The sequence below is a fragment of the Pristis pectinata genome, chromosome 4 (genome assembly GCF_009764475.1).
Source record: "Pristis pectinata isolate sPriPec2 chromosome 4, sPriPec2.1.pri, whole genome shotgun sequence".
NCBI classification, from domain to species: domain Eukaryota; kingdom Metazoa; phylum Chordata; class Chondrichthyes; order Rhinopristiformes; family Pristidae; genus Pristis; species Pristis pectinata.
Window position 1 is genome coordinate 102,781,457 of NC_067408.1, and position 72,089 is coordinate 102,853,545.

The window sequence follows — 72,089 nt, forward strand, 5'->3', positions numbered from 1 at the left end:
CACCATAGTATGGGTTATACTATCTGCTGGAGCACCATGGTATAGGTTATACTATCTGCTGGTGCACCATGGTATGGGTTATACTATCTGCTGGTGCACCATGGTATGGGTTATACTATCTGCTGGAGCACCATGGTATAGGTTATATTATCTGCTGGTGCACCATGGTCTGGGTTATACTATCTGCTGGTGCATGATGGTCTGGGTTATACTATCTACTGGTGCACCATAGTATGGGTTATACTATCTGCTGGTGCACCATGGTATGGGTTATACTATCTGCTGGTGCACCATGGTCTGGGTTATACTATCTGCTGGAGCACCATGGTATAGGTTATACTATTTGCTGGTGCACCATGGTCTGGGTTATACTATCTGCTGGTGCACCATAGTATGGGTTATACTATCTGCTGGTGCACCATGGTCTGGGTTATGCTATCTGCTGGTGCACCATAGCGTGAGTTATACTATCTGCTGGTGCACCATGGTATGGATTATACTATCTACTGACAGCATATCCCAATCCCGACATCTGTCACCATGAAGGCTAGGGGATTTAATTCCATGGGAACACCATCATCTGTAGGTTCTTATCCAATTTGCACATCATCCTGATTTAGAAATATTTCACTGTTCCTTCATCATCACTTGTTCTAAATACTAGAACTCCCTCCCTAACAGCATAGTGGGAACACATTGATCAGAAAGAATCCAGACCGTCAAGGAGGTGACTCAGCACTAATTCCTAAAGGCAGTTAGGGATGAAGACTAAATGCTGTTTTTTTGCAGCAAAATCACAAATAGAAAAGGTTGACAGGTGTACCGCAATAAAGTTTTTAAATTTATTTACAGATAGATATTTTGGAAAGTCAGCATCCTGGAGTAATGTGAACTCACTGTAGATAATTTGCATTTTTTGAATGGAGTGACTTGCAGATACATATTCTAAATGTATTGCCCACATCCCTGAGTATTATTGTGGCAATGCTTGTCGTATCGACGCAAAAGTGAAACATTGTGAAATGATTGTGAGAAATAATTTGATGGAAAATTTTAACTAAAATACACAGAGTGTACTTTTAGATGAACTGTGAGTCAAAAATCCCTGAACTGCTTTAAAAGAAAGGCTTGCACCTTTCAGGACACCTCAAAGCACTTCCCAGCCAATAAGGTACTTTCGAAGTACATACATGATTGTGATATAGGACCTAGTTATGGGGGCTAATTACCTTTCTGGATGGATGGGTCGAACCTCCTACCTATATGTATCCACTTTGTGAAAAACTGCTTTGCTGTGCAGTCCGAAATCACAAAATTTATACTTTTGTCTTCTGAGAGCTATTCTATAATAGAGGACACCAGCAAGGTTGCAAAGAGCAGGAGAGAAAATGAGAAAAATCAAATTGTGGTTAGCTGATGTCAAGCTTGGGTTTTCAAAGGCTATAGATTGTAGGATTATGTCAAGCACCACTACTTTTATTAACACAGCCAGGAGATTAAAGGGACAAGACATCGTCAAAAGTCATTTTTTTCTCTAAAATCAAAAAATACTAATCTCCATAGACTTCTAAATAGTGCTGGATGGTTGTTGGTGAAGAACAAGACAGTAATCAAATCTCAAGGATCATCTTACAAATATAAACAAGGGTTTTGTTCTGGTGGTTTCCCCTGTTGTTTGAGCACCCCTCCTCCACTCCTGCCCCATTGGATTACTACTGTGTAAAGCACTGACAGCCATCTACTATCCTCCATCCAGCAGCACTCCAAACATGTCAAGGAAAAATCAGGCAGTTGATAGGAGAAATTTTCACTGACGAGTCAGCAGCTTTGCTCTGATCTTTTAGTAATTTACTGAGTTCCCTGCAGACAATAGATGATAAATACTGCTTGGACATGCACCATTCTATGATTGTAGTGGCATGATGTATGACAGATGTGTCAGAGCAATTAAAGGGAATCATTTCTATTGTGACACTCACCATTACAGTATTTCCAAGGAATTTTGCACATTCCTTCTATCAGTCACTGCATAAGTGACATCTCTTGCTTCAGTTTTTAACCCCAAAACTATAAGTAACCATACACTCACATGAATCTCAATATAATAGTAAGTCTGTAACTGCTTCCCATTTGAGACACAAACTTGCCTTTGTTGTGGCAATCAACAACCATAATAGTGAATGTGCTCAAGGAATTATAGCTCATTTTGTGAACCTTATATGTTTGTTAAATTAGGATCACTTCAATGGCAGAAGCAACTTACTCTTAACTAGTGAGTTCAATGTAGCAAGTAATCCCAAATATTTCCTAGGATTGTTATGAAGCAAAACTTAACTTTGTGTCAGTCCCAATGAAGAGTTTCAATCCAAAACACTGACAATGCCTTTTACCCCATAGTTGCTGCTCGGCCCGCTGAGTTCCTCAAGCAGATTGTTTGTTGCTCCACATTCCAGCATCTGCAGTCTCTTGTGTCTCCATCTGTTTGAATAGTGGCACTTGAAGGATAAATTTTGACCAAGACATCTGGAAGAACTCTCTTGCTCTTCTTTGAAATTTTGTCCTCAGGTCTTTAGGGCAGCACTTGATTCAGAGGCAAGAATGCCAACACTAAACCCCAGCCCAGACAGAACAAAAACAAGCCTGCACATTGTTCTGACCCAACTCTGAGTTATAACAAGCATTTACAGGCTGGAACTATCAGTTCTTTGTGAACTGGGAAGATCCCAACCCATTGATTGAACTCTGGTGACGATTTCCTGTCTATGTACAAACTTTTTAAATTGTCTAGGACTTGTGCTGAAGAATCTGTCCACTAAAACTGTGCCAAAGTAACTATGATGCAGGAACAGTCAGCCTGTTCATTTGAGTAGACAGGAACAGCTGCGAGGTAGAATAGCAAGAATAAAGAAAACTACATTTGTTTTAATTAAATATTTGTTATAATCTTTTAATTATGTTAAATTACTTTAAATGTATCAATGATTTCTGAACTATTTAACCATACAATTGATTCTTAGTAGCTTATGAATGTCTGGGGCATTTGCTGTGATCGAGGCTGGAGGTACAGCTTTGTCAGCTGGGCTGAAGGTTTTTCAGCTGCTTCGGAGGTATGGTTTGTTCTGTCCCACTCACATGAGCACAAGATCCTGCTGGACATCCCCATTTTCAACAAATTCAACTTGGGACTGAATCAAGTAGGTATACTACTAATAGACATCTCCGTAATGGGTTCAGGTGGAGAGCTGCACTCAGCAAGTTCCAGGCTATGGTCTTCTGCCAATTTAATAATGTTCTGTCAATTTTAGATGAGTTTTTAATGAGTATGTCAGATACACTTGATGGTCAAAATGCACTACTGTATTGATAATGATAGAACAAGCATGGTGTGGTAGTGTTGTGGTTGAGTTGATGAAAATCAAGAAAACTGTGGATGCTGGAAATCTGAAGTAAAAACAGAAAATGCCTGAGACAATCATCAGGTCAGGTAGTATCTCTGGAGAGAGAAACAATTAATGTTTCAGGTTCTGATGAAGGGTCTTTGACCTGAAACTTTATCTCGGTTTCTCTTTCCACAGATGCAGTCTGACCTACTGAGTGTTTCCAGCATTTTCTGAGTTTATTTGTGATTAAGTTATTTAATTGGTATGTGGAGGTCTGGATACAGACTCAGAATCCCACCTGGGAATTAAACACATTTGGAATTAAAAGTATAACTCATGTTGACCATGAAACTACCATCTGGTATCTTTACCCTGTATGTAACTCCAGATCCATCAATGTAGTTAACTCTTAACTGCCCTATAAAATAGCCTGCAACCCATTCAATTCAGGGGGTCATTTAGGAATGGACAATAAGTGATGGCCTTGTTATTGACTTTTGCAACCTGTAACTAAATCAATAAAAGGTGTTGCTCAACTACATAAAGAGGTGGACGTCACCTCTCTGAAGATGTCACGCAGCCAACACTTCCAGAATCTTAAGAATGGTCTCAAGACATTTGGAAAACAAAGGTTTTCAGTGTTCTCTGCAGTTCCTGACATATGGTGGAGAAGTAGTGAGCAAATTTCCAATTGGTGTGACACTCTTTGGAAAGGTCTTATCACAACAAAAAGATAATAAAGCCCTGGGAGCAGATAATATCCCCACAGATGTCTGGGGGTAATGAACTTCAGTTATGATTCCACAATCTAATTGACCACATTCAGCAAGGGGTGGGTATTCCAGGGGTACTTGGAGATGGTGATCATGATCAGCTCCAAAAATGGAGACAAGTCTGGTTATGGCAACTACAGATGGGTCTTTCTGCAGTCCACCATAGGGAAAGTCATTGCCAGAGTTCTCCTCAACTGCCTCCCTCCAGTGGTTGAACAGTTACTGGTAAAGGTCTCATGGGAACGTGAGGATTACTCCCCCACGCCGCCCATGATGCCTATCTGCGCGAATCCCATTTGCCTGCATTAGGCCCACATCCCTCTACTCTTTTCCTATTCAAGTACCTGTTCAAATGCCTTTTAAATATTGTAATTGTATCTGCCTCCATCACTTCCTCTGGCAGCTTGTTCCAAATAACCGTACCCCTCTGTGTGAAAGATTTACCCCTCAGGTCTCCTTTAAATCTTTCCTCCTCTCACCTTAAAACTATGGCCTCCAGTGCTAGACTCCCCCACCCTACGAAAAAAGACTCTGACTATCAATCCCATCCATGCCCCTCAGAATTTTATAAACTTCTATAACGTCACCCCAAGTTTCCTAAGTTGCTATGGGAATAAACCCAGCCCAGAATCTTTCCTTATAAGTAAAGCCTTCCATTCCTGGCAACATCCTGGTTATTCTTTTCTGCACTCTTTCTAATGCTATCCTATCCTTCCTGTAATGTGGTGACCAGAACTGTGCATAATACTTCAAGCCTGATCAACGTTTTTTACAGCTGGAACATGATGTCCCAACTCTTACTCAATGCTTCAGCCTATGGAGGGCAAGAATGCCGAATGCCTTCTCTACTACATAATCTAGCTGCCTCACCATTTTCAGAGATTTGCACCCCAAGGTTCCTCTGTACATTAACACAGCTGAGGTCCCTGTCATTTACTGTGTATGTTCTGTTAGTAGTTGACATCCCAAAATGAATTATCTCTAGATTTCAGTATTTGCCTTCTCTTGTGTCTCCATTTTACCTCACACTTGTCTAGATTAAATTCCATCTGCCATTACGCCACTCAACTTTCCCAGCTGATCTATGTCTCTCTGCATCCTTTCACAACCTTCTTCAATATCTACTACTCCAACAATTTTTGTTGTTGTCAGCAAACCTACTATTCAGACCATCTGCATCCCATTCATTAATATTAATGACAAACAATAATGGTCCCAGCACTGGTTACAGGCTTCCAGTCAGATAAACATTCCTCAACCATTAATGGTATTGGAATTGGTTTATTATTGTCATTTGTACCAAGGTACAGTGAAAAACATGTCTTGCATACAGTTCGGCCAGATCAATTCATTACACAGTGCATTAAGGTAGTACAGGGTAAAAACAATAACAGAAATCAGAGTAAAGTGTCACAGCTACAGGGAAGTAGCTGCAGGTAGACAATAAAGTGCAATTGCAGGTAGACAATAAAGTGCAAGGTCATAACAAGGTAGTTTGTGAGGTCAAGAATCCATTTCATCATATGAGGGAACCGTTCAATAGTCTTATCAAAGTGGGATAGAAGCTGTCCTTGAGTCTGGTGGTACATGCCCTCAGGCTCCTGTATCTTCTGCCTGATGGGAGAGGGGAGAAGAGAGAATGACTCGGGTGGGTGGGGTCTTTGATTATGCTGGCTGCTTCATCAAGGCAGTGAGTGGTATAGACAGAGTCCATGGAGGGGAGGCTGGTTTCCGTGATGTGCTGGGCTGTGTCCACAACTCTCTGCAGTTTCTTGCCATCCTGGACAGAGCAGTTGCCGTACCAAACCATGATGCGTCCAGATAGGATGCTTTCTATGGTGCATCGATAAAAGTTGGTGAATGTCAAAGGGGACATGCCAAATTTCTTTACCATCCTGAGGAAGTAGAGGCGCTGGTGAGCTTTCTTGGCTTTCTTGTCATTATCCTCTGCCTTGTATCATCAAGTCACTTTTCGATCCATTTTGCCAACACTCATTGAATCCCATGTACCTTAAACTTTTGGACCTGCCTACTGTGCGAGACTTTATCAAAAGCCGTGCTAAAGTCCATGGAAACCACATCCACTTCCTTGCCTTCATCAATTTTCTTAGTGACCTCCTCAAGGAATTCAATTAGGTTTGTGAGACAGGATTTCCCCTGCACAAAACCATGTTGACTCCTCCCAATCAGCTCCTGACTTTCCAAGTGAACATAAGTATGTTGGGGGCACACAGAAAGCCAGCATAAGTGATAGAAGGAGCACACCACCTGACAAACTGTCCCACTAGGCTTCTCTTGTCCCATCTGTACTTTGCACAATGGCCTCATCAGTCACCTCAGAACCAACAAAACTGGAGTGGAAGGAAGTCATCCTTAATCCCAATGGATCTCATAAAGAGAATAAGAAGAAACAACACAGACCTGTATTCGACTGGCCTGAAACTTTTTTATATTCTCCTTTAGTTTATGCTCTGCAAATGTTCAACTAATTATCTCTCTGCTCTAAATAAGCAATTCTTACAATATTTTCTGGATGCTATTGATATTCATTAAATGTATGACATGTTGAGAGGATGTTTCAAACAGATTTTTCATGTCTTCACAAATCAATAAAATGCTAGAACTATGCCCTCATACTTTATGTTTATGAATATATTAAACAGTGATTCCTTTAAACCCACACAGGATTTGATCAACCTTCTGGGAGCAGAGAGCTTTCAGTGGGAAATAGTGCAAAAGCAGCAGGTTATATTGAACTGGTACAAAACACTGGTTAGGCCTCAGCTGGAGCATTGCATCCAATTCTGCTCACCACAGGTTAGGAAGGATAGGAAGACCCTGTTCAGGAGCCAAGACAGATTTACTGGAATGGTTTCTCAGAGGAGAGCTTTCAACCACAAGTTAGACTGGGGAAGCTGGAGTTCTTCTCCTTGGAACAAGGCAGGCTGAGAGGAGATTGATGCAGATGAACAAGATAGAGATTGGTTTAGATGGGGTAAATAGAGGGAAGCTGTTCCTGTTAACATGGTTTGTGAACAGGGCACAAAGATTTAAAATTGTGGGCAAAAGATGCAAGGGGGACGTGAAAATAATGTGTTTTATTCAAAGAGTAGTTATGATTTGGAACTCACTGCCTCTATGGGTGGTGAAGGCAAAATTAATCAGGGCTTTTGAAAGGGAATTGGATGAGCCCTTGCAGAGAATAAGTTGTACACTAAAGGGGACCGAGCAAGTGAATGGGGCTGAAAGGATTTTCCTACCAAGAGCCAGCATAGGCTTGGTGGGCTGAATAGCCTTTGATTCTAAGAGAGAACCACAGTAATGTCATTTTTCATCAAAGAGCCTGGAGATATAGCTGATTAAAAACAGGCTGTGAACTGGGTACCTTTGAGGAAATAGGTGTGTTTTCATAATTTGTATTTCCTTATGACGTAGAAGGAGGCAACTCAGCCCATTTGGTATGTGCCAGTTTCCAGAGCAACCTCAACAAATCCATTCATCCACTTATTTCCCTGCTTCTTATTCTCCTTCAAGTGACAACTAACTCCTCCCACGATTCTCCTACCACCCACCTACACTTAAAGTAATTTACAGAGGTTAATTAACCTACCAATCAAAAGCGTTAGAAGTGATGGCATGCCACCTTGACTTGTTGGATTTCAATGGGGTGACAATTGACTACAAATGGCAGATAATTAATCCCACTAAGTAATGCCCAGGCAGTGACCATTAAAACAGAAAATGCTGGAGAAATGATGAAAAGTCATCACCCTGAAGTGTTAATTCTGTTTCTCTCTCCTTAGATGCTGCCTGACCTGTCGAGAAGTTCCAGCATTTTCCGTTTTTGTTTCAAGTTTCCAGCATCTGCATTTTTTTTGCTTTTGGTTTAATGTGATCATCTTCCCCATGGCTTATGCTACAAGTTGAGGACTTAGATCACTACGTCAAAAAGGAAAACTTACCAGGCCATGGCGGAGGGGCTGGAAGATGAAACTGATTGGATAGTCCTCACAGAGAAATGCTTCCCTCTGTGCTGTCTGATACCTCAGTCACTATATACTGCCTCCACACTGCAAAGTCCAGCTGTGCAGATAATCAGGAGGTCCCAGCTTGTACTATTAGAGCAGACATTCTCATAGAGTCACAGGCCCTTCGGCCCAACTAGTCCATGCCAAGTGGTCACATTAAAGAATATAACAAAAACTTCTGCTATTTTGTATCTGAATTCTGGTGTCATACTATTAAAATTCAGACTCCAAGTCTTAAAACACAGTTGAATTTTCAAACGTGTGAAGTCAAAGTTTGTCAGTGCTTTTCATTTAATATGTCCAATTGCAAAAAAGAGCTAACTATTATTCCATTATTTTCAATGGTTCATTACTGCTTTCCTTGAAACTTCTGACCAGATATCTGACCTTGGTAACATTAAATGGACCCAATTTCTAATCTCCACAGATTAAGACAGGATTTTGGATCAGATACCACCAGGTTATCAGTACACTGAAGCATTCAGAAGAACTGGAGAAGCAGGGACATCAAGTAGGGGTCGATTACATTTTCTTTTCTTGCCATTTCTCTATAGTAGATTCATAAATTCTTTTACTTTTTTTCTGGAATTAGAGAGCACACCTTGATCCATGATTTAATCATAGGAATTAATTGAAGTCGTTGTCAATTTGAGACAAATGTAGCTGCAAAGTAAATAGATCCCCATACTAGTTTGCTTCTTCTATGTTTCTGGTGTTGCACTGCTTAATGAATTGTGGGAGGGTGTGCAAGACATGGCCCTAGTATTTGGGTGTACTCTGTGTGTGTGTGTGTGTGTGTGTGTGTGTGTGTGTGTGTGTGTGTGTGTGTGTGTGTGCCTGCGTGCGTGCGTACATGTGTGTGTGTGTGTGTGTGTGTCTCTAAACACCATCATCATCTGGAAACATGCACCTGAATGACACTTACTACAACAGCTGCCACAGAAAGACAAGGGGAACATCAAGCTGATAACAGATGTTATCAGAGTAGTTAAGTTGCTAAGCTTGGCTCTGGGGAAACTCCCTCAGGAAAACAAATAGAGACATAACAGTTTGACACTTACTTCTGAATGATTTCTCCCTTTATTCTTCAAGGGGGCTCCAGGGCTGCACTGGGTTAGACATGGAGCAAGCCTTGTTTTATAAACCTCAGGCCACAATGAAATCCTATCTCTTGCTATATTGAATGCTGGAATCAACTAAAATGTATTGCAATAGATTAAAATAACTGTATCCCAATTCTGAAACAGGCTATAAATCAATACCAGTGTCTTAGGCAGAAGAACACACATCCTGACAACATTCTGGCCATGCGGCCCATTTTCTGTTATTTTATTCAGCAATCTAGCAGACCATAGAGACCATGAAATCAAGTTCAGTTAAGTGTATCCTATGTAGATTGGCCTATCTGCTGGAAAAAGGAATGAATGGAGCTTTCCAGAGGGGATGGGACATTTAATTGTTTGGCAAAGTGTTGTGACCAAAGAGGAAGTTTTTGAGAAGGTGGGGATGTGAGGATTACTGGCAAAACCACCATTTAATGTCTTCCCCAAATTGCCCTTCAACTGAAAGTCCATGTCATTGTATTTATTATTGTGTTTATTATGACCATGTGTACTGTTTACTCTGTGAGCTTCATGCGAACAAAGAATTTCATTGCACCCCCCGGGTATATGACAATAAACAAATCTAATCTAATCAATTAATAGTCAACGATTTTAATGGAGTCACACATAAATCTGACCAGGTGAAGGGATAAAGAAACTAATTTTTTACACCAATTGAATAGTTTCATGATTAGCATTATTAATATTAACTTTGAATTCCAGATTATATAATTAACTGATACAACTTTCCCTAGCTCCTTTTGTGGGGCTTTGACCAGATAATTGGTTCAGCAACGTAACCATTATTCTACCATTCTGAATGAATGATATTGTAAGACAGATGCTGGTACCATTTCTGAGTATGATGCCTCACAGCCTGGTGTCAATGCCATGACATCTAATTCACGTAAATGAGCTAATGAAATTTGCAAATGGCACCAACCATAATCAAGAAATCTGGAGCAAAATTATGTAAGAATTTGGAAAAAAAAGCACAAGATCCATGGGCAGAGCAAGGGTTGACTGAATTTAAGGTAGGAATATGTAAGGTGGTCTGCATAGGAAGAAAATAATGAAGGGCATACATACATAGTCAACTGTGCCAAAACAGCTGAGGCTGAAGCTGATAGGTCTGGTAGATTCAATACTAAGCTTGTGTAGCCAATGCAGAGCAATGTTCAATAGCGCTGGGATGATGAACTCCGCAGCCAGTGTTGTAAAATGTCAATGGGGGAGGCAATGATTTAACTGTGTTGTGCTCTGATGATAATGTACCTGGAATTTCTTGCTCTTACATCATTTGGAAGAAATAAGAGAGGTATTGGAGGTTGTGCAAAAGCCAACTGTGGGATTGATCTTTGCGCTGGAGGCTAATTAGTGAGGAAGATTGGGAGAAATGTGAGCTCTTCAATTTCGAAAGAGGAGGCCACATTCCAAAATATTTAAAGTCATGGAAATTATGAGCCTAGATTATTCCATGATAGTTAAACAGTGGGAGCAGAACTAGCAATCATTGATTCAGACTAGTAAATGGGAATTGTTGACTGGTATCAAAAAATCATAAAAATTCTTTGTCACATAAAGTGATTAGTTAATGGAATTTAATCTTTGGAAACAAAAGATCTCTGGAATCATTTAAGGAATGATTGGTGACAGTCACTGAAGAAAAAGCAGGCATCTTTTGAGGTTTCAGATACAGTACAATTTGAAGCATTACAAGGTCAATTAGTATTCAGTACCAGGCCTGTAGATGTGAGTTTCAGAATACAATGTTAAATCAATATTGAGTAAATTATTGTCAGATTTATTATCAATTAAAATCCCTGTCTGTATATGGTGAACCAATTCACTTGATGGCCTAAGTAAAAGCACATGCCAAAGTAGTCCTAAACAGTGCAGACGAGAACATCTCAGATTATCGAGCTAGCCCAAGCTAAATTAGTTGGTCACAGCAAGTTGCCCTGCAGGTTCAAAGTTTGTTTTGATATCTTCACCTTATGGTTGCTCTTGTTGAAATGTCTGTTGATTGCAGGGTTCTAGGGAAAGAGCAGAGAAATGAGATTAGTTGTAGGTGTGTCTCTTTCAGTGAGCCAGTGCAGGCACGATGGATGATCACCTTCTGTGCTGTATATTCTACACCAGATTGTATTTGTCTATGATTCTGTTCACTGAAGATAATCCACAGCTCAAGGACTGACAAAGAAGTGCAGAATCAGATAAACACGAACTGCGTTCATACCATTTTTACATTTGGTGCAGCTCATTGTTTTTAACAGTAAATTATTCCAGGTTTTAATTTTTTGCAGCCATTTTGTTTCTGATGTTTCCTTGCTGAGCTTCATGGATTTTTATGAGGTTTGTAAATTTTGTCCACTGTTGATATGCTTGTGCTAGTGAGTTTGAAAAAGGTTATTATATTATGTCTAGGTGATGGCATGACGTACTTCAGTGGTGTGATGCTGCAACCACAGTTATTGCATGTATTTTTGTTTTACAATGCATTTTATATGAGCAAATGTTGAAGTTCTGTTTTGAAACATTTTACCTTGCTATACCATTCAACTGACATTTTTTATATTGGTCATTATGCTGGGTTCCCACATTGTTCCATGCTTTTGCTTAAGGAAATCAGGTCCACCTCAGTTAAGTGTTGCTCCAACGGAGAAAAATGTGATGCCTCCATTTGCAAAGTATGCAACAGGTCCCAAACTGCACCTATAAACTGAAAACAGTCTAGCTGTTTCAGGGGATTTTGTCACCAGCAAAAGACTTGTTTAAGTGGCACATAATAATGAACTAAAATCTCTGAATTCTTTAGATTTGGTCCTCCATTTGAACGTTACAGACAGTGAAAGAAGTGCAAAGAATTAAACACTTTTAGTAAGACCAATCCCAAACGATCCACATTACCTGATTCCTCTTGTGCTGGAAAACCTATCAATCTCAGGATAGACAATCACCTCAATCCTAAATGGATCACTCTTATCCTGAGGCAATAACCACTTAATTCTATATTTTCCAGCCAAAGCGCATTCTTCCTACCAAAGTGCATAACCCGATATTTTCCCACATTATACTCCATCTGCTGCCTTCTTGCCCACCAACTTAACCTGTCTATATCCCTTTAGAAGCTTTTTACATCCTTTCACAACTCACTTGTCTATGTTACACTCTGTCTCTTCACCTAAGTCATTGATATCAATTATGAGCTGCTCAGAGTCCATTACTGATTCCTGTCTCCACATCTTGACATTCAACAATAGTGGAGTGCCTTGTATTTAACCTCATCTAACTACACCTCAACTCTTCTACATTCCACACTTAATCTCCCTATATAAAATTCCACATGTTTAAGGGAAGTTAAGGAAACTCAGCCCAGACTCATTCAGTAGCACATCTTCTACATTCAACCCAGTGGTGCTCCAGACTGTGCTCCCTCCCCTCTCTGCTTTAGCACAGTAACTTGTGTAGTGTTGGTAGAACCCAAACATTGGATAAGTCAGCAATGGTAAAGCATCCCTCTTCGGTGTTGTATTACTCTTATGGAGACATTAGGAAGATGATATATAATGTATCTGGCACTGTATTATTCCTGTGGGGACATTAAGATATAGAGGAAATACTTGCTGCCAGGAATACAGCAAAATGTACCCAAGGGTGAATCCTTCTGAGCAAAGTAGTTGTGACTGCAGAAATGACTTTGGATATTGCTGATTGACTCATGGAAATGGTTAGGTTAGCTGAGCCTCATACAGTTCTGGTAACACGGAAATGAGTACTACAGTCACTTTCAATGACACTAGATGAAAACTTGGATTTCTAAACATTCTTTTAACTTACCATAGTGGATTTATTTCTGTTAACTCTGAAAGCCAGTGTGGTTGAAACAGATCAATAAAGCTCAAGGAAAAATTAAAACTCCTGAAGAATTCTTCACTTTCAGAATATTTACATTGCACCTATAAACCTGGCATTTATATTGCACCTTTCACAACCTCAGAATGTCCCAAAGCACTTTACATTATAAGAACAATAGAAATCAGACAGAGGTAGGTAGTATGGAACGTCATTCAATAAGATCATAGCTGATATGGGCTAAACTCCACTTTCTTGCTTGTTCCCTTAATCCTTGAGTCAGCTTTAGTGCAAACATCTGCCAATCTTAGTCATGAATGTATGCAATAATTCAGCTTCCATGTCTCTGGAAAAGTGAATTCCAAAGATTCATGACCCCCTGTGAGTAGAAATTCCTCTTCATATTAAGTGGATTATTCCTTATTCTGAAATTATTCTCCTTGCTCCTAGATTCCCCCAGAGGAAAAACATCCTCTCCATATCTACTTTGTTAAGCCCCATCGAAATCTTATCTGTCACAGACAATAAAGTACTTTGAAAGTAGTCATCACTTCAGTAGAAAATGACAAACTAGTGGCCTTTTATATTCTGCTCTTACAAACTCAATGATAGATATAATGCACAGATAAATACAAATGGAGGCCATTGAGCCCATCCAATGCATCCTTTCACAAAGATGTAGACAATAATAAAATGCATTTAAATGGCACCAAGGGGAGGTGTAATCAGAAAGAAATAGTAGGGTGCTTCACAAAGATGTAGACAATAATAAAATGCATTTAATTGGCACCAAGGAGAGGTGTAACCAGAAAGAAAGAGTAGAGTGATGTCTAGGAAGGGTTACACAAGAGGGTAATCTGGAGGACCGAGGCTGATGGTTGGAAGGAGCAAATCCCAGGGAGGCATTTAACCACAAAAATGACAGTTTTAAATTAGTCGCATTGAAAGATTGGGAATCTATATATATCAGCAAGAATGGTGGTTGTGTAGAATTAGATGCATAGACAGCAGAGGTTGGAGGAGCTGTTGACTGTGTTTGGCTGGTGGGAGGCTGCCGAGCAAATCAGTGTTTTTGTTGAGTCTGGAGGTAAAATAGGCATGGATTATGGTTTGAGCATTTAATGTCTGAGCTGGGGGCAAATGCAGGTAATGTTATGGCCTTCTTACTAGATTAGGTAGGGAGTCAAAAGCTCTGCTATGGATAGAATAGACTGCTGTTGTTGTGAATAATCTGCTCCAGCCTGAGGCCGTGGTTGGGGAGAGGTTGATATAGTTTAAGAGGCACTTCCTTTCACTTTCTCATACTTTGAACTGTATTGAATGTCTATTTAGCTATTCTGGAAGCTTACCTTTGTTCTCTCTTTGATAGTCAACTTTGGTGTCTTCAGCCAATTCCAAATTATATCCACAGCTATGTGTACACAAATTGAAGCAGCTTAATAATGAGCTCTGCAGGACATCATTTATTGTGTCCACTTAGATTAAGAAACCTCCTTTATGGGGTCAACTGGGGCTCATTTGGTAGCACTCTCACCTTTTGAGTCAGAAGGTTGTGGTCTCCTTGAGTACTGAGGGAGTACAGCAGTGTTAGAGTGTTACCTTTCAGGTGAAACATTAAACTGAGGTCCCATCTGCTCTCTCAAGTAGAGGAGAAATATCCCCAGGATCATTTTGAAGAGTAAGTAAGTTATCCATGGTGTCATGACCAATATTTACCTCAAAATCAGTATTTCTAAAAGTAATGGCTTTTAATCACATTGTTGTCCTGTACAAATGGGGTGCTATGATTCTTATCTCACAACAGTAACTACACTTCAAAAGTCACAGACTGTAAGATACTTTGGGACAAAGGATGTGTACAGAACGATATAAATGCAAACCTTTTTAAATTAATGTTAACCCTTTGCTTTTTGCACTTTGACCATATCTCTACCCACATGGACCCAATGCCTTTAATTCCATGCGTCTATATCATTGCCCTAAGTCTCTTTGAATGCTTTTTGAAAATCAATATAAACCACATTCAATGCAATTTTTAAAATCTATTCTCTTTGTTACTTCTCCAAGACCTTTATAAGGTTAGCCAAGTATGAGCTGTTTTTTTAGAAATCTGCACTGACTTGCCCTATTAAACAATTTTTACTCCAAATACCAAGTAATTTAATTGCATATCCCAGACTCTAGAGGGCTGAGATTCCTGAGGAGGTTATTTTTGCCTGCCCTTGAATCCATCACTGCTGCCAACACAAAACTCAGGATCTTGTTCATTTTTGTATAATGTGAATGCCCTTGTAATTCCTGCTACTGCCTCAGGTGGAAATGATGGGTTTTGTTGTGAAGCTACAATCCAGTGTAAGTGGACCATATGAGGATGATTAAAACAAAAATGAGACATGTTCAGGATTTCAATTTCATAGATAAAGGCAAAGATAGACATATTTATATAACACCTTTCACAGGCTCAAACATCCCAAAGGACTTTATACCCAATGAAGTTCTTTTTTTGAAGTGCATTCACTGCTGGAATGTGGAAATTACAGCAGCAAGTATGTGCACAGCAAAGTTCCACAAACAGCAACATAATAACGACTAGATAATCTATTTGGTGATGGTGTTTGACAACATGGGAAGAATACTGAAATAATGCTGCTGGTTCTATCTACATGAAGACAAGACCTCCACTTTAATGATTCAGTGAATTACAATGTCTTTGATGGGTACAGTCCTCTCTTATTACTGGAACAAAAAATTAGGTTAGATTTTATGTTATATTCTCTAGAATGAGAGTTGAACCCTGAACTGTTTGACTCAGAGTTGAGCATGCAGCACTGAGCCATGGAAGCCACAAGGTGCCAGGGCTGTAGTAATGTATGTTGGCTATGACGTTTCACCCATTGTTTTCTTAGAAACCCAACTGTTGTTAGTGCTGCTCCCCTTCCTCTCAGTGTCCTTCGGTCCAATTGAACACCAGCTATGATAAATGGATGAAGTCGATACAGTAATTAAGGCAATAAAAATATGAGAAAGAAATTGGTAAATTGGAGATTCTTCTAACTAACTAAACAGCATGTAGATCCAGTGAGTCAATTTACAACTGGTCAGTGCTTCATTAAATGTTGCTTCAGTGTCTCAGAGTTTGCATGTGTTGGAGATCTTGCATGCATCATGGTGTCAGCTGTGGCTTAGTTGTAGTGCACTCCTGCCTGTGTCACAACATCATTCGCACAGGTTTCATTTGTGGTTAGAGCACCTAATGTAGGCTCACTCTTCAGTGTAACATCAGAACTGCCATCCTTCAAATGTTTATCAAGCTCCAGTGGACACAAAGGAGTTTTTGATACCAATTTGAAGATGAGCAAGGCCCTAGTCTCTCTGGGCCCTGGCCAATATTTGTTAAATTCTAGTTGAGATCATAGAACTTCATAGATTTCAAGTCTAGAAACTGCACATAAAAATAATGTAATCCTTTAGGTAATTGCCTTGTTCCTTCCAGGCTTTAATACAACTGAAGGTGAGCAGGAGAATATCTCCAGTCTTAGCTGAAGACCTAATATTGTCACTAATTGTGCATTATACATTTTCACCCTTACTGACATAAATTAAAGCTTTTGGGTACAACCTAGGACCTTCGTTGATGAGTCACAAAAAAATACTAGGAGTCATGATCTCCATTCTGACATCAATGTCTTGCACATAGCATGATAAGCGTGGGGTGGAGGTGGGACACACACATGCGTGCGCGCGCACACACACACACCAAAAATCACTGTGTCCTCTCTCTCCCATGCTTTTCCTCAGCTCTATGGCAGCCAATTATGCATCTGTTCTGTGGCTGCCATTGGGGAATGTTCCTTTAAGGTCTTACACTCTTGCTAGCAATCACTTCAGCAAAGATCTGGCCAGTTGGAGTGCATCGCATGCAGGACCCGTTTTACCATAGTGCTGTGCTGAACATAGTTCTGGCTGACCTTTTGGGTATGAGCGGTCTATGTTTAACGCACCAAGAAAGGGTGAAATCTAATTTCTCAGTGAGGACAAAATATGTGGATTGTGTGCTGCCCCTTTAAATGTCACAATTACAAAAGAGTAAAGATTAGTAAAATATGTTTGATCTATAAGTAAATAAGAACTCTAGTTTTTCAGATGTGAAGTTGAAAATCTCGGTACTGATGACTTTATGTACTGCATTATAGGTGTACCATTTGACAGTGTTTTACACTGATAAAAGGATGCTAGAGAGAATGAATACCTTGACAAAGAATGTGAGGACAAATTTCCTGACTTGGGCTAATACACCCAGAAATTGTTCAATTTTGCTTTCATCTGATTAAACTGAATTTCAACTGTACAGGGGTTTGCTCTCAAGAGTTGTTGTGAATGAATTTCTAGCTCACTCTTCGTTAACTTCTCTCATCTCCTTTTTGCAGCTTTTCCACATTCTTCGTACTTAACCTCAGTTTTCTTTAATTATCTGCCCCATAAGTGCAAATCCTTGTTTTACTTTCAGATTTGGTCTAATCTCCCTATTCATCCATGGAACGCCAGCGCAGGTTTAGCACAAGATGCCTTGGTGCTTTTCCAATTAAACTTTTTCATGATTCTCCACCCCTAACAAACTACTTTCACATGGGAATAGCTCGTTTTGGCTTTCAGGCACAGATTAAATAGGACCAACACCTTCCTTCTTCTTCAGACTTTCATACATCGCTGTATGATAACAGGAGTTAAGGGCATTTTTCCATTTATAATCCATGACCGTTATGCCTTCTAAGGGTTTGGTCATTGAAACATATCCTCAAGTCTTTGAACCTATTAATAATCTCCTCCACTTTGCAAGAATGGTTGTGGAAGTGCCTTTGAATGACAATAGGCCCAATGGCAATCATATTGCAATGCTTCAAATTAAAACCAGGTTTTAGTGCTTCTCTTCCATGTGGTGGCCAGCTGTTTTGTTCTGAACACTGCACATGAGGAGTAAAGGGGCATCTTTTAGTCAATGGAATGGAGGTCATTCAGAGCATCAAATGCATCAAACCTCAGTCCACTTAGAGGTCGGTTGAGCGATCTAAGTTGGTGGATAGCAGTTTGATGATTGCCAGAGATCTGGAAACAGCACCTTGCAATTTCAGTAAAACCATGTTTACCAGCTAGAAAAGAACATTGTTGTTTCATAGATCCTTCAAGGTTGGCAAAACTCCATGGACCAGGGTTGAACTGAGTTGAATGAACATCTGTTTTGGCTACATACCACTTAAAAAAAACTACAAACACACTGACATGAGTTTGAAACTGGAAAGCATTTTTGCAAGCTTATTATATATTCTCCAAAAGAACAAGAATGCTGTTTGTTAATGATTGCCAGGAAAACTTGAGGGTTTTGTTTTTGTCAATGATAAAAGATTTTTATTTTTTAAAAAAAGTTCTTCATTATGAGAATTCTTTCAAAGATATCTTCACCTTACTGGATCTCCTGGTTGCTATGTGAATGGGGCAGATAAAAAGTCTTGGGTGGTCGATAGGTTTTGATTCTGGGTTTAAACCCTGGTTGGATTAAGAATGGCTGAAGCGGGTGTCTGGTCACATCTATGATTCAGACCCAGTTGATACACTTGTGGCTTCTCCGTTTGGCTCAAGGATTCAGGTGATTCTCCCGCTCTCACTGAATCACTCCAATGCATCACTTCTAGGCCACGTCATGGATTACCCTGAACATATACATCATCCTGACACTGAACGAATGATGAGAAAGCCAGGCAGTAAAGACAAATGTCGAAGAATATATTCAGTGATTGTGGTGGAAAGAATGCCTAGAAATTAGAGTTCCCCTATTTTAGACTGCCGAACGTGAGCTGTGTTTAATTTGATATCCAATCATGGGACTCCCAAAAAATTGTAAAATGTATCTTTATAACCACAAAACCTTTAAGAATTAGGAACAGGGATAGGCCATTCAGCCCCTTGAGCCTGCTCTGCTGTCCCCTAGGATCATGGTTGAAATGACCTTCCTTGACCACTTTCTTGGCCTTTCCCCATATCCCTTGATTCCTTCACTGATTAAAAGTCTATCTCAGCCTTAAATATACCCAAGGACTCCGCCCCGCAGCTCTGTGGGAAGGAGTTACAACTGTCAAGGTAGTTTCTGTCTTGACCACAATGTTAACACACGACCTGCACAATTCCTGGTGGCATCTGGCTGCCGACTTGGCAGCTTCTGTGCCTCTAGGGAGTTTGGGAAGGTTTGTCTCAGCCCTGGAGATGTCCCACTGCACAATTATTTAAAATGCAGCAGGGGAGGTGAGGAAAAGTCGAAAGAGGAGTGCCTTCAGTGAATGTGGCCACATCGCACCTAGCCCCCTGACCCACCACCATAATTGTCCTCACAATTAGAGTCCAGGCATGTTCATTTTTCCAGCAGAGACGGGAAAATATCTCTATGGCTTATGACATTGAAAGTCTGCAATAGGCACAGTGCAACTCAGTAAAGATCTAACAAATTCAGGGGTTAGTGCAGAATGTGACTCTGAGGTAAAAGACTGGCCTAGTCCTGCTTCTATTCCTTGAAAACTCAGCCCGGCTTGTGCAGACAGATCCCAGGTGGGGCCCTTTAATTCACATCACTTTCGTGACATTCTACTGTGTTTGTCCTGTGTTTCAGGAAAAAAATTAGAAAAATTTAGAAAAAAATTTAGAATTTATTAGTAGTAGATTGCACATTTTTGCTCCAAATTCTGCTGGTGAGACAGAGATGGATGTTCCACATATCAATGACACTATCGCACATGCAAACGGTGCCTGGAAAAATGTTAGATGTGTTAAGCTGAATTGAGTCCAAACATGGAAGATCTAAGTTCCTGGTCTTTTTCATGTTAAAACAAGTGCAAAATAGCTTTTATGTATGACTTGTGCATTATAAGCAGGTGCCATATGCCATGATTTCTCGGCATAGAATATTTCTCAGTAAGTACAGAAAGAAAACAAGCTAATGATAATTTAGAAAGAGCATTGAACTTTGTTCCTTTTGAACCAAAGCATGAATGTAGCTTGGTGAAAAACTGAAATCAAAAGAACTGATCAAAGCCGTTATTCAAAGTACACAACTTAATATAGAAGCAGCAAGGCAAGGCCTGTTACACCTGGTATTCTACAGTAAGCTGCAGGGCTAAGGATCTTAGCCATGACAAGCTCACGAGAAGCTTTAGTAAAGGGATTTGAAACTGCCAGTCTTTCAAACAATCCTTTGTGTGGGAGAAATAGGATGGGAGCATCTCTGTGATTTTTTTCTGGGGAATTAATGATTAAGGAACGGTAGTGTAGCACGGTAGCGGCACGGTAGCGTAGCGGTTAGCGCGACGCTATTACAGCACCAGTGATCGGGGTTCGATTCCTGTCGCTGTCTGTAAGGAGTTTGTATGTTCTCCTGTGTCTGCGTGGGTTTCCTCCGGGTGCTCCGGTTTCCTCCCACATTCTTAAGACTTACAGGTAGGTTAATATGGGTATAAAAAAAAGGGCGGCGTGAACTCGTTGGGCCGGAAGGGCCTGTTACCACACTGTAAAAATAAAAAAAAGGCATTGGAAAATGGCAAACAGTTTATGCCTAATCACGCAGATTCCCTTAGATTGCAACTGCACATTATTAACATACATTGCAGCTTTGTTAACTTCTTTCATAAAGCATCTTATTGGAAGTGAAACATTAAAGCATTAAATAATAGACAACAGAGTTTCAAATATTTTATGATTCAGTATTAATATTCACACAGTTTAGGTTCAAGAGCACAAGTATTTTAATTCCTGTGAAAGCAAAATTCTGCAGATGCTGGAAATCTGAATGAAAACAGTGAATGCTGGAAACACTCAGCAGATCAGGCAGTACCTGTGGATGGAGCAATAAAACTAAAATATCAGGTTGGTAAACTTCTGTTCTGACGAGACATCATCAACCAGAAACATTAATTCTATTTTGTTTTCTCCACAGATGGTATTTCCAGCTTTTGCTGTTTAATAAATTCCTGCATTCTTCCTATTCTAGATTTAGAAGTTTCCATATGTTAAATTATTCCCACAAGGGTGAATCCCATCCTCCTTAACCCTGATACTTAGGTGAGCTTTCAGTAACGTGTAGGACAATGCACAAAAATACTTGTGGCTAACCACAAGAGAACTGGAAGTATTGAGCGCCTCCACAAGATCCTCCTTCCAACAACCAAAGAGCATTGCAGCAAACATCTCAGCTGAAAGGTGCCTTCCCCTGCATACCACCTGCACTGCACTACAGGATTGGAATAGATGGCAGAGTAACATCAAGTTCTGCAGTGGAATAGATGGAACATAAATCACTAAGAGTTTGATAAAGGGCAGCCAATCTAGTTTGTCAGTGTTCAGGTAGTAAGGATGAAAATTAGCTCTATGCTGTCTGTGTTAACAAGATTACTTCTGAAAGTTGTTACATAGGCTAATGCAGCAGTCAGTTCATGCACAGCATCACACTGTAAAGGGCTGAATGATCTCTTTAGGTGGTTTTGATTAAAGGATTTGTTTTAGCCAGCAGCATATCTGTCATATTCCACTTCAGATAGGTTTGGCTACATTGACTCATCATTGACTCTTCCACAAAACTGCAATAAATTTCCCATGCAGGGAATCAATCTGCAATTGCTTACACAGCAGTGAGGCTGCTACCTCTGAGTCACTATTACACAGAATTAACCAGGACTGTTTAACACTGACGTTGTCATTTTGTTAACTTAGCCAAACTGGACTGACTTCCATCACACTGATGCTTGCAGAATCTTGCTGTGTGCCAACTGGCTGCTGTGTTTGTTTATATAACAATAGTTGCTACACTTAAAAGAGTACTTGTTGTCCATGAAACACTTTGGGACATTTTGATGATGCGAAAGCATTACATGGCATTTACAACAGTGCTCAGTGGTTACATATGGTGATGGGGCAGAGGTTAATTTAATGCATGTGTAATTCAGAGATCTTTACTAACAATTCAGAGGTTCAAATCAATATGGCAGCTGGAGAAGTTAAGTTTTTAATAGACAAACCACTGGATTATTGTGCAAGTCCGTTGGGTTGACAAATGTCTTCTGAGGACGATATCTGCCACCACGTTCTGAGGAAGGGTTCTTGAGCCAAAACCGGGAGATTACTCAGACAGCAGCCTCCCAAACGTTGAGCTTGCTTTCCCAGTTGCACACTACACTGACTTGGAATTATATTGCTGTTCCTTCATAATTGCTAGGTCTAAATCCCGAAATGCTCTAGTCAACAGCACGGTGGGGATACTTTACCTAAAGGACTTCAGCAATTCAAAATGTTGGCGTGGCAAATTCTCGTCAAGAGCACTTAAGGTTGGGCAATAATTACTGACTTTGCCAGTATTGCACAGATCCTTAATAATGAATGCATATAACAAAATAATGTCAAAAACAAAGCACTGGATTGTCAATGTATCAACATCATTGGTGCTGAAGCATTAACCTGTTGGTATTAGGCAGGCAACCCTGGGGTTAAATAATTAATTAATAGCACAATCAGGTGACTTGCTCTGACAGAGAGCCAGCATGGACATGATAGGCTGAATGGCCTCCCTCTCGGCTGTAACCCTTGTTACTATCAGAATATGGAATCGGCTTTTTCTCTGTTAAAAATTTGATTGAACAATTCTCAAATAATTTGATTACAGAATCAGATGCAAAGTGCCTTAAAAGTTAATAACTTCCAGAATTTCCACATAATCATATTTTTCAAAGGACCGGTGGTTTCCAAAGCTTTCCGCTGCAGCCTTGCATCATGTCTGGTTCTGTTGTGGCTTTGATAGACTTTGATTGTAATGATTAGGCAATAGGTCTGTTATCATTCCATCATGCAGGATGGGTGGAAGGCAAAATATTTTGAATGGTTCACTAATCTGAGTTCATCTCTGTGCCTCCAGGAGAATAAAATGGATGAAACAGGCGGCGGGGGTGGAAGGAATGAAAATGTGTGTTCAACTTGGCATTGCTTATATTCCATTCTCACCTCAATCCATTTTTGGCAAATTGACACAAAATTAGTTTATTGTTTTTGTCAAATGCACAAGTACATGTGTGCACAGGCGCAATGAAAAACTTACTTGCAGCAGCATGACATAGCATCATATAAGCAGCATTCACAAGAAAAATATAAATTAAACATAAATAAAACACTATTTTTACAAGAAAGTACACAATTAGAACAAAAAAAAAGTTCATTTTTGTGCAAAGTGATTAAAGTGGTCATAGTGTTGCTAAGCTCTAGGTTGTGCTGATTGGTTCAAGAACTGAATGGTTGAAGGGAAGTAGCTGTTCTTGAAACTGGTGGTGATGGGCTTCAGGCTTCTGTACCTGTCATAATATATTGTTTATAATTCAAGTTTCAAGGCAAAATACTGCAGATGTTGGACTATGAAATGAAACAGAAATTCTGGAAGTGCTCATCAGTTCAGGCAGTATCTGCGGAGGGATAAATAATGTTAATGAGTCACATCTCCTCTGAGGTGACATGATTATGATATATATGCTTAAGTATTACCTTATTTTTGGATAAAGTAATGAGCAGCCAGATCCGAATCAGTGTAAACTGCTGCAGGAGTTAGGCTTGGCACAGTGTTCCTCCTTCCTCATGCAGCAAGGCCCCAATCCCAAAGGCATAATCAATGGAGGGTAGCAACTGGTCATGGTTAAATGGGAAGAGCGAGCAATTTTCAGCAGGAGCACTTCAAACACGTTAGTACTTGTCAGTAGTAACTTTTATTTATTTTTAGTATTTTAATTTAAAAAAAGATTCAGGAGAAAATAAAGTTGAATGTAAATTTGGAGAAAGGATATGAAAATAATTCTTTTACTACTAGCAGAGCAGTAAAAGAATAAACAAATGCATGTATATTTGTATATCATGAGCATACACATGCACACGTACAACTATATGCCTACACACACACACACGTACCATGGCCATGTATACATATAAATATGTACCCCTATGCCTACATGTATACATACAACTCTGTGTATGCATATACCTATATATCTGTACATATACACATACTGTACATATTCACTTACTTACACACACATTTATGCATTTGTACACAAATGCAAACATACACAAGCATATACATGTAGAATTATCTGCCATATGTCCCCAGATGAACATGTATACAAATCCAGATATATAAAGCTCTACGTAAACATACACACAAGCTCACACACATACACATGAGAGAAGAAACAAAATAGCTTGTAAAGCGTTTAAGTGAAAAAGTAGGCCTGAAGTGATAATAGGGGGCAGATTGGGATAAAGATATTTATGAAACGGACAACATGTGAGAAACATAGGCCATGGGGAATAAGCAAGACAAAAATAGAAGCAAGGAAAACTGGCAAAACCACAAAAGTAAAAAGCCATGAGAGAAGAAAAAAACAACCTATTTACTGTCAAAATACCACTTCTGTCATGTAACCATTGCCTGTTTCCAATTAAAAAAAATACAGGCTGTTCTTTTATTTCTTGTGCATGTGTGTGTGTGTGTGAATGAATGTGTATGTGTGTGTTACACGTGTGTCTTTCATACTGTGCATATGTGAATGTGTGATTACTTTTGTGATTGTATGTGAATCTGTGTGTATGATTATGTGTGCGTGAGTGTTTATCTATGTGTATGAACATGTGTGTGCTTAAATCAGTGAGTGCCCATGCGTGTGTGCATTTGTCATGTGTTATGTGTGCTATGTGTTAAGTGTATTGCATGCTCTGTGTGGGTGTGTTACATGTTTTGTGTGTTATGTACTTTGCATGCTCTATGCTGTGTGTATGTGGTGTTATGTGCATCACATGCTGTGTTTGTGCATGTTACTTATTTTGTCTGTTAGGTATTATGTGTATTGCATGCTGTGTGTGTTCTCTCCTCTCCCCATCTCTGTTTCTGTGGTTTTTTAATACACTGTTCGCCCGCAGCTTCTTTGAGTTCCGGTGCATGATTAACACCTGAAATATCTCCTCTTTCCAAATTTATTTTTGGATTTCTGGCAGCTGCATCGTTTTTGTTTATTATTTATCGGGAAGTAGGTACTGTGAGTCTACCAAAAAAACAGAAAACCTGAAGGCCCAACAGTTTATTTTTGTTTGGAGATGGATGCTTTGGGCTGGGGAGAGCAATCACGAAACATTGTTGGACAGTCAAAGAAGACAAGTTTAAAAACATCTTAAACTCACTAATGGCACTGGAACAGAAGAACACAATCATCCCCTCAAATCTATCCTACCATTTAATGAAATCATGGCAGATTTTGACTTCACTCCACATACCCACCTCTGCTTCAAATCCCTTAATACAGTTACATAGGACATAGAATAGTACAACACAGGAACAGGCCCTTCAGCCCACAATCACCGTGCTAGCCATGATGCTGATTTAAACCCCACATTTGCCTGCACATGGTATATTTATGTCCATTCTCTTCCTGTTCATGTGTCTGTCTAAATGCCTCTTAAACATTGCTATTTAATCTACTTCCACCACCTCCCCTGACAGCACATTCCAGGCACCCACCACCTTCTGTGTAAAAAAACTTGCGTCTTAAACCTCCTTTAAATTTCCCCCCCTCTAGTATTTGATAAAAAAACAATGCGCTTCAAATCTTAAATTAACAGTTGATTTAGGGCCCTGATTAGAGGGCACCTGGAATATTGTATTAGTCTCCCTAGCCAGGAAATGATATCCTTGCGATATAGGGAATATATTCGTTGGATTGATTTCTAGAAGTGGGGTTATTTGTCCAATGGTAAGTTGGTTTATTATCATCACATGTACTGAGGTACAGTGAAAATCTATGTTTTGCATGCCATCTTATACAGATCATTTCATCACATCAGTACATTGAGGTAGAACAAGGGAAAAGCAGTAACGGAATGTAGAATAAAGTTTTACAGTTACAGTGAAAGTGCAGTGCAGGCAGATAATAAGGTGTAAGGCCATGATGAGGTAGATTGTGATGTCAAGAGTCCATCTTGTCATACAAGAGGTCTGTTCAATAGTCTTATAACAGCGGGATAGAAGCTGTCCTTGAACCTGGTGGTATGTGCTTTCAGGCTTTTGTAAATTCTGCCTGATGGGAGAGGGGAGAAGAGAGAATGTCTGAGGTGGGAGGGGTCTTTGATTATGTTGGCTGCTTTACCGAGGCAGGGAGAAGTGTAGACAGAGTCCATGGAGGGGGGTGGAGGTGGAGGGGGGCTGGCTTTCATGATGTACTAAACTGTGTCCACAACTATTTGCAGTTTCTTATGGTCTCAGGCAGAGCAGTTGCCATACCAAGCCATGGTGCATCCAGATAGGATGCTTTCTATGGTGCATTTATAAAAACCGGTGAAGGTCAACGATGATATGCTGAATTTCTTTGGCCTCCTGAGGAAGTCGAGGCACTGGTGTGCTTTTGTGGCCATGACATCTATGTGGTTGGACCAGGACAGGCTATTAGTGATGTTTACTTCTAGGAACTTGAAGCTCTCAACCATCTCCACCTGTTTCCTCCATCTGTTGATGTACACTGCCCCCTTTCCTGAAATCAATGACCAGCTCTTTTGTTTTGCTACATTGAGGGAAAGGTTGTTGTCACTAGGCTCTCTATTTCTTTCCTGTACTCCAGGTCATTGTTATTTGAGATACAGCCCACTACTGTGGTGTCATCTGCAAACTTGTGGATGGAGTTAGAGCAGAATCTACTTACAGCTTAAGGATAAGTGGATTGGGTGATAATTTCTTGAGTTAAGAAGAATGACAGGTGATCTCAAAGAAATAGACAAAATTCCTATTGAGTCTGACAGGTAGGATGTGGCTGGGGTATCTAAAACCAGCCTCAAAGGAAAGAGGTTGTCCATTCAGGATGAAAATAAGAAGACATTTCTGCATCCATAGGGTAGTGAATCTCAGACACTTTCCACATAAACAGGTTGTGGATGCTCAGTCACTGAGCATATTCAATACCTAGATTCATAGGTTTTTGGATATTTTGGGAGGCAAGAGATATGGACTACAAGTCCTCCCCAGCTTGTGAACACCTGATTTATGTACAGCTCGGAGGCACAATAGACTGCAGATGCTGGAATTTGGAGCAACAAACAATGTGCTGGAGGAACTCGGTGGGTCAAGTAGCATCTGTGGGAGGAAAGGAATTGACAGCCCATACACCTGAACAAGTGTTTGAGAGACCCAGGAGCATGGAATTTGCCGGCTTCCTCAGAGCTGCAGGCAACTTCTGCCACCTGGGAACCTGGTTTGCGGCCTCATTTCTGACTTGGGAACTGTTTGGGTTTGGAACAGTTCACAGGAACAGATACCTGTAATAACCTGGGGAGCACCTGCACGGGAAAGTGGTAAGGAGATACAAGATTGGTCATGATCTTGTTGAATGGTACAACAAACACAAAGGGCTTACTTCTGCTGGCAGGCACGGTAATGTAGCGGTTAGCGTAACGCTATTACAGCTCCAGCGACCCTGGTTCAATTCCGGCCGCTGTCTGTAAGGAGTTTGTACGTTTTCCCCGTGTCTGCATGGGTTTCCTCCCACATTCCAAAGACATACGGGTTAGCAAGTTGTGGGCATGCTATGTTGGTGCTGGAAGCGTGGCGACACTCGTGGGCTGCCCCAAGCACACTCTACGCAAAAGGTGTATTTCACTGTGTGTTTCCATGTACATGTGACTAATAAAGATGTCTTATCTTATCTTATGATCCATTATCAGTTGCTGCCGGGCAACAGTTGGGGAAGGTCAATCCAAGCTTGTACTATCCTCAGGCTGTCTCAGTTGTCCCAAACTCCACTTCCGAAATGCTTGGTACCGATTTTCTGACCCTCCTTCGGAGTCTTGGAACCCCCAATGGGTGGATACCGCTCACCTCCATCAATCCCGCTGGAACGGCTCTATTGTTATTCAACAGCCCAGGACAAAGCGCAGAAAAAAAAAATGAATTTATCCTTTCTAGAATAAAAGCCAAAGATTTGTAGGACTTATTCCTGTTATTTCGGCAGTTTGTTCTGGGACACTGCTCATTTGAGCTGAGCAAAAGTGGACTGAACTAGCTTGAGGTTAAAAGGCACGGTAGTGTCAGGCACGGTAGTGTAGCGGTTAGTGTAACGCTATTACACCGCCAGCGTCCCGGGTTCAATTCCGGCCACTGTCTGTAAGTAGTTTGTACGTTCTCCCTGTGTCTGCGTGGGTTTCCTCCGGGTGCTCCAGTTTCCTCCCACATTCCAAAGACGTACGGGTTAGGAAGTTGTGGGCATGCTATGTTGACACCGGAAGCGTGGCGACACTTGCAGGCTGCCCCCAGAACACTCTACGCAAAAGATGCATTTCACTGTGTGTTTTGATGTACATGTGACTAATAAAGAAATCTTATCTATGAGTATTGAAGGTGAAGAACAATTTTGAGAATTGAAAATAAGGTTGTAAAAATATAAATTGTATGATTTAATGTTTGAATGTTCTGGTATCACCCTATTGATTGAATTAGTTCCAATTATTTGCACTAACATTATGACCTTCATTGACGTTATCGAGTTGCTTTTGGAAACGGTTCACTCCAGTTTACGCGTTGTTGTTCTTCCAGTATTACCTGGGACAATTAACGACATTACAGTCGGTCTGCACTGTTCCAGCCTTTGGCCTGCTGGTGTCGTGTAGCAAGGGAAAGGGCATCAGTTCACACGTGGAAATTATTGTCACCCACTCCACGCACCGTTTCATTGCTGGGGTCCAGCCCAGGTGTCTGTGTGGCCCTGCCCCACCTGGAGGAGGAAAACCAATGCGTTCGTGGCAGCCGTGTTATTTCATTGTGATTTCACTGGAGTTCTGGCTACCCGCACTCCCGCCTGGCAAACCGGAATCGGAGATCCTGCGGCTGTGCACAGTTGTGTTTCGTGGGTGGTTGAGGGAATGCATGCAGAAACAAAGTTTGAAAGTTTGGGTGGGGTGGGGGGGAAGCGGTTGAGGACTGAACCATCTTTGTCTCTGCTTTCAGTTTTAATCACTTTTATTTCACAATTTGCTGAGCATGAAGCTGGTACTAAATCAAACTGCTGGTGAACTCAATGGGTCAGGCAGCATCTGTGGAGAGAAACGGACAGTCGATGTTTCGGGTCGAGACCCTTCATCTGGACTGGAAACGTCTCGACACATAACGTTGACTGTCCATTTTCTTCCACAGATGCTGCCTGACCCAGTAAGTTCCTCCAGCAATTTGCCTTTTGCTCCAGATTCCAGTATCTGCAGTCTTATGTGTCTCCTGTCACTAAATCAGTCGTCCTGGTAATAAACTTTCCTTTCCAGAGATGCATTCCAGTTGAAACAATCTTGAAAATCCCAAACGGAAAACATTGGGCAAGTCAGTCAGTATCTGTGGAGAACATAAGGCACATTACTGGTATTGAAATTGGTTTATTATTGTCACTTGTACTGAGGTACAGTGAAAAGCTTGTCTTGCATACAGTTGGTACAGGTTAATTCATTACACAGTGCAATTACATCCAGTTCGTTCAGAGTTCATTGAGGTAGTACAGGTAAAAACAATAACAGTACAGAGTAAAGTGTCACAGCTACAGAGAAAGTGCAGTGCAATAAGGTGCAAGGTCACAACAAGGTAGATTGTGAGGTCAGAGTCCATCCCATTGAATAAGGGAACCATTCAATATAATCTTATTACAGTGGGATAGAAGCTGTCCTTGAGCCTGGTGGTACGTGCCCTCAGGCTCCTGTATCTTCTGCCTGATGGAAGAGGAGAGAACAAAGAATGACCCGGGTGGGTGGGGTTTTCACAGGCTTCATCAGAACTGAAAGAAAAGATAATTGGAACTTTGTCGAGGGGATGCAGGAGCAGGAGAGAGAAAACACTGTAGAAAATATCTTTAACCACCCCAGGACATCCAAAGGTGCTGGACAGCCTGTACTTTTGAAATGTATTCATTGTTGCTTGAATTCCCCCATTTGAACTGTGATGAGAGACAAGCGGGCAAACACAAACCTACATATCCCTTCCTCTCCATCCCAACTCATGTCACCCTCTGTAATGAGTCCCTTGAGCGAATGAATTCACAGAACAACTGCAGGGAGTCAGGTTTACCCCCTATCTTCTGGAATCATTGACCCCTGGTGCCCTGTGACCACTGGACAACTGGCCACTGTTTCTGTCTGAGCCTAGACAACGAGGGTAGTGGTGGCGGGCTCTTTGCTCACCAGAAGCAAAAGAGCCACACATGACAAACCCACAAACAATATTTTCTTCTGTCGGTAAAAGTGATCAAATGGTTGCAAACAGTATAAACATGGATCTGCTGACAATAAAATTGTTGACCTTTCACCAAATTTAGAACTAGAGTTTATGAGATACTCTGTGGACAACAAGACTGACTGAAAACCTCCTTTATTGAGAACAGAGTCCCTGTGCCAAGCCATAGCTGCTGGCCATAATTATCTAGAACTCATAAACAGGCTTCACTGATTTTCTGTCTGTTTGTCTTACTTAAAAATAAATGGTGCCCTAGAAACAGGATCATCTCAGGTCCACCAGTGACCTTTGAAGACAGTTTCTAGATATCTACAGTATCAATGCTTTTGATCAGAGGAAAGTTCCTATCATTTCCATCTCTGAACTTTTTGTTCTGAGGCTCTCTTATGTGCAATCTGCAAAGTGATAGTAGATTATCTCTGGGAATAAAGATATTGACTATGTTAAAATCCACACAACTCTTGTCCTGTGTTGCCACCTGATAGCTATGAAATGATCCTGAATTGAAAGTCACTCTGATTTTGCACGGATGAGCAGATTAGCCTCATGTGGTCAAGTCTGTTGAAAATAACAAGATTGGTATTGGTCGGTCCAAGGAAAATTGACAATAGACTTTATTTCATTTGTGCCCTCATTAATGTTATAACTGGGAAAAATATGGTTATAAAATTAATCAGAATATCAGAGTAATTTCACATTACTAAAAGCATAAAGGTGTGAACATTCTCTCAGACCGTAGGTGTAAAGGTGTGCAGACAAGGGACTGTCTGATGGGTTGTGTACTTGCTCAACTCTATTGCTGGAAATTTGTTCCAAAATTTCAGGTGTGATTGAATTTTGGAGAATTCATTCATAGAATGGTAACATGATGATATCGATGAAGTCACATTTTGAAAACAAAGCACAGAAAGTGATCAAGCAGAAACTTTAAGGCAGTATTTCTCTGCATGCCACAAGACATGAACACTCAAGGTCTAGAGTGTTCAAGCTTCTGTCCTTGTGGATCACTGGCACCTCAGAAGCCAATATAAGATTTGCACGATGTCTGTGTTAACTCGAATGCATGTTAAATTGTTGATGCGAGAAGTTATTTGCGTTTAGATTCACTATTTGTTCATGAGTAACTTAATATGACTTAAAAATAAAGCCTATTCCAAATCTCCAGGGCTGTATAATAAAAAAGTAAGCCTATTCCCTATCCTGGTGTGAATGGGACTATGTGGGCATCACTGGGAGGCAACTGATTATTCTGAATGATATCTGTTTGTCGACGTGCATCACTGTCAGATCCAGACTTTGTCAAATTTAGGCTAGAACAATCCATAGCTAAGACCCAACAAAACAACCACTGTGAGATGGAAATGTACTGTTCACCTACTTTGCCCATTCTTATTAATTTGAGAACTATTTTTCATTTTGCTTTCAATTAAACCAAGAAGTCCATTACTGTATGGTTGGATAAGTTTTTGGTCAGTCAATATAATGGCCAGCAGTGCAATTAATTCCTTCCAGTACTGAATGTCCTTGGCACATTTTTTTTAAAAAGTGCACAATTTCAGTTGTATAACATCCTCAAAAACATTTTCTTTCATGCAATCCTAATCCTGAATAGTTTTAGAGAAAGCTGCATGTGAAACACCACTCGTAATATTTATAAAAGTAAACCAAATAATTGTCATAATTATTTTTTACTCTAAAGGAAATGTTCTGATATAAAGAATGAATTAGGAGAGCTGATTCTGTGAATAAACTGTCTGCCAATTAACTTCAGTGAATATTTTCTCAAACAAATGCCTTTTATTATAAAATGTCAAGTAAGTTTTAGTGAAAATCTGAAGTGTGGTGTCATACACTGTATGTATATAACAAAGGAAAAAGTAATTATGTTTTTCTGAATTATTGTGAATAGAATCATAAAATTCACCAGAGGTTATTTGATTTGCAAAATGCCAAACTATGCAGCTAATCCCACACTTTGTAGGGTTCTGGTGGTGGAGGAGAAGTGGAGGGACATAGTGGTCTAGAAATTACATGACTATATTAATGCATTAAAGCAATGCTGTGTGTTTCCCAAATGCTGGCGATGAAAAGCACGTAAAGAGCACAAACTTCACTTTCAAGGCTCAAAGAACAGTGTTGTCAGGATTTCCTGTGTAGCATTGTTCCTACTGATGTGTTTCAGGTTCTTGCAGTTGTCGGCATTTAGCCCAGCAGGGATGATCTCTGCAGTCAGCTCTAAAAGGGATGTACTACAATAGGAGCAACAACCTTCCAGCTACAAGGGGGTGTTGCTATCGAATAACTGGATGCTGCGATAATGTGAGGGGAGTGGCTGAGTGCTCCCAAGAGATCAGAGAGTTCTGAACATACTGGTGAAAGATACTGCCCACAGGAAGCATTTTCTTTGTACAAGGGGACCATGGAAGTCTTCCAGGGCTACAGCCAAATGCTGTTGGCAGGAAGTTGTCAGGGAGGCCTTTATAAGGACACAAGTGCTGTCTTCAAATGCTTTCATTTCAGAGAAGTCTGTGAGGTAGGCAAACACATCTGCTGGCTCTGTCTGCTGTTGTGGGCTGAAGGGAAATGAGATGAAGTTTCTCTCCTTGAGTATGGAGTTTGGGTGATTTCCCTCGTGTGATGCTAACAACAAAATGGGGGGGTGGGGAGATGTCGCAGAGAGCAGCTGCAGCAGCCTGGAATGTTCCCAAGGCTAGGGGCCGGGAGTGCCCATGACCCTGACTTTCCAGTGGCAAATCGGCCCACAAATACACCTGGGCCTACTTTTGAGGTTATAAGAGGTCACAGATCTCACTGAGGACAATGAATGTAATTTGCGTGTTTGGCTCATTAAATAGCATGGATTATGGGATAAATGGGATGGCCCCAAAACACCATTAAAACACAGTTGTTCATTGAGTGAATATGAATGATAACTTTCTAAACGAGTGAAGTTGAAAATCTCTCTGCAGACAAACTTAATGCGTTGCATTACTGTTGTTATCATGTGGGCTAGCTTTATGGCAGTAGTAAAGTGCTAGGGCAAACAAAAGTCCTATCAAAAGTCAGGGATTGAATTTCTCAGTAGACATAAAGACACACAGGAATGAGAACAAAATTGCTTTAATCCAGTTAAGCTAATTTCCTACTGCCCAGCACCTTTAATTTGTGTTGAATTAATTTCTGTGCTGTGTGAATGAATTTCTGGGCCTTTTTCCTTACAAGCAGTTGCAGCTCTCGCTGGAGCCTGGATGACCCATGGCTGAAGTGTGAATTACAGCTGATGTTCTATGTTGGCACTTAGACGTTTGGACTGGGCTGTGTTGAAATGGCTGGGACTTTTATATCAGTTCTTGGCCAGACTGCTAGATGGAGCACTTGCTTTAGAGCTTATTCCAAAGCAAGAAGGAAAATTTGGTACTGGTTCTCTACCTATAGAACACAGTATAGCACAGGAATAGGTCCTTCGACCCATGATATCTGTGCAACCATGATGCCAAATTAAACTAAATCTGTCTCCCTGCACGTGATCCATATCCCTCCAATCCCTGTGTTTGTCCAAATGCCTTTTAAATGCCCCTGTCATGTCTGCTTCCACCACCACAGCATGTTTCAGGCTCCTACCACTCTCTGTGTAAAAAACTTACCCTGCATATCGACTTTGAACTTTCCCCCTCTCACCTTAAGGCTGTGTCCTCTAGTATTTGATGTTTCCACCCAGGGTAAAAGACTCTGTCTACCCTGTCTATACCTCTCACAAGTTCATAAACCTCTATTAGTCTCCCCTCAGCCTTTGATGCTCCAGAGAAAACCTATGTAGAAGTCCACTTCTTGTTGGACAATTATAGTTCCTTCCAATGATGACTTCTAAAAGCACATAAATCAGATTAAAAAAAAACAAGCTGAACATGTGAATTCCTGTACTAAGATACTTAATTTTAACACAGAAACAGAAGAATCCTGCAATTATTGTAAACATGCCAATATTCATCAGATGCTTCAGAGTCCTACAGCACAGAACATAGAACATAAATAGAACATAGAACAGTACAGCACAGAACAGGCCTCTCGGTCCACAATGTTGTGCCGACATAGCTAATCCCTCTTACCTACAGACTGCCCATATCCCTCTATTTTTCTCTCATTCATGTGCCCATCCAAGCCCCTCTTAAAAGCCCCCAATGAATTTGCTTCCACCACCCCATCAGGTAACACACTCCAGGCATCCACCACTCTCTCAGTAAAAAACTTACCCCTCACATCTCTTCTGAACCTACCCCCTCTCACCTTAAATGCATGCCCTCTGGTATTGGATCACTCAATAATAGGAAAAAATATATTGCTTGTCCACCCTGTCTATGCCCCTCATAATTTTATACATTTCCAACAGATCATCCGTCAGCCTCCGCTGCTCCAGAGAAAAAAGCCCAAGTTTGTCCAGCCTCTCCTGATAGCCCATGCCCTCTAATCCAGGCAGCATCCTAGTAAACTTCCTCTGCGCTCTCTCTAAAGCCTTGACATCCTTCCTAGAGTGAGGTGACCAGAATTGCATGCAATAATCTAAATGCAACCTAACCAGAGTTCTATAGAGATGCATCAGAACTTCTTGACTCCTATACTCAATACCTCGATTAATGAAAGCAAGCATTCCATAAGCCACTCTTTCTACTGTGTCGCCACTTTCAATGAGTCATGGACTTACACCCCAAGATCTCTCTGCTCTTCAACACTGTTAGGGGTCTTGCTCTTAAGAGTGTACTGCCTCTGGATATTAGTCCTACCAAGAAAAATGTCCTTCAGCTGCCAAGTCTCCACCAATCATCAAGCACCCGCTTTTACACTAATCCTACACTAATACCATTTTTGTTCTCCTCACATTCCCATTAACCACTCCCTGTTCCCCCAAATTCTGCCACTCACCTGCACATTAGGCACAATTTATAGTGAGCTACCAACCCACACATTCTTTGAGTGTAGAAGGAAACTGGAACACCCGGAGAAAACCCACCCAGTCACAGGGAGAATGTGTGAACTCTGTCCAGGTAGCACCGGAGGTCAGGATTGAACCTAGGTTGCTGTAGCTGTGAGGCAGAAGCTCTACTAGCTGCATCACTGTGCTGCCCCAAAAAAGGGTGCTAAAAAACCTCCAAAATGACCAAGATGGGGTCATAGATAAGAGCACAGTTGAGGACATGTTTACCGTCGAGGACAGGTTTACTATAGAGGACGTGTTTACTGGTAGGTTCCACCATTGTAAATGTGTTGAAGCTCTCACTTGAAGAAGCTCCTCATGGATTACAAAATTCCACAAAAGGCTACCAGTGGTCCTTAAGGGACTAATTGGTGGGAATCTGTGTTAAAACCTAATGAACCATTGAACATAAATGAAACTGATGTCACGTTAACATTAAGTCATTGAAATGGCATGATTTGAGATTAAACTGTTGACTTGAATATTCTGCATTGTGTACATTTAAGTTTTTTATGAATAAAATATATTTTGACATCATAAAAAAGTGGTCTTTAAGGAGGCTACACAAAATTATAATGGATAGCACTTGACCTGACACCCTCTCCTAAGAGCAACCAGCTGATTGGGAGTAAACAAGTCACTGAAGAGAATTTCAAGTGTTACTTAAGTTTTACTTTATATCAGTTTTATTGTTCACATGCTACTGGAGCTTCGAAGAACATTTTCAAAACACAGCAGGAGACTTTCTGGGGGATTTTGTCAAAACCTCGTAACACTAGGAATTCCCTGAGGATTATATCTGAAAGGAGTGTACTACACTGTCCTAGTGGATACTTGACAGGACTTTCTGGGAGAAAGAGGGTGCTTGGTCTTGCTGGGGATCGTGCCACATCTGCAGGAGGAAATGGAGTAAATTATGAAACTGGACAGAGCAGCCACTGCTGCTGCAGGAGACACCATGGACAACACCCCATCGTAGGTACAGGACAACTCACTGGATCACTCCAGCGCTGCCTTTGAGAAACATGCGTCCCGTCATTTGGTCCTTCTGCCAATCTGAAACTTCTCACTATGTGCCGGCCAGTGTAAGCGGCATACTGTGTGATGAAAATTGTGTCTAATCATCTCTTTGTACAGCACCTCAATGGAAGTCAATGGAAGTGAATGTCAAGAGATCAGCACAACCAGCCAGCGATACAAGTTTAGCGCGAGCAACTAGAGGCATATTTCACCCATTATTATCCCATTTAATTTTGTTCTTCAGAGGGGAATTAGGGAAGCTACCCAGATGCAGGAAACCTGAGAGAACAAGGGTCTCTCAGATTCCCAGGTCAGGCAGAGAAACTGAGTTAATGTTTCAAGTTGATGAACTTTCAACCTTATACCTGCATTTTCTGTTTTTATTCCTCAAGTTTGCAGTTACCTTACATAGCGCCCCAAAAAATATAGAACCATTGCACCCAGCCATGCTTTCATCTCTGAAGGTCACCAACCAGACCACTTCCTGTGTCACCTCTAGCCTGTCTCAGACTTCACTTTATTCCTGTAGGTTGACCCAGTTTTATATGGTGTGCCTGATACCAATAGGGGTTCAAAAAATTAGGACTGGTTCTTGTCTCAGTACCTGTCCCTTAGATACAGGTGGATAGCTGATAATTTAAACCAGCAAGAAAATAAGAGTATATATTGCTTAAAGGAACATTTGCTTTGTTTGCAAGGATGGACAGCTTCTGGATGCCTCTATGGAAGCCCGGTAGACTTTCTGTCAGTAACTTATTATAAACATAGGGAGTAGACACATGTGACAGTGTTTAAAGAAGTACCAGCCAATGTTACACAACCTACATTAGGGCAGGCACAGTAGTGTAGAGGTTAGTGTAACGTTATTACAGCGCCAATGACCTGGGTTCAATCCGGCCGCTGTTTGTAAGGAGTTTGTACACTCTCCCCGTGACTGCGTGGGTTTCCTCTGGGTGCTCCGGTTTCCTCCCACATTCCAAAGACATATGGGTTAGGAAGTTGCTATGTTGGCGCCAGAAGCATGGCGACACTTGTGGGTTGTCCCCAGAACACTCTATGCAAGAGATGCATTTCACTGTGTGTTTTGATGTATATGTGACTAATAAAGAAGTCTTCTATTTTCTTCTTCTTCTTCTTTCTTCTATTTCTAATAAAGGGACAAAAATAATAAATTATAATGGATGGCATTTCCTCAACTTATGTTTGATTGGTCAGTTTTTCTACAATGCCACTGGCTCTTTGGGGTACATGCCTTTGCTTTACAGAGCTATTTTTCATTTTAATGAATAGTGTGCCAGTTTCTGTGCTTAGGAATATAATGTGCCAACATTCCTGCAATGCAATTTATCCAGTCTTTTTGTAAATCTGATAAGTAATTATTTTTGAAAAATACAGCATGGATAGAATGGATACAGGCCCTTTGGCCCAACCGGTCCAGAATGGTTGGGAATATTATGAATTTCAGAGCTAAAGTACAGGATCTCGGAACATGGATAAGTATGTGCATGGTTAACCTGATATTTATACAACATGGATAAGAATATAAGGAATAGATGCAGGAGTTGGTGTACAATGTATTGGGCAGTGTTTGTACATTTATTTGTACATCTTTATCCAATGGGGCGGCACGGTAGCGTAGCAGTTAGCGCGACGCTACTACAGCGCCAGCGATCGGGGTTCGATTCCCGTCGCTGTCTGTAAGGAGTTTGTACGTTCTCCCATGTCTGCGTGGGTTTCCTACGGGTGCTCCGGTTTCCTCCCACATTCTAAAGTGGTACAGGTAGGTTAATATGGGTTTAAAATGGGCGGCGCGGACTCGTTGGGCCGGAAGGGCCTGTTACCACGCTATAAGTAAAAATTAAAAAAATTATTTTAAAATTTACAATGTAGGTGTATGGGTGAGCTGAAATCGTAACAAAATGGCTGGTGTTAAGATCATTGCTCTTGGCAGTCCAAGGATGCAATCAGGAATTATTACTCTTTGGGATGTTAATATCTTTAACTCAGTAGAATCCATATTTTGGGAACAGGTGTCCTTAGAGGACAAAAAAGTCCTCCATGATAGGTGGGGATGCCTGATTTCATTGCCAGTATGACCATTTTAGAATTCAATACTCTGACTAGCACTCTTTCTTCACCCTTACTGCTGTGCATGATTCAAGCAGCACGGAGGGCTCTCAACCAATGTGGATCTTGGTTAGGAGGTAAAACGGGCAGTGCAGGGTAGGGGAACTCTGAGGTTGGAGGTTATAGAGGGGAGATCTCCAGAAGTGATGAGATCAGTGATAGTGTGGGAGACAATGGCCTGATGCTCCTTGGTGGGGTCCCGGTTGAGGAATAAGTAAGAGGTGTCCGAGAGTTGACGTCTGCCTCTGCCAGGTAAAGGTCGGTCCGCCAGACTACAACAGCACCGCCCTTGTCTGTGGATCACACAAGATCCACAAACCCAACTGCCTTTGTAGGCCCATTGTTTCTGCCTGCTCCTGCCCCACTGAACTCATGTCGTCATATCTTGACTCCATTTTGTTTCCCCACCCCCTGCCCGGTCCAGTCCCTTCCCACCTACGTCCATGACACTTCACATGCCCTCCATCACTTCAACAACTTTCTATTCCCTGGCCCTGATCACCTCATTTTCACTATGGACGTCAAGTCCCTGTACACTTCCATCCCCCATCAGGAAGGCCTTAAGGTTCTCTGCTTCTTTCTGGACAACAGACCCAACCAGTTCCCCTTCACTGCCACCCTCCTCTGTCTGGCTGAACTGGTTCTCACCCTCAACAACTTCTCTTTCGGCTGTTCCCACTTTCTCCAAACTGAAGGTGTAGCCATGGGCACTCATGTGGGCCCCAGCTATGCCTGCCTTTTCATCGGCTATGTAACAGTCCGTGTTCCAAGCCTACACTGGTAACACTCCCCAACTCTTTCTCAGCTGCATTGACGACTGCATTGGGGCTGCTTCCTGCACCCATGCTGAACTTGTCAATTTCATCAACTTTGCCTCCAACTTCTATCCTGCCCTCAAATTTACATGGTCCATCTCTGATTCCCTCTCCCCTCTCTGGATCTCTCTGTCTCCATCTCCGGAGACAGATTAACCACTGACATCTTTTACAAACCCACTGACTCCCACAGTTACCTTGACTACACCTCTTCCCACCCCTGCATCTGTCCCCATGATGAGGCTTTCCATTCAGGACAACTGAGATGTCCTCTTTTTTCAGTAAATGGGGTTTCCCTTGCACCACCATCAAAGCTTCCCTTAACCTCATCTCCTCCATTTCCCACACGTCTGCCCTCACCCCATCCTTCCCCCCTTCCCCGACATAACAGGGATAGGGTTCCCTTTGTCCTCACCTACCACCCCATGAGCCTCTGCATCCAGCACATCATTCTCTGCAACTTCCTCCAACTCCAACAGGATCCCACCACCAGGCACATCTTCCTCTTCCCCCCCCCCCTCCACTTTCTGGAGGGATTGTTCCCTCTGCGACTCCCTTGTCCACTCATCCCTCCCCACTGATGACCCTCCTGGCACTTATCCCTGCAACTGTACTATGTGCTACACCTGTCCCTACACCTCCTCCCTCAACACCATTCAGGGCCCCAGACAGTCCTTCCAGGTGAGGCAGCGCTTCACCTGTGAATCCGAGGGTGTCATTTATTGCAGCCAGTGCCCCCAGTGCGGCCTCCTCTACACGGACGCAGATTGAGTGACTGCTTCATTGAGCACCTTTGCTTCGTCCACCACGAAAGCAAGAATCTCCCAGTGGCCAGTCACATCAATTCCACTTCCTGACATGTCTATCCATGGCCTCATCTAGTGCCAAGTCGAGGCCAGACGCAAGTTGGAGGAACAACACCTCATATTCTGCCTCGGGAGTGTCCAACCTGATGGACTCAACAATCAATTTCTCTAACTTCCGGTAAGCCCTCTCCTTTCCCTCTCCCCCCATTCTTTTTCCCCTATTTGTCTTCCCTCATCCCTGTGGCCCCTCACCCATTCTCTTTCCCCGCCCCTGCCCTAATGACCTGCCCATCTATTCCCCACCTCCTTCCCTTTATTCCATGGTCCACTGCCTGTCCTTCTGGATTCCTTCTTCAGCCCTTTGCCTCTTCTACCTATCACCTCCCAGATTCTTACATCACTCCCTTTCATTCCCCCTCACCCACCCACCTACCTTCCCTCTCTCACCTGGACTCACCTATCACTTGCCAACCTGTGCTCCTTCCCTTCCCCCGACTGTTCTTATTCTGGCTTCTGCCCTCTTCCTTTCCAGTCCTGATGAAGGGTCCTGATGTGAAACGTCGACTGTTTATTTCCCTCCATAGATGCTGCCTGACCTGCTGAGTTCCTCCAGCATTTTGTGCATGTTGCTCCAGATTCCAGCATCTGCAGAATCTTTTGTGTTCTTCCCCTCCATCATCAGATTTCTGAACGGTCCATGAACGCCTGAAAACTACCACACTATTCCTCTCTCGCACTATCTATCTATCTATCTATCTATCTATCTATCTATCTATCTATCTATCTATCTATCTATCTATCTATCTATCTATCTATCTATCTATCTATCTATCTATCTATCGGTAGTATATAGTAATTTTTATGTCTTGCACTGTACTGCTGCCACAAAACAACAGATTTCATGACACATGCCAGAGATAATAATGACCTGATTCTGATACCTCTTTAAGAAGAGATCCTCACCGAAATAATCTACCTCTTGCTTCAACCATGATATACACCCTCTCCCCTTTTTAGATGCCAGCATTAAATAGCATAAGGTATTTTCCACATTTGATCCTAGCTGAAGAATCCAGCTGATCACAATGAAACATTTAGACTTCTTACAGGGCTCCACTGCATTGACGTGGGATTAATACTTCACCTGGCTGGGGTGCCCAGAACTGGGGTTAAAGTCTCAAAATAAGGGGTCGACCATGTAGGATGGAGTCAAATGGAAATTTCTTCACCCACAGGTTAGTGATTAGATTAGATTAGATTAGATTAGATATCTTTATTAGTCACATGTAGATCAAAACACACAGTAAAATATATCTTTTTGCATAGTGTTCAGGGGGTAGCCCGTAAGTGTCGCCACGCTTCCGGCGCCAACATAGCATGCCCACAACTTCCTACCCATATGTCTTTGGAATGTGGGAGGAAACCAGAGCACCCGGAGGAAACCCACGCAGACACGGGGAGAACGTACAAACTCCTTACAGACAGCGGCCAGATTTGAACCCGGGTTGCTGGTGCTGTAAAGTGTGACGCTAACCGCTACACTACTGTGCCTGCCCTATCTTGGAATCGAGAGAGGTGTGAAGGCTTAATTGCTGAGTATATTCAAGATGGAAGTTTAGACTTAGGGAAATGAAGGTTAGTGCAGGAAAGTGACAATGAGGTAAAAAACAATCAGCCACGAACTTATTGATTAGCCGGGTCAGCATGAGGGGCTGAATGTCCTATTCCTGCTTCCACTTTTTAACATATTCTTAATGTATAACATTATTACTCCCAACTGGATTTTACACTCATTCAAATGAACGGTGACCCAAAATTAGCACATTGCACATATTCCATTGTATGGAGCTGGGTTAATCTTACATCGCAATCTTGTGGCCTGTTTACAGAGGTTATTGAATTTGGCTGCTTTTACCTCATAATACTGTGGCATATAGAAGTTCTATTTGCAGATGCCATGGTGTCGGTTCTCGCAGGGATAATAACACAGTTGTCTGCATGCACATAAAGAGTAGATTTAGATGGCAGTAACAGATTGTTTAATGATCTCTGAACTTGTAGATCACTTAAATGTATGTTGTGGTTTCAAGAGAAATTTATTTAGTCTAGGAAAGTTTGGCACTGTGCCAAATCGCTCTATCATGCCTTTGCTAATAAAAGCATTTTTATATCAAATTGTTATATTTACCCTTTGTGTAGACAAATCAGAATAAATATGGGGCACACTAGCTTCCTGCTGTTTGCTTCACTGCTGTGGAATCACACAACATCGGAAGTATTATAGAATCCACAATAATGTTCAGCTGAGTTGATTCAGGCTGCAACATTTTCACCACCTTTCGTAAAAGGGCTAGAGGTTGCTCTCGGCTTATGTAGCACAAGCTCTGAGTTGTCCATTACTCAGCTTGGATCACCAATTAGTACCAGAGTGAAACAAGTATGAACTTTGGGTTCAGTGCTACCTTGCATGCCAAACTTGTTATTTGCCTAAATCCAAAGCAGAATCCTTGCCAATATCTCAGAGATTCGCAGCAACGAGGTCAAAAACAAATTAATATCCTAGTATATATACTGAGCTAGTTATTTATAGTCATTGATTGATCATACAGTAAAGAAGGAGGCTATTCAGCCTATCATATCTTTGTTAGCTCTTTGAAAAATCTATCTAGTTAAAGCGAGAGTGAAAATGACTAAAATTCTTACTGGTGTGATTGTATAAACTTCTTGTTACGGTTGTATTGCCAGCATAGTGTTGGTCACTTTATTTCCAGTACGTTGTCTTGGCACTCTTTCATATCTGAATTAGATCCCTTCTACTGCTTTCCCCAAAACATGCAAATAATTCCTTTACCAACTTGTTTTTAAAAATTACTAATGCATCCAGCTCCCCTTCAGGCAGTGCATTCCAGATTGTAACTCACAGCATAAAAAAAACTTGAACCTTCTAACTCTTTTGTCAGTAATTTTACTTCTGTGTCCTCTGGTTGGCTTGGGCATTTATTCAAAGGACTTGTAAAGAAGACACAAACAGTTTATGCCCCGCAGCTGAAGAAGAAATAAGTTCCATGTAAGGGTATTTGAAAGACTCGGAGAAGAGTCATGGTTGTGTGTGTGTGTGTGTGTGTGTGTGTGTGTGTGTGTGTGTGTGTGTGTGTGTGTGTGTGTGTGTGCGTGCGTGCGTGCGTGCGCGCGCGCGTGTGGTGGGGCAAGGGGAGGGGAGAATTCAACTGTGGCGTTCTGGGGCAAAGGAAATGTCCATGATGCATCATTGACTTTGTGACATCAGACTGCCTTCTTGGACTTTTGATGGGACCATTAACGTACAGATGGCAGAGACAATGCAGATAAAGAAATCACGGTTTTGCTAAATGAATTTACCTGATAAAGAGAATGGAAAAATATTGCTTGGAATAAAAGCAAAGGAATAGACTTGGCCAATTCACATAATCTCCCGTTATTAAATCACTCTGCATTAAGTGCTTTGCATACTGTACATGAGGGTTAAGTGGAATCATTTACAGTCTGCACTTACAATAGATTTCATCAAGCACAGATATGAAATGTAGGCGTCTCTGCTGACATTGGGAAATGGAAGTGTTGTGGTTAAATTTCTTAACTAATAATCTGGAGGCATAACTAATGGTGCAAAGACACAAATGCAAATACTGTTGTAGCAGGTAGGGGGCTTAAGTACAGTTAATTAAATAATCTGAAATTAAAATTAAATTACTAGATTGTTATAAAATCCCATCTGATCTCAGGAAATCTGTTGTCCTTACATTCTGTGTGACTTCAGTCCCAAAGCAATGGGATTAACTCTTTCAGCTCTTGGAAATAGTTGAACCCAAAAGCTTCAATATGAACTAAAATAGTTGAGGGAGGAATCTCACCACCAGATTGTCAAGGGTGATTAGCAGAGAACATTAGATGCTGGGCTTGCCACTGATGCTCTCATTCCAAAAGAGAATTAAAACAAAATTGCGGTGCGGAACAAAAATGCTAGACATTCAATTACAGCAATCATAATAAGCAAATAAGCATGGCAAATAATTATGATCAGCAATCGACTGGGATCTTGCTACAATTACATTCATTAAGTTCCCCTGATTTATTTTCAGATTATGCAATGCAAGTCTCCCCTATGAACAAGCCAAACCCTATCAAAAAAAAATTTAAGGCATTCTGACCTACATGTGTAGGAGGTGCTGATTAACAAATATAAGTAAATGATAAGTATATTAAAAATTGCCATACCGCTGTACAAGCACACTTCACTGGTGTTGTAGAAATGGATGTGTGTGAGGTGACTCAGAACATGCCTAGAAGGAGTTCCCTACATTTCAACATTCTGAAGGACTGTTTAGCGCATTTACAGAGACAGTCCACCAGTGTGAAACCACAAATACAAAATCCCTAAGATCTGTAGTTGTTAGCATGGTGGGTGGAGAACCTATGGGCTAGGATGTGCTCACTGCAGGTTTGCACCCATTATTGAGGTCCTCATGCTGTGTGAGCTGGCTTGTCTTTCCACTTCTGCGAAGACAGCGTTCAGAAAGGGAGAACTGGTGTGATGGCATGACATGGCTAACTCCCCAAATGTGTAATGTGTGCCTGGATGAAGCTTGGCATGTTGGCACAGCAGAAATCGATCATGGTAAAAATGAATAAGCAGGGAAGGTTTCCTTCCCTAAAGGACATCACTAAATTGGATAGTTTTTGCAACATGATCAAGTGGTCAAAATTGCTCATGCTAATATGTTATTCCAGTTGATTTAATCAGTTGAATTTAATTGTGCTGCTGCTTTGTGGGATTTGAAATCTTGTTTCCAAGCATTAATCCAAGTCTTGGGATTACCAGTCAAGTTTTTCTTTTAAGTTTTATTTACAGCGTGGTAACAGGCCCTTCCGGCCCAACAAGTCCACGCTGCCCATTTTAAACCCAAATTAACCTACCCGTACGTCTTTGTAATGTGGGAGGAAACCAGAGCACCCGGAGGAAACCCACGCAGACATGGGAGAACGTACAAACTCCTTATAGACAGCGACGGGAATCGAACCCCAATCGCTGGCGCTGTAATAGCGTCGCGCTAACCGCTACGCTACCGTGCCGCCCCTTTTCTGCAGGCATCTGAATTTGAAGCACTCCCCTGGGATTGAGAATGACTAAGTTTCACTCTGGTTTTCTAGGTTCTGTGGTAGCTATTAAGGCCAATGTGGGAACCACAGACTCTTCCTTTTGCACTAAGGAGATGCCAATCAATATTAGGGAAGTTTAAAGCCACCCATGACAACAACCCTGTTATTTTTGCACCTTTCCAAAATCTGCCTACTCATCTACTCCTCAGTGTCCCAGTGGCTATTAGGGGGCTTATAGAATACTCCCAATGGAGTGATTGCTCCCTTCCAGTTTCTGACAGGAACAGGCGAGACAACGGAGAAGTGCGATAGTGATAGGGGATTCATTGGTTATGGGAACAGACAGGAGATTCTGTGGAAGAGAACAAGACTCCCAGATGGTATGTTGCCTCCTAGGTGCCAGGGTCAGAGACATCTCAGATAAAGTCCACAGCATTCTGAAGAGGGAGAGTGAGCAGTCAGTAGTCGTGGTACACATTGGTACCAACAACATAGATAGGATAAGGAATGATGTCCTGAAGAGTGAATATAGGAAGTTAGGAAGGAAGCTAAGTAGCAGGACCTCAAGGTAGGTATTCCCTGGATTGCTGCCTGTGCCATGCACCAGTGAGGGTAAGAATAGTAAGATGTAGTACACATCTGTGTGGCTTAAGGGTTGGTGCAGGGGGCAGGGTTTCAGATTTGTGGATCACTGGGATTTCTTCTGTGGAATGACCTGTACAAAAGGGACGGGTTACACCTGAACTTGAGAGGGACCAATGTCCTTGTGGGCAAGTTTGCTGGAGCTGTTGGGGAAGATTTAAACTAGGTTCACAGGAGGATGGGAACCAGAGTGTTAGGTCAGATGATGGAGCAGTTGGAGTAAAGGTAGGTGCAATGCGCTGAGAGACCTTGAGGAAGGATAGGCAGTGGATAGGGCATAAATGCAGTCGGCTGGGTGGATTGAAATGTGCTTTCTTTAATGTGAGAAGTATTAAGAATAAGGGTGATGAACTCAGAGCATGGATCAGTACGTAGAATTCTGATGTTGTGGCCAGTACAGTGACTTGGCTGTCGCAAGGGCAGGATTGGCTGCTTGACATTCCGAGGTTTAGATGTTTCACAAGTGGCAGATGGAGTTCAATCAGGAGAAGTGCGAGGTGGTACACTTTAGAAGGACAAACTCCAGGGCAGAGTACAGGGTAAATGGCAAGGTACTTGGCAGTGTAAAGGAGCAGAGGGATCTGGGGGTTCATATTCACAGTTCACTGCAGGTTGCCTCACAGGTGGATAGAGCAGTTAAGAAGGCCTATGGGATGTTAGCTTTCATAAGTCGTGGGATTGAGTTTAAGAGCCGCAAAGTGATGATGCAGCTTTACAAAACTCTAGTTAGACCACACTTAGTTCTGGTTGCCACATTATAGGAAGGATGTAGAGGCGTTGGAGAGGGTGCAGAGGAGATTTACCAGGATGCTGCCTGGATTAGAGCATATGGAATATGAAGAAAGGCTTAAGGTGCTAGGGCATTATTCACTGGAAAGGAGAAGGATGAGAGGAGACATGATAGATGTACATAAAATATTGAGAGGAATAGGTAGAGTAGAGAGCCAGCACCTCCTTTCCAGGGCACCAATGCTCAAGACGAGAGGGCATGGCTTTAAGGTTATGGGTGGGAGGTTCAGGGGAGATGTCAGGGGGAGGTTTTTCACCCAGAGAGTGGTTGGTGCATGGAATGCACTGCCTGGGGTGGTGGTGGAGGCAGATACATTGGGCAGGTTCAAGAGTTTGTTGGATAGGCATATGGAGGAATGTGAGATAGAGGGATATGCAGGAGGAAAGGGTTAGATAGTGTGAGGATGGTTTGATGGACGGCACAACGTGGTGGGCCGAAGGGCCTGTTTTGTGCTGTATGGTTCTATGGTTTCTTTGGTTTCTATGGATAGGGAGGGAGTTAAAAGAGGGGACTGGCATTATTAATCAGGGAAGGTATCACAGCGACAGAAAGGGAGGACATCATGGAGGGATTGTCTACTGAGTCAGTGTGGGTGGAAGTCAGAAACAGGAAGGGAGTAATCACTCTCTTGGAAGTATTCTATAGGCCCCCATTAGCCACCAGGACACTGAGTAGCTGATGAATAGGAAGATTTTGGAAAGGTGCAAAAATAACAGGGTTGTCGTCATGGGTGACTTCAACTTCCCTAATATTGATTGACACCTCCTGAGTGCAAAAGGTTTAGATGGTGCAGAATATGTTAATTGTGTTCAGGAAGGATTCCTGACACAGTATGTGGACAGGCCAACTAGAGGAGAGGTCATACTGGATCTAGTACCAGGCAATGAACCTGGTCAGGTGACGGACCTCTCGGTGGGCGAGCATTTCGGTGATAGTGACCACAGCTCTCTGACCTTTAGCGTAGGCATGGACAGGAATAGGAGCAGACGATATGGGAAGGTATTTAATTGGGGGAGGGCTAATTACGATGGTACTAGGCAGAAACTTGGGAGCGTAAATTGGGGACAGATGTTTTCAGGGAATTGCACAGCAAAAATGTGGAGGTTGTTTAAGGACCACTTGTATGGGGTTCTGGATAGGTTTGTCCCATTGAGACAGGGAAAGGATGGAAGGGTGAAAGAACCGTGGTTGACAAGAGAGGTGAAATATTTAATCGAGAGGAAGAAGGAAGTATACTTAAGGTTGAGGAAGCAAAATCAGGCCGGGCTCTTGAGAATTATAAGGTAGCCAGAAAGGAGCTTAAGAAGAAAATTAGGAGAGCTTGAAGGGGACATGAGAAGGCTTGGTGAGAAGAATTAAGGAAAACCCAAAGGCGGTCTACATGTATGTGAAGAACAGAAGGATGACTAGAGTGAGGGTAGGACTGCTCAGAGATAAAGGGGGAAACATGTGCCTGGAGGCGGAGAAGGTAGGGGAGGTCATTAATGAATACTTTGCTTCAGTGTTCACCAGGGAGAGGGAATTTGAGGGCAGCGTAGAACAGGTTAATATGCTGGAGCATGTCAAGGTTAAGGAAAAGGTAGTGTTGGAGCTTCTGAAAAACAGGATAGATAAGTCCTCGGGACCGGAAGGGATATACCCCAGGTTACAATGGGAAGCGAGGAAAGAGATTGCTGGGGCATTGACGATGATCTTTGCATCCTCCCTGGCCATAGGAGCGGTACCAGAGGATTGGAGGATGGCAAATGTTGTTCCCTTGTTAAAGAATGGTAATAGAGATAATCCTGGGCGTCATAGACCAGTGAGGCTTGCACCAATGGTGGGCAAACTATTGTAGAGGATTCTTAGGGTACAGGATTTATGAGCATTTGGAGAAGCCTAGCCTTATTAGGGATAGTCAACATGGATTTGTGAGGGGCAGGTCATGCCTCACAAGCCTAATTGAGTTTTTTGAGAAGGTGACAAGTCAAATTGATGAAGGTGGAGAAGTGGATGTGATGTATATGGATTTTAGTAAGGCGTCTGACAAGGTTACCCATGTTAGGCTCATCCAGAATGTTGTGAGGCATGGGATCCATGGAGACCTAGCTGCATGGATTTAGAATTGTCCTGCTGACAGAAGGCAGAGGGTGGTGGTGATGGAGAGTATTCTGACTGGAGGTCGCTGACCAGTGATGTTCTGCAGGGGTCTTTTCTGGGACCCCTGATCTTTGTGATTTTTATAAATGACTTGGATGAGGAAGTGGAGGGATGGGTTAGTAAGTTTGCAGATGACACAAAGGTTGGAGGTGTTTTGGATAGTGTAGAAAGGTTGTTGTAGGTTACAATGGGATATGGACAGGATGCAGAGTTGGGCAGAGAAGTGGCAGATGGAGTTCAATCTGGAAAAGTGTGAAGTGATACACTTTGGAAGATTGAACCTAAAGGTGGAGTACAAGTTTAATGGCAGGATTCTTAGCAGTGTGCAGGAACAGAGGGATCTTGGGGTCCAAGTCCATAGATCCCTCAAAGTTGCAGCGCAAGTTGATAGGGTGGTTAAGAAGGTGTATTGTGTGCTGGTCTTCATTAGTTAGGGGATTGAGTTCAAGAGCTAAGAGGTAATGTTGCAGCTCTATAAAACTCTGGTTAGACCAGTGTTCTGTTCAGTTCTGGTCATCTCATTATAGGAAGGATGTGGAAGCTTTAGAGAGGGTGCAGAGGAAATTTACTAGGATGCTGCCTGGATTAGAGAATATGTCCTATGAGGAAAGGCTGAGCAAGCTAGAGCTTTTCTCTTTGGAGCGACAGAGGATGAGAGGTGACTTGATAGAGGTGTATTAGATTATGAGAGGGATAGGTAGAGTGGACAGCCACTACCTTTTTCCCAGGGTGGCAATGGCCAATAGCAGAGGACATCCTTTTAAGGAGGGTAGAAGAAAGTTTAGGGGAGATGTCAGAGGTAGGTTTTTTGTACAGAGAGTGGTGGGTGCCTGGAACACACTGCCGGGGATGGTGGTGGAGGCAAATACAACAGGAACATTTAAAAGACTCTTGGATAGGCTTATGTACATAAGAAAAATGGAAGGTTATGGGCTGTGCAGGAGGGAAGGGTTAAATTGATTGTGGGGTAGGTTTATAAAGGTCGGCACGATAATATGAGCCGAAGGGCCCATACTTTGCTGTACTGTTCTATGTTCCACAGATGGGGCAGAGGGTGCCTGACAGGACGGGTGTATGGGTAAGTTATGAGGCTCTCCACTCCTTCTGCTTCTCATACGTGGTTTCTGTTTGTTCTCAAAGTTCTCCATGCCATCCCAAATGCTCCTCCTCCACTTTGACTTGTCATGAGCCAGAGGTTTCCAGAAGTCAGTGGAGGTGTTGTACTTGTTCACAGATGCTTTGAGCACATCACTGAACCTTTCTCTCTATCCACGTGGTAATGTTGTCCCAGGACACAGCTTAGAATAGGGTGTTTGTTTCTGGAGTCTGGTGTCGGGCATGTGAAGGACATGACATGCCTAATGGAGCCAACTGCTGGAGATGTTGGAGATGTTAGTGAGGGAGAGGATGGCAATGTTGCTAATCCTTCTGGTAAATATGGAGTCAACTGATGGGTGGAATAGTAGCACAACTCCAGTGATCAGGGTTTGATCCTGACCATCACTGTTGTCCATGTGGAGTTTGCACATTCTTCCTGTGACCGTGTGGGTTTTCCTGAATACTCTGGTTTTCCCCATATCCCACAGACAGTCAATTAATGGGAGGTTAATTGATTATTGCAAATTACCTCCAGTGCAGATGTGTGTTAGGAGTATCAGGAGGTAGTTGATGGACATGTGGACAGGGAAATATGTGGTGGTGTTGGGAGGGAGAGGGTGGGACAAATGGGCATGTTCTGAGTGTCAGCCTAGGCTAACGGACTGAATACACTCCTTCTATGGCATAATAATCATGTTGTGTTCCCTTGTGCAAACTTGATTGACATATCCATTCCTCAAGCATCAGTAATATGGTTGAACCCCACCATGTATTCATCCCATTGTGTCTGGGAAGGAATTTATAACCAACTGTGTCAATACCTGAAATAAAAAGAGAAAATGATGGAAATATTCAATAAATTCAGATGTGTGAAGTGTTGCATTTAGGAAAGTCAAATCAAGACAGCATTTTCAAAGTGAATGGTAGGACCTGAGAAGTGTTGTAGAACTTGGAGGTCAAGTACATGGTTCTCTGAAAGTGGAGTCACAGGTAGACATGGTGATGAAGAAGGCTTTCTGCATGCTGACCTTCATCAGTCAGGGCACTGAGTATAAAAGTTGGGAGGTCATGGTGCAGTTGTACAAGATACTGGTGAGGCCGCACATTGAGTATTGTGTTCAGTTTTGGTCACCCTGCTATAGGAAAGGTATTACTAAACTGGAAATAGTGCAGAAAAAAATTTACAAGGGTATTGCCAGGGCTTGAGGGACTGAGTTATAGGCAGAGGTTGGACAGGGTAGGACGTTTTTCCTCGGAAACTGAGAGGTGATCTTATAGAGGTGAATAAAATCATGAGGTGCATAGATAGGGTGAATGTACTCAGTCATTTTTTCCCAGGGTTGGGGAATCAAGAATTGGAGGTTTAAGGTGAGAGGGGAAAGATTTAATATGAACTTGAGGGGCAACTTTTTTACCCAAAGGGTGGTATCCATGTGGAATGAGCTGTCAGAGGAAGTGATTGAGGCAGGTACAATAACAACTTTTAAAAGACAGTTGGACGGGTACATGGATAGGAAACGTTTGGAAGGTTATGGGCCAAATGCTGGCAAATGGAACTAGCTTCCATGGGCATCATGGTCGGCATGGACCAGTTGGGCTGAAGGGCCTATTTCCGTGCTGTATGACTCTATGGCTCTATTAGACAACATTTGTGGTGAGAAGGACACAGAGTTAACAGTTCTGGTTAATGACCTTTCAGAAGACCTGAGAAACATTAGAAATCAAGCATGCTTTAGGTTGCAGAGAAACGGAGAGAGAACAAAATAAGAATGTCTGTGATAGGGCGGAAACCAGGAGAGACTGACTAACATAATGGGTGCTGGCGCCAGCTGAGAGGGGGCGGTGAAGCCTTGTTAATCCCAGCAAATCTGTCCGAAAGGGATTTTAATGAGAGCAGAAAAGGAAAGAGGAAGAAATGAAAGAACAAAGCTGCAACTGTGAGGTGCAAAATGCTGGGGAAGTAAAGTCTGAAGATGCTGAAAATCTGAATTAAGAACAGAGGGTGCTGGAAATGCCCAACAGGTCAGGTAGCATCTGTGAAGAGACAAAAATATTTCATGTGGATGATCCTTCATCAGAACTGGCCAGTTTTTATACTAATAGGAAAACAATGGGTTAGGGTGTTCCTTAAGGTTTCATTGAGCTTCTTTGGAGCAGTAAAGAGGCTGAAGACAGGGAGCTGGGAATGGGACAGAGAACCAAGCTGACAACTCGTGGACAGGACAAAGATATTCTCCAAAGCAGTCAACCCCACCCGCCTTTGGTTTCTCCAATGTAGAAGAGACCACTGAAAGAGGTATTACTGCTTCACCTCGATGGAATGTTTGGGCCCTTGGAAAGGCAAGAGATGAAAGGCCAGGTGTTGCACCTCCTGCAGTTGCATGGGAAGGGGCTGTGAAAAAGGGAAGTAGGAGTTGATGGAGATGGAAGACCAAAGCAGCAAGTTACAGTGGGGAATGTCCCCTTGGGACACTGAAGAGGGAGGGGAGGGGAAGATGTGTCTTGTAGTGCAATCATGTTGAGAGTGATCGAAATGACAGAGTATGATCCATTGACAAGAGGTGGGTGAGAACAGAAATGCAGGAAATAAAATGGATTCAACATTGGCTCACACATAGAAGACAGGGAGGTGGTGGCAGATGGAGCGTATTCTGCCCGGAGGTCGGTGACCAGTAGTGTTCTGCAGGGATCTGTTCTGGGACCCCTGCTCTTTGTGATTTTTATAAATGACCTGGATGAGGATGTGGAAGGGTGGGTTCGTAAGTTTGCTGATGACATGAAGGTTGGTGGTGTTGTGGATAGTGTAGAAGGTTGCTGTAGGTGACAACAGGACATTGATAGGATGCAGAGCTGGGCTGAGAAGTGGCAGATGGAGTTCAACCTGGATAAGTGTGAAGATTGAATTTGAAGGCAGAATACAAGGTTAATGGCAGGGCTCTTATCAGTCTGGAGGAACAGAGGTATCTTGTGGTCCTCAAGGTTGCCGTGCAGGTCGATAGATTTGTTAAGAAGACGTATGGTGTGTTGGCTTTCATTAGTCGGGGTAGGGAGTTCAAGAGCTGCGAGGTAATGTTGCAGCTCTATAGAACTCTAGTCAGACCACACTTGGAGTATTGTGTTCAGTTCTGGTCGCCTCATTTTAGGAAGGATGTGGAAGCTTTAGAGAGGGTGCAGAGGAGATTTACCAGGATGTTGCCTGGATTGGAGAGCATGTATTATGAGGATAGGTTGAGCGAGCTAGGGCTTTTCTCTTTCTAGAGAAGGAGGATGAGAGGTGACTTGATAGAGGTGTACAAGATGATAAGAGGCATAGATCGATTGGACAGTCAGAGACTTTTTCCCAGGGTGAAAGTGGCTAACACGAGGGGCATAATTTTAAGGTGATTGGAGGAAGGTATAAGGGGGATGTCAGAGTTAAGTATTTTACACAGAGAGTGGTGGGTGCATGGAATGCACTGCCTGCAGAGGTTGTGGGGGTAGATCTATTAGGGACATTTAAGAGACTCTTAGATAGCCACATGGATGATAGAGAAATGGAGGACTATGTGGGAGGGAAGGACTAGATAGATATTAGAGCAGGATAAAATGTCGGCACAACACCGTGGGCCAAAGGGCCTGTACTGTGCTGTAATGTTCTATGTTCTAAAACAGACATGGTTAATACATGGTGTGTAGAAGATAGCAAACTTCAAACATTAACTGGCTTAGGAATGACCACAGTGGGGCATCTAACCCAGCATTAAAATAAATAGAAGTAGGAATTGCAAATTGCCCAATCAATTTTCTGGGGCACAGAGTAGTGTCAAGCATATTAGTCTGGTCGGGAAATGCTCTCTACTTGTGTGGATGTTGGTGACACTGCTAAATCTGTGGTCCTGTTTATGCATACTGTGCCCATCATGACCAGATCATTTGTTGCTGCTTGTTTTATGCCCCAGTTGTTGATCTTTTATATCTAATCTACCTTAAAAACATTCACAAAACAAGCTCTTTTATTATGAACAAATCCTTCACTAAGCAAATTAGATTTCACAGGATAGTTGTCCAAGAACCAAATGTCCAGGACAGACAGTTAATCATAAGGAAAGAAGATTTGTTTTTCCACTGAGCTGTCAGTCTAGTCTGGCCTACTTTAATGGCTTCCTGAATTGACTTTACATGCCTTCACATGTCTGTGTACACCACCCAACCACATGCAGAATTGGTTTATTAATAAATTACAAGTAATCGAAAAGTAAGCAACAAGTCCACATAATTGATGATTGTACTGTCTCATGCTCATTAAGCTTGATGGTTGACTTGATATCAAAAGCTTGTTTGGACATGGCACAAGAGGCAAGGTCTGTATGGCAGCAGTTAGTGCAGACTGGATAGACACCTCCCTTGTACTGGGATTATCTAAAACTTGGATTAACAGACATGAAGCAATGCAAATTTTGGCGACAGTGCTCACAGTCATCTATGGCACAATATTTTAAATTTGAGTTCTCTCCTTTTGCAATTTCTTATTAAGTATTATTTATGGGTTATTTTACCTTTAATCAGGAACTGGAAAGTAAATTCCTAATACACATCTTCCTCCCAGACAGGGTGTTGATGCCAAATCAACACCCTGTCTAGAATCAAATCAAAATGGGTATACTACTGCAACTACAAGCCCCAAACGGTGTGAAATAATCCACCAAATTATACAGATTTTGGAAAAACATTTGGAGGTGTAATGAGGAACAAAATAAGAATGCAACCTTATAGACATCCAGCATGGTTTTGAGAATAGAATGCCATGCTTGATTAATTAATCTGATTTTATTGCACTATCAACAATGACGTAAGTTAATAACTTTTTGATAAAAAGAAAGAGGAGAGGTAATATAAAGTAAATGGTAGAATTCTAAAGGAGATACAGTGAGAACTGAGGATGCTTATATGCAAATCTTGGAAGGTTACATGACAAGTTTTTAAAGCAGTTAATAAATCATATGGAATCCTGGACAATAAGTAGAGGCACAGGATTAGAGATGTTGAAAGCAAGCAGTGTGGTCATTGTTCAGCACACCATTGACCACTTCAGTCAGGGGCTCTCCATTGCAAACTTCTGTAATGTTAAAGGGCTTCCTGTATCAGGCATAGTCCAGGGGAGGAGGGTGGAGAGAGACAGAGCTGGCAGTCAGAGGCCCAGTCAGGGCTTGGGTGGGGCTGAACTACAACAGATCCCTTAGGTCAGGGTGAAGGGGTCCTTGTTTAAGAAATATGAACTGTTTTGTGCAGATATCTGTTTGTGTTCCATGTTTGGGTTTGCTTTATGTTGCACAGATAAATGAATCATCTCTCTGGCTACAGTACAGATATATCAGCTCACAGGCTGGTTTAATTGCCCTTGTAGAAATTGTGACCCAAGCACAAAGACTGAAAGGTTGGAAGTATTCTAAGGATGAGTTAATTGCTTAGCCTGGCCACAGCCACTCACTTCCGTCAGGCTAGACTGTAACCAGGTTGGCCTCTCACTCACTACTGCACTCCCCTCTAACCAGCTCTGTGCTTGAGACTCTGGAATGGGAACTATCAGGAGCTTGAAGGTTCAAATCCTACTCCAGTGACTTGAGCATGTAATCTAACCTATGGTTTCCTCCGGGTGCTCCAGTTTCCTCCCACATTCCAAAGACGTATGGGTTAGGAAGTTGTGGACATGCTTCAGTATGTTGGCACTGGAAGCATGGTGACACTTGTGGGCTGCTCCTAGAACATTCTACGCAAAAGATGCATTTCACTGTGTGTTTTGATGTACATCTGACTAATAGGTTGGCACGGTAGTATAGTAGTTAGCGTGACGCTACTACAGCACCAGCGACCCGGGTTCAATTCCCTCTGCTGTCTGTAAGGAGTTTGTACGTTCTCCCCGTGTCTGTGTGGGTTTCCTCCTGGTGCTCTGGTTTCCTCCCACATTCCAAAGATGTACAAGTTAGGAAATGTGGGCATGCTACATTGGCGCCGGACGAGTGGCACCACTTGCGGGCTGCCCCTAGCGCATTCTCAGTAATGCAAAAAGATGCATTTCACTGCGTTTTTCGATATACATGTGACTAATAAATAAACATCTTATTTATTGAGGGAATGCTGTGTTATTAGAGATTCTAACTCCTATTGTTGGAACAAAATAATTATGAGAATCATCTAGTTCCAAGGCAGAGCGTAATCTCAAAATGAGTTGCTATGGAAATGTGACTGGGCATTTTCCAATAGTGACTCATTTGTGCCGATGATACATCATAGAACATAGAACATAAGACATATTAGAGTCCTAGAACACCTTGGAACAGTACAGCACAGGAACAGGCCTTTTGGCCCATGATATCTGCGCTGAACACGATGCTGAATTAAACTAATTCTGTTCTGCCTGTCCATGATCCATATTCCTCCGTTCCCTGCATATTCATGTGTCTATCAAACAGCACCACTCTTGTGTCTGCTTCCACCACTCTCCCTGGCAGCCCGTTCCAGGCACCCACCACTCTGTGTAAAAAAACTTTCCTTGCACATCTCCCTTACACTTTCCCCCTCTCACCTTAAATGGTTACCAATAAGTAACCATTCCCTGAAACCGTTGCTGCTCAGTCTGGCCCCACCTGAGGCTCTGATCCAAGCCCTTTAGGCATCAAGTGCTGCAGAATTTTGCTGTATCAGGCTCATGTCCAAATAGTCATTGGTGCTTCATGCAAATAACTCTTGGCACAACATTCCTGGTTCCAATGAATCTCTAGGCTACTGTATTCAGATTAGTGTTTAAACCTAGGCCCCATTTTCCCTCTCAAGTCATTGTAAAAATCTTATAGAGTTGTTAATCATCCATTTTCCTCATGATCACATCAAGGAGGCCAGAGCAATCCACAGGCTGACATAAGCAGCAAATCATATCCTGACTCTTCTTGGCTGAAACTGAATCTTCAATTATAAGGTTGTCAATTGAACTCTCGGCATCCTTCCTGAAATTATTATTTCCTCCATTCCTGGTTACATTGCCTAAAGTAAGCTGGAATATTGATAGAGGGGAAACTCGGGAGTAAAACAGTCCAGCATTTTTTGTTTTCCTGGTGCCAAGAAGCAGTTTCGATCCAATGCTGTTATGCCTGAAACGCTTTCTTTCTTTCTCTGTAAGTTGGCTGCACAGTGTCGAAGGCCCAGCTGAGATTATTATTGTCCTGAATTTAGCTTTGGCATTTTCTCCAAGCTAAGGTTCTGAATACTCACATTTATTGGCATCCTATGCCGCAGCAGCAGACATTTCATAAACAGGACCTGGTAGGCTATCAGGAAAGGATACTGGAAAACAGAAGTGTTTGAAATGTTATTTTATACCTTTGTCTGGAAAATCCGTCATGTAAAAGAACTGCTAAGTGGAGGAATAAAAATGAAAAAAATGTCTAGTGCAGATTTCCTGTCTTGTCCAGACACAGTTAGACATCCATGAGTGTGCCAGCAGTTTTTGATCATTATACGATAAGTGTTCCAGACTGCACAACAACAACAAGTGAGCAGCCTGCGGCTGTGGAACAGACTCTCACAAATTTCACATCAAGTCAGAAGAACTGACCAATAAATCCATGGGCTTTTGACATCAGTGAGTGCAGGGAGATACGACCATCTGTGCCAATCAGTGGGCAGAACTCACCAGAGATTGTGGTGTCAGCAGGAGAGTACAAACCCACTTGGCTGTGGTAGGTAACTGTGTCACCACTTCAATCTCCAGTGCAAGCCTGCCCCAGGCAGCCTGGAAATTCAGTGCCTACCTGTGACTGAGTGAGGCATTGGCCATCCTGTAGACCTATCCCTCTCCCTCAGCCTCCTGTGTGTGGTGGAAGACTTCACCTTTTCTTTGGGGTTCCATTCCATTTCTTTGGCTGGATTTGTCCCCAGCAACCCCCTCCACCACATGCTGCTTGCTTGCACCCAGCCCAGTCGGCTTGAGGGAAGATGATGTATGAAGTTTGGAAATGCTAAGATGCTGTGTCAGTACACTTGGGTACTGACCCAGCAACTGCTTAAGCTAATTTTTCAGGTGTTTGTTGAATAATATCAGCCAATTACTGGGAGAATTTCCATGTTTTTCTTTGAATAATGGAATCGTTCACTGTAACCTACTTCAGGGACTTGAATAGTTCAACACTGAGAGAGTGCTGCACTATTGTACATGCTGAGTTTTAACTGAGATCTCATTTGAGGCCTGTTTGGCCTCTTTGGTAGATGTGAGAGATTCAATTATTCAAAAAAAGTAGGGAAATTCCTGCAGTGATTCCACTTAAATATCATTCAATCAACACCCCAGACATCAGATTAACCAGTTGTTACCTCATTGCTGCTTGTGGAGACTTGCTGCCCACAAATTGTTTGACTGGTTTTCCTACATTACAACACCAAACATTGGCTGTTCAGCACTTTAGCACTGTTTGAGGTTGTGAAAGGCACTAGATAATGCAAGTCTTTTCCTTTATAGGCAAATTGTGTGCAATTAAAATAACATTTTATTAGCTTTATATTTCATTACCAGTTAGATACTTAGAGGTACATCATCCTAATAAAAATGAAGTAACCCTGTTCTCCATCAATAAAAGTCAATTGAGTTGAAATAATATGTCACTTTGAGATCTGTATTGGCCCTGTTGTAACAACATGGTGAGTTTGTTCATTCACTATTGCATATAGAATGTATCTGGCTTAATTCACTATTACATGTAGAATTATATCAAATTATGTTTAATTATATTATCCATCTAACTGTGATGTGAATACTTGAAGAGTATATTTTAGTTGGTTCATGGAACATTTACAGTTTCATGAATTGCAACATCAGAACTGGAATTTTGCCAGATGACAATGGGAACAAGAAGACTGATTTATATGGTGTTATTGGAAAACTTGCTGATATTGTTTCACAAAGTTCCCAGTACTTTACAAAATGAACTTTCCTTAATCTTCAAATTCAGAGATGTGCAGTCAACAGCAGATTTATTTTGATTATTAAGGATGAACATGCAGATAAATTGCGACTCCAGAATTCAGAGTTCAAGTAAACATGGTTAGTACAAGAGAGGAGAAAGCCAGTGTAGCTGTCTAGGTTTTCAGATGTATTCCAGCTCTCGACGCACAGAAAGCAATTTTACTACTGTGCTTCCAAGAAAACTTAAACACATTCGAGTAACAGTATCCTTCAGAGCATCATGTATACCCACAATTAAATCAACTGGGGAAAAAAAATGGATGCATAGCTACTCCATACCATAGAAAGCAGACATAAACTAACAAAGTGACAGTATAAAATAAATATAAGGGTTAGATTTTATCCATTTAGTCAACAAGTTGGAAAATCCGTGGAAAGTAATGACACAGAAAAGACTACCACAGAAATCAATACCATAGACACAAACAAATACCAACTTTTGGATCTCTCTTTCTCTGTGAAGCAGGATGTGATGATGCTAAAAATTATCCACGATATTCCTCTGTGGCTCCCAGAAGTTCTATTTATCAGGGCTACTCATTAACAGAATCAGAGCAAAGGGTAGCAGTGAAAGAAATCATCTGGTCCTTCTGCTTCTTTCCATACAACTCTTTTTCAAAACATTTTTTTTTGATCATTCAACTCCCTTCTGAAGGCAACTTTACAATTGGTGTCCCCCAGGTATGCAATGAAGTTGAATGCTCATCAATTATTTTTTGTTTTAGCATTTCTTCACTTCCTCAGTCATCTAAGAGTATCCATATCCTGCCAGATTAACTGGAAACTCCTTTTTAATTTCTTGTGGGAAACCAATTATGTATTGACCATTACACATTATGGCACACAAACTATTACACTTCATCAGCAATCAAATTAAAGGAAGTGATGATTCCATTGCAATTCATCTAACACAGTAAACATGTATTTCCAAAGTACTTGAGCATTGTGTACAGTATGGAGGGTTTATTTCTGTCTTTCTCAGCCCTTCATTATAATTCTGTTGGCTAACCCTAGTTCCACTTATGGTGTTAGTCCAGAAATGGTTATATGTGCTGTTCTGCCCAAGATCTTTTCCAGTAGGCAGTACCTGGCTCACATTCCATTATTAACCATCAGCAAAGTCATTGTTTTTTGAATAATCTTAGTCGTAACACACGTTAAATTACTAAAGTACACAGCTTTCTTGATACCCTGGATAGGCATGGGGGGCGGGTGTGGAAGTGATTGGTTGTTGAGGTGATGGTGTTGACTTGAGCCAATTTCACAGCCAGCTTGATGTTGCTAGCAAGAATGGATTTAATAATTGTCCTGGCATGGTAGTGTAGCGGTTAGAGTAACGCTTTACAGCGCCAGTGACCCGGGTTCGATTCTGGCCCCTGTCTGTAAGGAGTTTGTACGTCCTCCCCGTGTCTGCGTGGGTTTCCTCCAGGTGCTCCGGTTTCCTCCCACATTCCAAAGACGTATGGGTTAGGAAGTTGTGGGCATGCTATGTTGGCGCCGGAAGCGTGGCGACACTTGCGGGCTGCTCCCAGAACACTCTACGCAAAGATGCATTTCACTGTGTGTTTTTCGATGTACATGTGACTAATAAATATCTTATCTTTATTGTAAAATCTCTGACTGCTTGCTGCTGCTTGATCAGCACTGGAAGCTCAATGATGAGGATGTGTGGGCCATCTGGAGGTTCCATTGTGGGGATGAGGCTTCAGAGTTTAAAAAAAGAGAAGGAAAGATGTTGTAGGAGGACCAGGAGCAGCTGGGATTTATTTTTTGTAAGTTGATAGAGCATTTATGTTCTTCCTCCCTGCAAAACATTAAACAGTCTTACCTTTAAGCACCAGTGGTTAGTTAGCTCTTTGCTATTTCTGCTGTACTCAGCACCTGCACTTTAACTGGCAAAGTCCACAATTATATCACATTCCCTAATTATGCAACAAGACCCCAGATAAATACCTTGATGAGATGCCAATTGGGTTTTGGAAGATTGACTCCAAAAATTAAGCAGGAAGGGTGGAAAATAGGGAATAGATAGTGGGAGGTGGTGGTAATATCTTTGGGATACATTTTTATCTCACCACCATCAAGTTCCCACCTGAAAAATTCTGTAATGAGACAAAAATTGACCTCCAAGTGTTAATGTTACGCAGGTCAGCGTAATGCAAGACTCATGCTCACATTGCGTGACTAGTGCATACCAAACTCAACAGAGGGTCATACATCTTTGTTCATAACCCCCACATCACAAGGCAAATTTTCCAATGTGGAAGCCATTGGTCACACTCTTGCTAAGCCTCCAAGCTCAAATACACATCTGTTGTGTGGGCTTTGCCAAAACATCAATTGATACAATACAGACATGTTTTACCTTTCGATACTAAAGGCAAGACTTCAGTGGAAAACTGTTCTATCTGAATGCACCAGTGTCCAAAAAGTGAAATGTCCCTACTATCTTTGAAACTCAGTACCAAGTGATTCTACTGCAAGGAAAAATATTTCCATTTGAATTTTGATGCTCATTTAGACTAAGGTAATGATTATTGGATTCTTCCTGGATGATTCTTAACACAAGACTACCAAAACAACACGAGGAACTGCACTAACTAACAATGTTAAAATTGCTGCAGCTTCTGTGTCTCACTGTAATATGTTCTGATAGCTTATGAATCAACATTTTATTTCTTACATTTGACCTTGATGATTTTATTGGACCTTCTTAAATTATTGGTATTGATATTGATATTGGTTTATTATTGTCACTTGTACCGAGGTACAGTGAAAAACTTGTCTTACATACCGTTTGTACAGATCAATCCATTACACAGTGCATTAAGGTAGTACAGGGTAAAAACAATAACAGACTACAGAGTAAAGTGTCACAGCTACAGGGAAATGCATTGCAGGTAGACAATAACATGCAAGGTCATAACAAGGTAGATTGTGAGATCAAAAGTCCATCTCATCAAATAAGGGAATTGTTCAATAGTCTTATCACAGTGGGATAGAAGCTGTCCTTGAGCCTGGTGGTACATGCTTTCAGGCTTCTGTATCTTCTGCACAATGCGAGAAGGGAGAAGAGAGTCTGTCCAGGGTGGGTGGGGTCTTTGATTATGTTGGCAGCTTTACCGAGGCAGCAAGAAGTATGAACTGAGTCCACAGAGGGGAGGCTGGTTTCCGCGATGTGCTGAGCTGTGTCCACAACTCTCTGCAGTTTCATGCGGTCCCAAGCAGAGCAGTTGCCATACCAAGCCGTGATGCATCCAGATAGGATGCTTTCTATAGTGGATCGATATAAGTTGGTGAGTGTCAAAGGGGACGTGCCAAATTTCTTTAGCCTCCTGAGGAAGTAGAAGCGCTGGTGAGCTTTCTTGGCTGTGACGTCTATGTGATTGGACCAGGACAGTCTATTGGTGATGTTCACTCTAAGGAACTTGAAGCTCTCAACCCTCTTGTCCTCTCAACCAAAACTAGTTAGGTCTCAGTTGCGGTACGGTGTACAGATCCAGTCACCACATTACAGGAAGGATGTGTTAACATCAAATAAGGTGAAGAGGATACTTATAAGGATGTTGGAGACACAAGAAATTCTGCAGATGCTGGAATCTGGAGCAATACACAAAGTGCTGGAGGAACTCAGCAGGTCAGGCAGCATCTATGGAGGGAAATAAACAGTCCACATTTCAGGCTGAGACCCTTCATCAGGACTGGAAAGGAAGAGGACAGAAGCCAGAAAAAGAAGGTGGGGGAGGGGGAGGGGAAAACACAGGCAAGTGAGAGGTGAGTTCAGGTGCTAGGCAAGTTCAGTTGAGAGGGGGAAGGTAGGTAGGTGGGGGAGGGGGAGAATATGTAAGAAGCTGAGAGGTGATAGGTAGAAGAGGCAAAGGGCTGAAGAAGGAGGAATTTGGTAGGAGAGGGCAGTGGACCGTGGAATAAAGGATGGGGAAGGGGAGGAGAGGAGATGGGCAGGTCATCAAGGTGGGGGAAGGGAGCCACAGGAATAAGAGAAGAAAAAGGAGTGGGGAGGGGGAGTGAAGAAAAAGAAGGAGTGGGGTTACTGGAAGTTGGAGAAATCGATGTCGAGGCCATCAGGTTGGAGATTCCCAAGGCAGAATATGAGGTGTTGTTCCTCCAACCTATGTCTGGCCTCAACGTGGCAGTAGAGGAGGCCATGGATAGACGTGTCAGTATGGGAATGTGCTCAATGAAGCGGTCACCCAATCTGTGTCGGGTCTCACCTATGTAGAGGAGGCTGCACCGTGAGCACCGGATACAATAAATGACACCCTCGGATTCACAGGTGAAGCGCTGCCTCACCTGGAAGGATTGTCTAGGACCCTGAATGGTGGTGAGGGAGTTTGCGTAGAGACAGATGTAGCACTTGGTGTGGTTGCAGGCATAAGTGCCGGGGGGGTTATCAGTGGGGAGGGATGAGCGGACAAGGGAGTCATGGAGAGAGCGGTCCCTGTGGAATGCAGAGAGAGGAGGTGAGGGGAAAATGTGCCTGGTGGTAGGACCCCATTGGAGGTGGAGGAAGTTGCAGAGAATGATGAGTTGGATGCGGAGGCTCGTGGGATGGTAGGTGAGGACAAGGGGAACACTGTCCCTGTTATTCCGGGGGGGGGGGTAGAGGGGGGAGGGCAGAGGGGGGAGAGCAGATGTGTGGGAAGCAGAAGAGATACAGGTAAGGGCAGCAGTGATGGTGATGGAAGGGAAACCTATCAGTGGGGAGGGACAAGTGGACAAGGGAGTCATGGAGAGTTGCCTGGATTGATAAACTGTGGTTATGATGACAGACTGGTTAAGTTGGGGTTGTTTAGAACAGAGAGGAGATTTAATTAAGGTAGGCAGGTCTGCAAAACATCTGGGCAAAGGAAACAGAAAGAATCCACCTATTTCTCCGTAACTAGGCGGCACAGATTAAGTTCAGAGGGAGATACAACACAGAACCAGATTACAGGAGATGCAAGAAAAACAAATTTCACCCAAGTGGTGGGGCCCCAAAGGATGGTGGAGACGGTATATTAAAAAATTACCTGAGCACTTGAAGATTCATAACCAGAAAGGCTATAGTAAAAGAGATAGGGATTGGGATTAACCTGGAATCCATTTTTATCTGGTCTGATGCTGTAAATTACATTGAGTTCCATGAAAGTGGGTGGAGGAAAAAAGCTATCTTATTGTGTTAGGCTCAGTAGCAACAAATTAAACAATTTCCTCATTGGCTTACCAAGTAGAGGTAATGGACAGTATAACTCAAGTTAAATGTACTGTCTCAGTTTCAATACTGTTATCGGGTTAGTTGATCTGAGCCAAGTCAGCAAATGTGGTGCTGAGCCAAATCCTAGTGAGGGTCTCTCGGCCACTTTGAGAGGAGCTGGGCAATAGAAAAACAAACTTGATGTGAAACAGACTACACTATCCATTCAATCACCATTGAATTGCAAACAAATTGAGAGGGACTTAAATTGTGTATTTTCTAGCTGGTAAGGACATGGCAGATGCAATATTATATGGAAAAATGTGAAGTGATCAACCTTTGTACACAAAACAGAAAAGCAGAGTGCTTTTTAAATGGCAAAAGTTTGGACATGTTGATGTTCAAAGGGACCTTGGTGTCCTTGTACACAAGTCACTGAAAGTCAACATGTAGGTACAGGAAGATATTAGGCAGGCGAATGAGATGTTGGCCTTTATTATGAAAAGATTTCAGCAAAGGAGTAAAGATGTCTTACTGCAATTATATAAGGTGTGTCTGCACCTGGTGTACTGTGTGCAGGTTTAGTCCATTTACCTAAGCTAGGATATACTTGCCATTGAGTGAGTGCAACAAATATTGACCAGACTGGTTTCAGGGATGGTTATCTGAAGAGAGATTGAGTAAACTGGACCTGTATACTCTAGAGTTTAGAAGAATGAGAGATCTTATTGAAACTTACAAAATTCTTTCAGGGTTCAACAGACTCGATGCAGGGAGGATATTTTCAATGGGTGAGGTCACAGAATCAGTGTAAGGGATAAGCCTTTCAGTCCTGATGAGAAAATTCTTTACTGGGAGGGTAGAATTCTCTACCCCATAGGGTTATGGAGACTCAGTCACTGAATTATTTAAAATAGACATTGATAGATTTCTGGATAGTAAGAGGATCAAGGTATATGGGTGTATTGCAGAAAAATGCAGCTGATCTTGATGAATGACGAAACAAGCTCATATAGCCAATGGCCTACCCCTACTCCATGTTCTTATGGCAGATTGAAGTTCAGATTATTACATTTTAAAGCCATGGCATTACATTAGTGTTTCTTTTGTTCTTATGAACTTGCGAACAGTGAAGGACAGTGTGAATTCTCTATTAGTTTCCTTCGCAGTGTGATTCAAGCAACATCATGTTTCCATCCTGTACAAAATCACAGTGACCTAATTATGCAGCAGTTGCTTGTTCTAGGTTTTAAATAACCACTTACTTGGTGAATTTGCAGTACACAGTCACCTAAACTGCTACATTTATTTTCTCTGATCATATTTCAGAATTAAAAACTCCCACCTCTTGACCGTTCCCTTGGCTTGAACTGGGAATTAGGAGTTGCATTAGCTTGTTTTCTCAAGGGAAAAGGAAACGCGGCCTGTGCCATGTGGTTTAACTTAATACTGCCCACTGGAAATGCTTTGCGGCTGCCTTAACAAAATGCTACTTGTGAAAACTCTCAGCCCTGGGAGTGAAACTAGGATTACGTTCAGGATTCTCTATTCCGACCTTGAACAGTCCAGTGTTAGATTCAATAAGACAGGGTGGAAAATATGTAATATTTTCTCTGCACGCCTTCACCATGGCTTATAACAATAATATTCTCCTGAAGTTTCCTCGGATCACATACTCCATGAATATGCTGCAGTGCAGCTCTGAGTAAACTCCTGTCAAATTCTGGAATCATTTTCAGTAAGTGTGCTGGTGATATTTAGTCTGAATGTTCCTATAATCTTTGTTTATTTCATTGACTAGGCTGTCCACTTTGGACAACCTTGATCCTTTCTGTGACTTCCAGTAGCGGACTGTTACTTCTCCTATGAGGACTGGCTGGGCTAAATGATTGTTAACAACTAGATGTTCACTTTCACTTCATTGCTGGTTTTAGTAAAACAGGGTGGTTGGGAATAAAATACCTGGACACTAATCTGGCAGAGCAGCATTTTAAGAAACTGCCTGAGTTTTCAACAAATTAGCTCATGTTTACAGGAGGCTACCTAAATGTTTCTCTCAAGTTTGATACCAGATTTAAAGCTAGTTCCTTCTTGGCTTTCTAGGAAACAACCTTGTACGACAGGGCCTGAATATTACATGTAAAATTAACTACTGCAAGCAATTGTACGCAAACAACGTGCGAGGACACATTGATGTAATTAGCACGCAATTTATAAAATGCTATTTTTACAGTACACAACAGTAGTTCCAAGTACTGTTGTGTACTGTATAAGATTCATATCTACATATTAAAATCATTGAGCCACACAGCATGGAAACAGGCCCTTCAGCCTGTTAAGTCTGTGCTGATAATCAATCACCCATTCACACTAATCTCACATTGTTGACCTAAAACATTATTTATATTTTTCTGCTTCTTTCTCCACAGATGCTGCCCATTATGCTGAGCATCGTCAGCATTTTCTCTTTCTCTTTCTGATACTCAGCATTCACAATTTTTTCCATTTCCCAATCAGTCGCATGAGTTGTTTAATGTACGGTGCACCATCTCCTGTCCCACATTTCCACTTTTGTGCGAAATGGCAGGGTTGAGAAGAATCAAAACAGAGTGATTGCTGATTGAAGCACATACTCTTGTCACATACTCAGTGTAGTTACTGTAATTCAGCACTATTCATTTGTTATACTCTTCTGTTTAAAATCTTGCCTTCAATTCTTTGGGTCAATGTAGTGTTTAGTGATTTTTTTTGAACACCTGCATTCCTTGATGTGTATAAAAGTCTGTTGTTGTATTACCATTATTAAAGTCATTTGTGGTCTTAAATCAGACAACTTCCCCCCACATTTCTATCAATGTCATGCTAATCATTGAGAATGAATTCACAACTTGATTGATACATTCTTATGTGTCGTATCTCATTCTATATTTGGAGGCCTTTCTTGCTCATCAAAAATCCTTTCCTGTAATGGAATTTGCCAGCATGTGAACAGGTTCTCTTGTCAATTGTGAGTTTCTCATTTATCTTTCATTAATTTTTCCACTTAAGTGTAGATACTCTAACCCGTCTCGACATATATTCTAGTTCAGTGGCTTATTTGCTCCTCAAGAAGTCTTAGAGGATTATTTTTGCATCTGTACCTTGACCGACTTTCCAGTTTTCATTACCACAAATCAGACTGCACTCTTCACCAGTCCACATTTCTGAGCTGTTGGGTTCTACCAATTTGCTAAGAATTTATTGCTTATAATAGAAGGCCTTTCATTTCAAGTAGAAAGTTATGCTTGATTCTGAACTACGATAATTATTGAACTGCAACAGAGACTCTGGTTATGGTTACCATGTAAAAATACTGGGGGCAAGTTTCTGAGTGGATTCTCTAAAGTCTACTGTTACTTTTAGCAGAGGAACCAATCAAACATCGGAGAAGCACTGTAAAAGGTCTCTGCACTATTTTAGTTTGTGGACATGGCTCAGTTGATCGCACTCTTGCTTTTCAGTCAGAAGGTTTTAAGTTCAAATCCTTTTTTGGTCAATTGAGCATGCAATCTAATATGATGCTATAGTGCAACATTTGAAAAATATTTTCAATGTGTCATCAAGCTGAGGTCCTGCCTGCACTCCATAGTGCAAAGGGAGGGGAATTATCCTGTGGTCCAAAGTAATATTTATAAAAGAAACAGGAAGAGGAGTAGATCATTCATTCCTCAAGCCCGCTCCACCCTTCAACAACATCACAGCTGATCTTTTGCTTCAGCACCATTTTCCTGCCTTATCCCAATATCCCTAAATTCCTCGAATATCCAAAAGTCTATCAATTTCAGTTTTGGATGAAGCCAATGACAGAGCCTCCACAGTGCTCCAGGGTAGAGAATTCCAAAAGTTCATCATCCTCTGAATGAAGAAATTTAATTTCATTTCAGTCCTAAATGGCCTACGTCTTATGTTGAGATTGTGACCCATTGTTCTTGACTCTGTAGCCAAGGGAATCATTCTTCATGTCTCTATTCTATCTAGCCTCTAAGAAATGTGTACATTTCAATGAGCTCATTTCTCATTCTACTAAACTCAAGATTACTGTCTCTCTATACTCAATCCTGGCATCCCTGGAACTAGTCTAATGAATCTCTGCTGCAAGTATATCCTTTCTCTCGGCAAGGAGGCCAAAACTTCACACAACACTTGAGGTTTAGTCTCACCAAAACACTAAACTTTAAAGAATAAAGGCCAGCCTACATAATCTTTTCTCTCGTGAGAGATCAGTCAATCATCATTCTTAAAAGATTAATTGGTCATCAACTCACTGCGTTTTAATACTGTGTAAATATGGATTGTTACATTACAAACAATTACTCTATTTAAAAAAGTACATCATTGCTTGTAAAGTATTTTAGGATGTGTGAAAGGCACAAAATGAATGCATACTTTTCTTTTTTCTTCCATGGTGGAAGTGTGTGAGAAGCTTTGTGGAAATTCATTGACACTATGAAGGTTTATTTGAGCTTCCCCACATCTGGATCAGATAGCCTGCAGGCTGAGTCATGGAACAGTAAAAGAAGGAAGGGATCGTGGCTTATCTTCCCAGCATTTCAACCATCAAAAGACAGGGGTAAAAGAAGAAAAAAGAATAATCAATTCAGGAAAACCATTCCATTTTTTACACTTTTATTGCCATGGTTTAAATACAAAATGACTGAGTTTCTCAGGCCAAACCTGAAACACTTCCATTGAAAGTTTAGAAGGTTGTTTAGGCCATTAACTTTTTATCATAAATAGTAGTGGGCAAAGAGAAAATATTAAATATCATTCTGAGGTGAGGCAAGGCTTTGAAATCACAGAATCTTTGAAAGGGTAGGTCCACTGATCTTAGCTCTCTGAGAAAGTAAAACTAATGCTCCAGCTTGCATTCCTTTTGGCACGGTTCCTCACTGGAAGCAGTTAACTATCCTTGTGGTGTGCAAATACATAACACGTTCTTCTGAAATGTCCCTGTTGCTTTAGAGGAAGCTTTAATTTATTAAAATGGGTTAGCAACTCTGCCAAAATACCAAGAAGAATTGCAGAAGAATTAACTCAACATTTGTCGGTTCCTGTCCCATGATGAAATGGCAAGATCATGAAATTTTGGAAACTTTTCTGTGTGAATGATAATTAGTCATCACCAGCTGTCAATCAATGCAGTGCATTTTGTATTGGTGGCAGTAATCACTGGCTTAACTTGTTCCAGCGTTGTTCAGAGAACAACTAAATACACTGAGATTGGGTTGCAACTCGTACGCTCCTTCACTGAGGTCTCAAACAGAACGATCTTCACACTATGGTGGGCCGAAGGGCCTGTTTTGTGCTGTATGGTTCTATGGTTCTATCCAAATGCTACTTTCTTAAAGGTGCAAAATATATTAGCCAGGCCATTCAGATTCTATGTTCGTATGTGACAATTAGATAAAAAACGATAGTATAATTCTAATTAGTCATTTGAAAACAATATGGGAAGGACTTAACTACAAAAGAATGGGAGGGTGGCAGGTGAATGTGGTTAATGCAGACAGCTTCTTGCAGAAATACAGTGCTGCCGCACTTGAAATAAATGATAAAGTGTTTTAAATTACATTTATGTGCAGTGACATAAAGTCCACAGCACAGAACCATTCCAGCTGCTCCAATTGATCTACTTCTGGCATCTGTGCTTAGATGAGCCACTCCGGTCCTTCTTAAAGTAATCCTATCAGAATATTCTATTTCCCTCATGTTCATCAACTTTTCCCTCTGACACTTCTATGCCCTTTTCACTCCTAGAAGAGCTGAGTTCCACATTTTTATCACCCTTTGGAAAAAGAAAATTCTCTTGAAATTGGACTTAGTTACATGTTTACCAGTTACATGTTTAAGACTTCTGATTTTGGACCACCTTACCCAGTAGAAACATCTTCAGTATGCCTAGCCAATCAAACTCATTGATTTTCTTTTTGCACGCAATAAATTCACTCCTCACCTTCTCTTTTCCAGAGAAAGGCCTCCTGTTCATGGTTATTCAGCAAGGCTGTGAGAGGCCCCTCCAATTGTTTTATAGCATGTGGAAGGACGTGCATTTATATTATCGTGTATTTCACCACCCTTGGATTTCCCACAGTGCTTTAAAGCCAAAGAAGGTGTTGAGCATGGTTGTCTCTGTTTTCCTTCTGCGCTCTCACGGCTAGTGGACATGCCATTGAGGTCAAACTTTATTGCCCATTTTGAAATGCTGTAAATGCAACCATCAATTTGTGCACATTAAAGTCCTATGAATTGCAATGTGATAATGACCATTTCCTCTGTTTTAGTAATGTTGGCTGAGCAATAAATGTTCCCTATTGGTAAAAAAAGATTGACTGCTTGTTTTATCTTGTTGCACAACAGACTGAGCATCCCTGCAATCCAAAAGTGCCCTTAACTACACTGTGATCTATGTTGATAAATATACAGTATATATATGAGCGAATAATCAGACCATCCTCATTCCACACTATCTGCAGAAAAACTAGAAGCGGTGTATACATTTTCAAAGTTTTAAACATAAATTAAAAATTTTGAGTGCTTATTGGTGATTCACTTTAAATTATCTCTCAATATTTCACATACATGGCGACAAGAGTAGCAAACATCTTGCACATAGTGAGACCTCACTAATAGGAATCAGATGAGTGACCAGTTAAGCTATTACTGGGTGGTGTTATATGCTTTTCCTCAGATTCCCATGGGACCTTTATCACTTACTAGCAGACAGGACCTGGGTTTAACAACCCATCTCATAATGAGAAACATATTGCTCCACTGGCATTAGTCCGGGTTACTTAACTTATTCTTGGAGTGAGACCTGAGCCTTTGACCTTCTAATATGAGGCATACTACTAAATAAATTAATTTAACACACGGGGGCAAATTTACTCCGAGGTGTCTAGTTGGAATCTGATGGGTATAAAGTTAAAAGACTCACTGATTTTCCTCTGGCTTTGCATCAGTTCCGATTTTAACATGCTCTGTAATGGTATCATTGAGTTCCTTTGCATAGATGACAGTAGGACAATACCCATGTGGTGGAAGACCACTTTGCTCCAACTTATGAGCCATCCAGAGGCAGCTCTAAACTAGTACCATCCTCCAACAGTACCTGTAACATTTCTCTTCTTAACCTTGCTGTAATATTCAAACTATTTCAAATATAGTTGGCAGTAAAAATTAATAGTCTTTCCATAGTAATCAGCTGCTTTAATTTGTAAGTCTATAAGAATGCAAGAGTGCCTCCTCATTGGGATTGGTGTGCTGCAAGAATGGAAGTGCTGGCAGACCAAAGGTTGGTGATGAGACTGTTGATGGTTATCTGATGAATATGTCCAGATAGAGAGATATGGAATGGAAACAGGCCCTTCAGCCCATCAAGTCCACACCAACCATTCAACCACCCACTTTATACTAATCCTACATTAATCCGATATTTTTTAATTTCTCCCCACATCCTCTTCAACTCCCCTCAATCTCCTATATGGTGGGGACAATTTACAATGAATCTACCAACCCACACATCTTTCTGATATGGGAGAAAATCAGAGCACCTAGAGGAAACACACATGGTAACAAGGAGAATGTACAAACTCCACACAGGCAGCACCGGCGGGCAAAATTGAACCTGGGTCTCTGGTGCTGTGAGGCAGTGGCTCTACCAGCTGTGTCACTGTGCTGGCCTTAAAGATGGAGGTAGTAACCTGGATTTCCTGAGTGCATTGATTGTTGGCATTCAAGGTTGGTTGGAGCCTATAACAGAATCTGTCTTGTTTTCCAGTGTTTGCTACACTCTGATATTTCAGGAAAATCTGCCCTGTTATTATTAACGATTTGGAAGACAGGACCAAGTGTAGTGTATCTAAGTTTGCTGAT

At 41.7% G+C, this 72,089-nt stretch overlaps 1 long non-coding RNA gene across 1 annotated transcript; it reads right to left on the reverse strand.

The window, feature by feature from the left end:
• Nucleotides 1–29,381: 29,381 nt before the first annotated feature.
• LOC127569827 (uncharacterized) lies at nucleotides 29,382–42,513 on the reverse strand. The gene is made up of 3 exons (XR_007956250.1): nucleotides 42,376–42,513; nucleotides 42,103–42,181; nucleotides 29,382–29,562 (listed from the first exon to the last, which is right to left on the reverse strand). It is a non-coding gene; the product is annotated as an uncharacterized LOC127569827 (long non-coding RNA).
• Nucleotides 42,514–72,089: the final 29,576 nt, after the last annotated feature.